Here is a 71904-nt window from a genome sequence, read left to right on the forward strand (position 1 = left end):
AGATACAGGGAGTATTGTAGACGGTATTCGTTTGAAGTTGTCTCCACATGCCCGTATCTGGGAGGATTAGTGACAGGTTGGGAGGAGGATTGCAGTCTATGGAGGGAATGAAAAGGCGCTTTGGACACACTATTCCCCTACAATTGGGCTCTTGTGGCAATGGCGCATGCCGGCATAGTGCCACAGTATGCTGAAAACCAGAAAAGGGGTTTGGCAAATTTTGCCTCTTTGCTTAGTCCTTGCCCTTAGTGAATTCGGTTGCAGAGTGCCCATAAAGCTGGCTACGGACTTGCACGGGCGTTTTAGGAATGTAGCTCTGTTTACGTTGAAAACATTTCCTCTTGGAGGGTCCTCCGCAAACTCCTTCAATTATGATGCATGTGGGCACGTGAGCACTACCAAACCCTCCAAAAAGTTTGCTCCGGAACTGCGTGAATTTAGTGCTGCTGATAGTCACTTATCGCAACATCTTTGGATATGTGACTACAAACAGTTGCCAAAACATCAGACCACAAACTGCCGTAACGCTGCAGGTAGTACTTTGCGTACACTCTAACTCGGTAACCTGTAATGTGACTTATAAACGGAGGTAACCTATTGCATAAAGGTTACAATGGAGCTAATTTCATCTTTTATTTATCCCAGTCCATTATAAAAGTTACAGGCGTGAAGTTAAAAGCGGTGTAAGGGTTACGTCCGCGATTTATAGGTTACTTCAACAAAATCTGATCCGTAACCTTTACGTTGTAACCTATAAAAAGCCCGGTTACCTAAACCCGATGCTTGTCGCGCCATCTCTCGAGGCGTCCTGTGATTTCTCCATTGCATGACGGGATATAGAAAAGTGGCGGCGCCCGCAGGCCCGGTGGCTGCGTTTTCGCGCCACTCGAGACTTTTCACCTCTGTGATTCACCTATCATGAAGAGAGGATTGTTGTTACAAGACTTGTTTGTCGGAGTGAGTCGCGGAGGCTGCAGTGAGCCCGTTTGTGAATGCCAGCGCTGCACGGCCCGTTCTTGTACGACCGTTAACTCCGAATGTTGGGCCAGTGCCCCGGCGCCAGTGAGAGCGAACTCGGTGAGCCTATTCACGTAACGGCTTCCGCGTTTTCAATGGATGTATGTTTTTGCTGGGTGCTTCTTAAAAATTTAATACAGTGGAACCCCGATAATACGCGTCTTTCAAGGGACCGTGGGAAAGCGTCGTACTACCGGGGTGCGGGTAAATGCCGGCCTAGTAGGCGGTCTCGCGCGACAGGTGGGCCAAAAACTCATTTAAACTACTATATTAGCGTGTTCTGGCATGATTTCCGAACCTTCAGCTGAAATTCCAAGTTTAAATAAAAAACAACGCCTATGCTGTGCCACCTCTCCTCCATGTTTTCCCGCTAGTCCGCCAGCCAAACGACGCGTCTGGCGCTATTTATAGACCGCCAGCCCCGCACCTTGCGCGCGCTAGATAAGGCCGAAGTGATCGAGCAAATTGAGAGGGGGAAAGTGAGTGTGAAACTGCCAAGGCCACGAGAAATGAACAATAGCACAAGGTGGAGATCCAAAAAACAGCATTGCCGTACATGGTGGAGACACCCTTTGAACGGTCCCGTGCCGTCGCTAATGGGTCGACGTGCTCAAAACAGTTGTTTTCGTTTCCCACAAGACCCTGTAACGCGAAATAGGTAAGATGATTCAAACTTAGCGAGTAAACTCTGTTGCGGCGAACGTTTTGCTTCGATTTGCTGCGGCGGCCAGCGAGTGACCCAAAATGGCGGTGCGAACGGGTACGTGCCTCCACCCTTGCGGCGGACGCGCGTGAAGAAAGGATCGGAGTGACAACGCGACTTTGAAAGACATTCATAAAAAGAGAGCAGAGATATACAGAGAGAACGTCGTGAAGAGAAGAAACTTCGACCGAGCGGGCGGGGCAAGCGGATGTTTGGTCATCGTCGTTGGGTTCCGTCGTATGTGTTTTCGCGTTCGTCAACGGCTCGACGGGAGCTTCAAATTCACGGTCCGCCTGCCACCTAAACTTCAACTTCTCGAGGTTGGTGCGTTGGCGTACTGCTGCCGCGTGCGGCCATCGCAGGTTAACTCCCGCTCACGCCTGCTTGCTAGCCTCTGTTTAACAAGTGGTCCGGCCAGCCAGCGGACCTTTGCACATCAAGCAGCATCAAAACGGGGGTTAAGAATGAAGGTCGGGATGAGGCAGCGAAGCGGTGTAAAATACGAAAAAATTTGCGCCAGGATCCGTCGTATGAATGTTTTCTGTATGTTTTCTGTTTTCCCGCGACGGCAATTGTATGAAATCACGCACTTGCTTTTTTTTGCGTCAGATTAGAGCGGATGATCGGGAAGCCGGTACATTGTAACAGATAACGGTGCTCATGACCTGCTTTTTGCGCTGTTATTGGTAGAGCGTAAGTTTGTGCGCCTTCGTCATGCGTTGAGCATTTTGTTTACGCTGTTGGCTGTATACGCGCATCGGGCGCACTCGACGAGTTTGAATTATTGAATGTTTTTTTTTCTGTTAAGGTCTTATATTATCGCGCTATTCTGTGGCAATGTCGTTGTGTTTCAGCCATCATGGAATGCTGATTTTTCTCGCTGCATGTTTTTGGAATTGTGTCTAGTGTCTTGTAGGAATATATCTGGTTAAACACAAGCCGTGCGCTGAAAGTAGTCCACTAAATGCTGCCTAAAATTTCTAAACTGTCTCCTCTCACAGTAAGCCTCTTTATGTTTGTCATTTTTTCCCTTGAGATGCTACATTTGGTGTTAGACACTTCGATACAGTGGACCATTTTCACCATGGTAAATAAGTTCGTTGTTCTGATTTCCACAAATCAGTCGTTTATTTATTCACGGGGTATTGTAGGGCCAAAGGCTGTAGCACGTGGTCCTAGTGTAAAGCAGTATAGCAACTTTCGGGAATGGTGGCATGATGAGCCAGCATGCAGGCTGCTTGATTGTTGTTTTTGATATAGAAATTGTGACGGATTTGGTCACAGGTTGAGCTGGCCAAGCTACCCAGAGATAGGTGTAAAAATGGGTGCTGCATCATCGGCGCCTGGTTGTTCGAAAAGTGCGCTAGCATCTGGCTACCTATGCTATGATTTATCAGCACTATACTGTTTTTTTTTGCAGACAGTGTTCATTGAGCTGACAACCAGCACTCCGCTGCGTATGACACAAGTCTTATTTCAGTCGAAACAACGGTATGAAAACGCAATAACTAAAACACATCCATTCTAATATTCTGTGTGCACATGGCAACAAGGCCTGCGCAGACAAAAGTATGGATTACTTGTAAAAATGCGAGGACTTTCATCAAGTGTTATGGTGTCTTATACTTCGTACCTTATTTTGCCTCATGTTAAGCGACTCTTTCTATCAGTTTGTAACGGCGTGTACGTTATGAATTTACATAATGATATCCTCAGCATGGAGCTTTCTAGCTTTTCAGCAACTACAGTATAGCCCACTTATAGCGAACCCGGTTTTAACGAAATAGCGTCTATAACGAACAAATCTTCGCTTTCCGTTACCATTGGTATACATAGATTTTCTGTCTAGATATAGCGAAAAGCGGATATAACGAAGTGATTTTGGTTTCCCGTTGTGTTCGTTATAAGCGGGCTCGCCTGTATAGCTAGTCTATTACATGGGCAGTTTTGCAGGGCCAACGCAAAATATTACGAAAAGGAGCTATTTCATAAAGCTCCTGTTGTTAGTGAATGCTCATGTTGTCTTCTCTTAGCCTCATTAAGTTAGCGGTGTTCAGTAATTTTGAATGTATACCAACTGGCCCAGCTGTCAACCCTATTGCATTTCAATCTAAATAGCCATTCGGGCCATTAGACGAACCCACAGTGTTTTTGACCTCCTGAAAATTATACTTGAAGATCGGTGCAAGTTCTAGATAAATCCACTGCCACAACACATCTGGATAAAAAAAGTAAGTTGGCGATTCCTTTCTACTAATAGCCGAGAAAGAAAACACCGAACGAAACACTTTACTGAAATGAAAAACTTTTTGGCTTCCAAATGGAAGCTGTGTTCAAAATAAAATTGGCATTTCGAAAGGGGGGGGGGGGGGGGGGGTGGGACGGCCAAAAACGTGACGCAGATGGCGTCAGCATCGTAAAAGCACGTTTCCCTGGGTTTAGTGCGACGTTTGCTCTGTAGTGTGTACTAGTGATTCCACATGAAAGCGCGGAAATGTTTTTGTTTTCTTTTTTTGCAAATGTATGTGCGGCACCCCAGTTTATCTCGTAGACCAAATTTTCCGCATTTTCTGGGTAAGCATGCAGAAAAATTGCGCGAGATAAAGTGGAACACGACACGATTAAAATTCTGGAGGGTTGGCCGGTACGACTACAGTGGCTTCGCTTGTTCTGAACAATGCGGCCAAATTACTCTATGTAATGGTTACTGAGGTGATGTGAAATTATTTGAAAGGCCATAAATCACTCTATCTCTGGTGCGGCCTTTCATTTCATTCTTTGGTCTCAGTCTTCATTTCCGTGCAATATATTTTTTGTATTCCACATGCCTGTCTTTTGGTGTGCGGGGCTCATGGTTGGACTGGATTTTGTTATTTTTCTGAAATTTTCTGTAGATGGCTTTGCAAGCTAGAGAAATCCATGTTTACGGCCCCTCACATATATACCTCTATCTACGGCAGCAGGGAGCAAGTTATTCAGATGACCTCGGGAAATATTCAGCATGCTGTGATTTTGTGCTTGTGTACTACTTAGAATGCCAAGCGTACCTTTCTGCATTTTTCCAAGTGCCTATTTTCGTGCAAGACATTATAGATCCCGTAGAAAGTTTTTCCAAGAGACAGATTGCACTCTGCCCAAAGATTTGTGAGTGCTGCATAAAAAAGATAACTCGGCGTGGGAATCTACAACTAAGGTGGAATTGCAAAGACGAACCTAAGAGCGAAGTGTAAAGGTGCAGTCGTAAAGACGAATGAATTTCGTGTGTAACATTACAGACTATGGGTGACGCGGAGAATGCAGTGAAAATAGCCATAAACACTGCTTTGTATGAAAAGTTATGTTGTAATAAATATTTTTTCTTGTTTCCGACCGTCTGCTTTTTTTTTGTTCGGAACAATGACAATAACGCTGGACATATGAAGTACACATATGAAAACCATGCCATAAATTTATCTCAAATTTTAATTCGTCTAAAATTGTTCAGTGGAAGTATCCTAACAATTCGAAACTTTGAAATACTTTGCATACATCTGTGCCAATATTGACGAAAAGAATCTGTGTATTTGGCCATGTTTGGGAAGATGTTCCTGCAACATTTATTAAACAGGTTTAATAAGGTTATATGAGTAAACCGAATTCTACCTTGAAATGTAAAGTAAGATAGGAAAAGTCTAATACTAATTAAAGTACAATAACAAGATTAGGGTGGTTCGCAGCTTTGCTTTTTTGGGAATAACCCTCAGGTGTTTCAAAATGAAAAATGTGAATGTTTTCAGCTGCTGATGCCAAACTTCTGGAAATGTGCTCGTGTTAAATGTGCAAATATAAGTTCATGTATTGCACTACTTTTTCAGTAATCATGGCCTAAGTTGTCACACAAGGATCTTCGGCTTAAGGCTATGTTATCACAGCCTTGGCGTCCTTTTGAATTAAGCTACCAAGTGGTTTTCACTAAAGCTTGGTTTGGCTAAATCTTAATGTTGTTTAACTACAGCTTAAACTCATGCCCACAATTTACTTAAACAACTAATGCAGGTTCTATGCTCCTTTCTTAAACGACACAAAGCTGATGCAAACATCAAATTTAGTCATGCCTATTCATAAGACATAAGAGTTGCCAATATTCGCGAATATTTTCGAGTGACAGACTAGGTAACGACTATCTAACAGGTGTTGCGACCGGGCGGGCCGAGCCGCAGCCGGGAAGAAGTCCAGAGCTGATAGGCCAACGTAACTGTTTACTTCATTGCGAGAGGTGAGCCGAAGCCAAAGAACAATGCCCCGACGGGCGAGGTTACAATACAGGACTCGAGCAGAGCGACAACATCGATTCACTGCTCAAACAGGAATGGTTTACAACGCTTGTGGGGGTCTATTTATACCCAAAAGCGGTAATGGTCAAAACGCAACAAGCTGCAACACGCCACGAACGTCACAGACACACACAACGCTCTTTCCAGAGTTCGTAAGCCGTTGGTAGCCTCCGCGCACGTTGAGTCCGAGAGAGGGGAGCGAAGAGGACTCCGTTGCGATCGACGGGGCCTCTGTGTCCTTGAAGAGCGTGGAGACGAGCCTCGCCTCCAGCCGCCGAAGTTTTGAAATGCGCCGAGAGCAAAGCGTCTGACGCGGCTTGTCGCAACTTGTCACTGACATGGTGGCGCCTGACGGCAGAGAGGCGCACGAGTGGCTTCGCCGCACAGCAGAGGAGTGATGCGGGGAAGTACTGCGGCGCTGGCCGATTCGTAACACAGGTCATGTAATGCGTACGTAATAAGGAAAAATTTTCAGGCTTTACGACACCGCAATTTTAGGAATTATAAGAGTAACTTCTATTTTGGCCACAGCCGTGTGGCCGGCAGCGGCACAAACAAAATACACCCAAGGCTTTCCGAGTTCAGACTGCGCAAGGGAGACCGCGGTCGCACATAGTCTTCCGCTGACGCACTGTCGGTTTACCGAGCCAGTAGGGCGTCATTGGGGGCTCCCCACAGCGGCACCGGCGAAAGCGCGCGTGGAACGCAACATGTCACCTTCCAGGTGTGTTGCCTTGGACAGCAGTAAATGTCACCTATATAAAGGTATACATGCTGAAAGCTCTGCAAAGTAACCTATAACTAAGTAACCCTTACTTGATACGTATATAAAGGTAGTAAGATAGAGGTTACTTCTGTGCCTTATAATTTATACGTTACAAAAATTTGAAGATAATTTCGAATTACCGGTATCTACATTAAACGAGTTTCCACTATCCTTCAGAACCACATACTCATCACTCCCATTTTTTGTAGGTGGTCGGCTATCGCGGCGTCATTGCTGCCAATAACGGGTTGTTTAAAACTGCATACTTTCCACTTCAAACGGTCATGCGTTTCTGAAAAACAAGTGGCAAAACGTATGGCGAGACGCACAGTACGCTGACTCTTAAACTTTATTTTGTGAGGAAACGACCACAACATACATACCCACACTCCGCACCGCTACGCGTTTTGTCGCAGTCAATCGCGAGGGAGCCGCTATTTCACTGAAGCAAAAAGGCTAAAAAAGTTAAAAAAAAAAAAACTAAGGGTATTCAAGAATTCACCAAAGTGCGAACAACTAAAAAAATCTGAAAGTTAACATCAGATTAAAAATTGGCGGCGTATCTGTTCACTGGCCCTGCCACGTAAATGCCTATCTTCTCTTTCCCGCTCTCCGTTCACGCTTTTCCGCTTCAGCAGCCACATGCAGGGAACAGCCATCGCGACATCTACTGCACTATAGCAGACGCTGCCGATTCAAGAGGTAATCAACATTAACCCCGTAACTCTCGTACAGGTGAACATCAGCGAGCAGCCGGGAAAACGAGGCCGTCACTCCGGCATTAATCTCCGACGGGCATTGCAGCTGCGTTCGGCGGTTCATGTGAGTTCTCGCCGCTACAGTAAACGGAATTGTAGAACTGGTCTGGGCACATATAAACCGCTGGGTCGGCCGTTCCTCAAAACATGAATTGCTACTAACCGAATGAAAAAAAAAGAAACCGTAAATGGAATGCTAGCAATGTTAAACTGATGTTGGTGATGAGTGGTTTCTTTATGTGCATGCTTTAAAAGTATGGTTGTGTGTGTGGGCTAGAGGATCCAACAATAAGTGTGCTTCTTATACACGTATTGTCCGAGTAATACCAGAGATATGCCATGTTATTCACGCGTAAAACCCGAAACAAAACGACGTGAGGAACGGCTAAGTCATGTCAGCCTCGAGTTTCATTTGAGAGGGCGGTTGCAAAAAGGACAGTGTAGAGTCAGATCACTCTTTTTTGCTGTCATAGCAGTGCGAAACGCCCATAAGCAGAGAAAAGTTTGCAGCAGACTGTTTTCCTATAATAGCAATGAGGAGCCACGTTCAACGAGCGAAATGTTACAGCAAGCTGCTATTAGCCACGAAAAAAGCCATCCAAAAGGGGGGGGGGGAAGGGGGGGGGCATTGCCACACGCACAGAAGTTTTCGCCACACGCGAAAACTTCTGTGCGTGTGGCAATGACCGCACATTTTACCCTAAAGGCGTTTTTGGTGTCGCCAGTGTAAAACGTTTGCACGTGCTGCTTTTATTTAGACTTGGCTTCCGTTCATCTTGTGCACGGGAATAAAATGTACAGCCAAAGCATAAATGAGGAATTAAGAAAAATTTATACGACTTGGATTTCCCATCATCACGTACCAGGAATTAAAATTTCAGCGTTGAACGAAATTAGGATAAAGCAGTCGTCTCCTTCATCCGACTGTTGGGAAGTTTGATTGAGATTTTTGCGAATGACCATCTTCTGTCTATGCTCAGGCTTTCAGTTATAAAAGGGGAGAGGGGAATAAAACTTAACTGTAAGTAAGATTTTATTTTGGTGGATCTCATGGGAATGACAGTAAAAAAGAAAGACTGGAAAAAATACCAAGCATTTGCGCCATTTTCAGAAACTGCACACTGAAGCAGACGATCTTTCGCGCGAAGCTTCAGCGAGCTCTCGAACCTACGTGCGGCAATAACACTTTCCGCTCCGCTTAATAAGTTTTCGTCATCACAATTTTAACGGGGCTCTTGTGCGCCACGCCCTACTTCTGTAGTACTTTCAGCTGCGCTGTTTTTGTGTTATGTCCAAGTCCAACCAACACACCCAATAGCATTTTGAGTACTTCATATTTCTGTTGCATAAAGCGTTTGGTTTCGAGAATTCCGTGGCCAGAGAAGCTACAAATCCACGCAGTCGATATGCAAACCAAGCAATTGCGATAGAGCATGAAAATTACATTGCACGCGTTCAGTTGGTGCCTTAAAATAAGATGCACCCGGCCTCATTTCCTTGTTTTTTAACTAGGCAAAGCAGGAACACCTACACGCAGAATTACGATGCCCACGTGCAGATGGTAAAAAGTTGTTACTATACGAGCTTCACCGTAATTGAACGAAATAAAATAATAGCAAAGAAATCTAAGGATAGATGGCAATGCGTACACGTACTAGCTCTCCTTGCATATCAGTGAAGCATAGGCAGCAGACTTCCAACTAGTAGCGACGTAAAAGGCTAAGCATCGAAGGAGCAAAAAAAGGGAAAAAATCAAAGGTCTGATTTGTTGGTTTTGTTTAAACAAACCGCTCAGCAGGTCTCCAGAAGAGGTGTCTTGAGAACCGCAGGCCTTTCGAGGTTGCATACGAGTGTCCAGCGAGCAACAAATTCACGCTATCACACAAGTTCCAATTACTGCACTCTTCTGCAGGTCGAAAAGTTCATTATTTCAAATGCATTGTCCCATTATCTTTTATCACGATACAAAAAGGGCTCCTTCTTTAGCATCCGCATGAGCCAGTAGCTTCTCTCCTTTTAGATGTGCAAGGATTTCTATATGGTTTCAATGAGGAAACTTGTCCACCTGTAAAGCTTGGTGTGTTACACATTCGCCGCATTTCGAATGCTACATAATGAAAAAGCCCTAGTTCCTTCACATTTGCATTCAGTGATGCTTAAATGAGCCACGTCTTGCCAGTAGTGAATCTACGCATAGTAGCGAAGCCAACTTTGAAGGGGTTCGGTGTGCAGCCTAGTGGTGTATCCTTCGCATTACCCGACAAACCCCACTTCAAAGTTTCCGGGATTTTTTGTCCCAGTGTAGAGAAGAGGCTCGGATTGAACCTGCCTTAATGAGCCAGCCTCGGCACTGCTCTTTAGAAGGGATAAACCCACCCACGCTGTCAGGTGGCCCAACATAGACAGGTTTATGCTTATCATCGCGGTCGATATTCCAGGGCCGCTAGTGGCACGGATGAGAATTTATAGCACAATTGTCGCCTATATTATGAGTTATTTTTTTATGTATATAGTGCTTTCTGCTTCTCCAGGAGTTCAGTTCTGGCGGGCGGCAACAAGCTCTAGCTAGATATACCCGCGTCTCTTAACCATCAACGCAAGTCGATGTCGCCACCGCCAGACGCCCCGGACACCGTGCGCGGGTAACGCCATGCGGCGTAGGTGCGCCCTATTAATTAAAGCATTGATGTTACGAGGGTGTTCTCGCCGTGGCGTCGGGGAAGACTTCGTTCAAATAAAAAACTGACCCGAATAAACGAGGGGGTGAATATTATTTAGGCTGCCATTGGTCCTCTAACGTGAGATTTTATGACTGTAGGCCCCCTTAAGCGAGATTTGAAGCATGAAACAAGCGCACGTCAACATTTCTGCGTGCAGAGCTGGAGCCAAAGCAATCATGGGGTTCTTGGGTGTGAAGTGGACTCCACTGAGGCTCCCTTTGCGCCGACGCCTCGAGACACTGGCGGCACAGGCCTTCGCTATATGTTTCTGGTGTTGCGGCATTGACCACTTCTTTATATTTTGCATTCTTCTGTTCACGCGCTTCTACCCGCTGCCCCTGGCCTACGCGGCCTGGGTGTACTGGGACAGGAAGACCTGTGCCCGTGGAGGCCGCTGGATCAAGCGGGTTCGTTCCTGGGGCGCCTGGAAGTAAGTGCTCAGTTGTAGGATGCTGTCAATATGCACGACGTCTACATAAACAGGATGAACGGAATGAGAATTACGTAACGATTAAAATTGCGTGAGAATTAGATGGGCTGTCGAGTTTCTTTTTCGTAAAATAATCTAAAATGATATATCCTATAAAGGGGTTTCTCTTACAACTGAGATATCGACAGCACTAAACAGAAGGCTGCTTGTTGACTCTCGGTTTCTCATCTACTTCGCAGCCTTCGGAGTCTGATCTTCGGTTTCTGATCGGTTTCTGATCTTTCTCGAAATGCGCTTCTCTGGCAAATCACACATCAACGTATGTATGTATGTATGTATGTATGTATGTGTGTATGTATGTATGTATGTATGTATGTATGTATGTATGTATGTATGTATGTATGTATGTATGTATGTATGTATGTATGTATGTATGTATGTATGTATGTATGTATGTATGTATGTATGTATGTATGTATGTATGTATGTATGTAGGGAGTAGTAGAACTTTGAAGATGGTAGAGAACACAAGAGAAGAAAAACATCGAACAAGGTAAAAGCACGATTGTGGCCTACGTTTCAGCAAAGAGAACTTGCTTGGCCCTGAGGAAAGCAAGTTCTCTTTGCTGAAACGTAGGCCACAATCGTGCTTTTACCTTGTTCGAAGTTTTTCTTCTCTTGTGTATGTATGTATGTATGTATGTATGTATATCAAGGTTGCAGTCGTCATTGCCAGTGCTATTCGGCTGTTTCCGAAATATTTAATAGTGTCGAATGACGTGTGTTTGTCATGTTTCTTTGATACAGTGATAAATAAGCGAAAATATAAGTCGTAAAAAAATCCGCCGTTTTTTCCGGGAGCGGGAGTCGAACCCACATCTCCGCATAACGCGTGCGGTGCACTAGCAATATAAGTCGAGAAAAAATCCGCCGTTTTTTCCGGGAGCGGGAGTCGAACCCACATCTCTGCATAACGCGCGCGGTGCACTAGCCTTTATGCTATCCCGCAGCGGCTTGTCTTTCGACTTAACAGCGGGGGTCTATATTTGCAAGTGCTCTGAGGACGGTGAACTAGCGCCGCCCCTCGACCACCGCGGGAGACGTAGAACGTCTTTTTTCCCAGCGGCCGCCACGTACGACTTGGTCGGAGGTCGAGGTTAGCAATTGGCATATCCAAACTGCTGGAGCCAGAGCCCTCGAAATGCAGGTAGCAGAACAGAAATATACCGGATGAGGGACTCAATTTTTTCTCGACTTATATTTTCGCTTATTTATCACTGTATCAAAGAAACATGACAAACAGACGTCATTCGGCACTATTAAATATTTCCGAAACAGCCGAATAGCACTGGCAATGACGACTGCAACCTTGATATGTGTCCTTACCGGGTCCCTCGTCCCGTATCTTTCTGTTCTGCTACATGCATTTCGAGGGCTCTGGCTCCAGCAGTTCGGATATGCCAATTGCTAACCCCGACCTCCGACCACGTCTTACGTGGCGGCCGCTTGGAAAAAAGACGCTCTACGTCTCCCGCGGTGGTCGAGGGGCGGCGCTAGTTGACCGTCCTCAGAGCACTTGCAAATATAAACCCCGCTGTTAAGTCGAAAGACAAGCCGCTGCCGGAAAGCATAATGGCTAGTGCACCGCACGCGTTATGCGGAGATGTGGGCTCGACTCCCGCTCCCGGAAAAAACGGCGGATTTTTTCTCGACTTATATTTTAGCTTATTTATCACTGTATCAAAGAAACATGACAAACACACGTCATTCGGCACTATTAAATATTTCGGAAACAGCCGAATAACACTGGCAATGACGACTGCAACCTTGATATGTGTTCTTACCGAGTCCCGAGTCCCGTATCTTTCTGTTCTGCTGTATGTATGTATGTATGTATGTATGTATGTATGTATGTATGTATGTATGTATGTATGTATGTATGTATGTATGTATGTATGTATGTATGTGATTGATTGATTGTAGGGTTTAACACGCCGACGCAACGCAGGCGATGAGGCGCGCCGTAGTGGAGGGCTCCGGATTAATTTTGACCACCTGGGGATCTTTAACGTTCGCCTCCATCAGAAAAGCGGCCGCCGCGGCGGGGAATCGAACCCGCGACCTTGTGCTCAGCAGCGCAACGCCTTAGCCACTGAGCCACCGCGGCGGGTTGTATGTATGTATGTATGTATGTATGTATGTATGTATGTATGTATGTATGTATGTATGTATGTATGTATGCATGCATGTATGTATGTATGTATGTATGTATGTATGTATGTATGTATGTATGTATGTATGTATGTATGTATGTATGTATGTATGTATGTATGTATGTATGTATGTATGTATGCATGCATGCATGCATGTATGTATGTATGTATGTATGTATGTATGTATGTATGTATGTATGTATGCATGTATGCACGTAAATGACAGATGTGGCCTGGTAGTCGGGGCGCACAAAGGCTTGAAGGCTACGCAATCCTTTAAAACTGCACATGTATATAGTAAAGCCCTCTCTGGATGTGACCACCCTCTATGTATGGTGCAATATACATAATACTCACGGCCTCCTACACTTTATGCCGTAAGTCTCAGTCAATGTGCACTTAGCGCAGCTACCTCCGGGACTACTTCCCCGTCCAGCTGGTGAAGACGTGCGACCTCCCTGCGGACCAAAACTACCTCTTCGGCTACCACCCGCATGCCCTCATGGCTGTGGGGGCAACTTGCAACTTCGTTACCGACGCGACTAACTTCAAGGAACTCTTTCCCGGAATTCGGACGCACGTGGTTTCGCTGGAGTTCCAGTTCTACCTGCCCTTCCGCCGGGACTTGTTTCTCGCGTGTGGTACGTTCTCTTGCCAGGCAACATGGTGACGTCCGCCGGTACCCGCTTGCCGGTAATCTACCAGTGCTGCCACCTTCATAAGTTGGTTGACACTCAAAGTTTTGGAGTAACGTGAAATATAAGAGCGATAAAATGACGGAGATAAGGCACTACACATAGGTCGCCTCTTTGCATTTTATAGTGGTAGATGTAGAGGCCCCATACACACGGCTGAAAAGTAATTGTCATTCGTAAAAAGGGGACTCATTTTACCATATTGGAGCAGCTGCCACAGATACACGCATGCAGGTGAACGCCAGACGAATTTAAAGTTGACTTTACAACTGCGAAAGAGGGATAACGCTTACATGATTTGTTAATCGCGTGCTACGTGTCTTGAGAAAAGTACCGAGTAGCGTAATTTTGAAGTGAATCCTCAAGTAAAGTAACGGAATGGCGTTAGTCTCTGGTGAAAATATGTCGAAAGGTGCCCAAAAGCTGTACCAATACGTTGAGTATGTGTTCTGAGAAGCATTCGTCAAAAAAAGTTTTGCCGTGGCTGAACGGGTAAAACCAAGTTTGTCGAGGTATAGCTCGGTTTTCGCACCCAGAAAGCGCCGTGAAGGAGCACAGAATTGCACCGCAAGACAAACGCAGATGCTGTTCAGCACACTCTCCGGTCGAGGCGAGAACGCCCAGTAAACTCGGGTGCAGCATTTTCTGGTCACACGCGCCCGTACTCTTTCCCCATAACCACCTTTCCGCACCCCTTCCCTTGAAACGAATGAGCAATTAAACGCTACCAGTCCGCGCAACCACACGACGCGCTGGTTCTACCTTTGCTGGCTATCCAGGTCGGATTTACAGTACGAGCAAATGACGGACGATGCGTCTTCTGATATCCCACTTGGAGTAACAGGGCTTTTGCTCTAAAATCACAAGTAGTTCCTCGGGCGCCTACGCTCGAACAGCTAAGCAGTGTACTCACCTCTGCCGTGTGGTAGTGTAAATTACAAAGATTGCAGAAACGAAAACGCCTTGGTCGTACAATGGCAGCGGAGCGCAGCGCCCAACTAAGTCGCCAAACCGAGCGTATCGATCATCAGGTCACCACGGGTTCTGATATGGTTTTTGTGCGCGATATCCACATTGCAGTGCATTTACTAGATGTTCACAGATCGCGAAGTAATAAATAAAGCCCCTAACCACAATCGCTGTCATTTTACGGATAACTTAACATCGTGTCTTCCGAAAAGCGTGCCCGCTTTCCGACGCACCGGAGTGCCGGAATTTCGGGTTTTGTAACCGTTGTCCAAGGATTCGCAAATATTAGCAAAGGCACCAGGTAGTTGGTGACAGAACACTATTGGACAACACAACTAACGTGTACCAACACAACGGTCTCGCAGCGGGCTAGTGACGCAAGGTTAGACATGGAACAACAGAGATTTTGGAGAAAATCCAGATAGATCGCCAAGGCGGCGTGACAGATATCGCTAACACTTAAATTGCCGCAACTGGTGGCTATGATCATGTGCATATTTTTACTCTACTTTGTAACCATATTCCTTATCATGAATTTTGCACAGGCGTCTATTGCATTGCGTCTAGGATGAAAATAAAGTGCCATAATTTATTCACCGCTCATTGACACTTCGTCGCAGGCGTGTGCAGCTCATCGAGGGAAAGCCTGGACTACATCCTCAGCAGCAAAACGCCCGGCAAAGCGGCAGTGATCGTGGTGGGTGGAGCCTCCGAAATGGCTCTAGCCCGCCCCCGACGCTACACGCTGTTCCTGACCAGGCGCAAGGGCTTCATTCGCGTCGCTATGAAGCATGGGTGCGTAGGTGACTGCGACATCTGGCTTACTGAAACGTTCCGTATATACGAAATTAGGGGAATACGAAGTTCATAACGGAGTATGACACCCCCGAGCGCAACTAACGTAAACATTAATTTCACAAACAGGGAATCATATGAGTTTGCAGAAAAAGAACGTTTGGCACAGTTTTCATGTTTTATCTTCAATAATTGGCAAAATCCCGCTCCGTATGTTTTTAGTATACTCCGCATATACGTAATTCACACGGACAGTAATTTGACGGTTCTAGTAATCTTACAGACGTAAAAATGATGCCAAATATTTCGACAGGTATGCACTATTATTATTTTGAAGTGTTTTTCAAAAATGTTACTCTTTTTGTGACGGCTTTGTGTCACGCTAGTTAAGTACTTCATATTCCCATTAATCCGTATATGCGGAACATTTCAGGAGGGATGCGCAGAGATGTGTGCACACACATGTGAGAGCACTGGTCACATTACGCATGCCTCCTGAGGACGAGACTATCAGGTCAGGAATTGTGCTTTGAACATATTTCCTTCAGCCAGCCAAAGATTGTGGTATTCGGGTGCCACGCAAAGAGGAGAACCCGTCGGTGTGAGCTTATGGTCCCCTATGGGCCGTTACGCATAGCGAGCGTAATGTCCCGGCGTAAATACCCGTTTTAAGTTCAATCGTACCTCGAATCATTCATCAGGCCCTCATCGGCGCTTACATTCTTTGAAGAGGGACAAGCAGCGAAGCTCTCGTGTTTATTAGGTCAATAGATGAATCTATATTATACGCTCGAAACAAAACATGCGTCTTTGGAATTTGAAATTGAGCGTACTTCGTAGTTAATGACTGTATGAAACTTGGGAGGACTATAGTTTTATGCTAGCGGCCCAAAATGGGGCGGTCCGTTTCCCTCCCGTAGACGCCCATTTATTGACCACAGACGGGAATTCCACATTTCCATCTCCACTGTAAAAAGTTACGTAATGATTAAAAGTTAATGCAACTAGCGCAATGTTAGAGTCGTCTCCACAGCTAATTGGGATATAAACATCTTTGGGATAGTTTTAATAAAACAAGAGGTACAGCTGCTTTCTGTAACAATTCTCTCTCCGTAGACGACCATGCGCTGACGGCAGACGGCAATAATTTGACGTTTACAACTTCAGTGTGAACTAACTAATTATGACAAGTAAGCTATGATGGAGTCGCCTAAGCGACCAATTTCAGTATAAGGTTTTCCCAAGCTGCCTATAATAAAGGGACCCTGCAACACTTTCGATAAGAGTGTTCACTCTTTCCTTCGCGTCTGGAACCATTGAGAAAGCTATAGTTATCGCCAGTACGGAGAGGCACTGCCTGATTTGCTCGTCGCACCAGATACGCCTTCCATTTCTGCTTTGTCTTTGTAACTTTTTTTAAGGTTGCTGTCGAAAAGCCTTCACTGCTGCAACTGAAGGGAAACCGGCCAACAGCCGCTACATTGCCTTAATGGCGTATTTCGACCCGTCGAAGACGTCAAGACCTGGAAAGACAGAAAAATCTTTTGAGCGAGTTTACAGGTTACCTGATGGGCATAGAGCAGTAATTTTTGGCTGAGGTACTTTGCGATCACCTAATCTAAGTACTGGGTGTGTTGGGTGTCTACATTCTGCGAGAACTTAAGATTTTAAGAAAAGTTGAAAAAAGTGTTGCAGGGTCCCTTTAACTAGACTGAACTAGTGCAATCCTCAGAAGCCTGGGGCAAAATTTTTTTGTGTCGATGCGTCACTTACACAGACGTATGTCGAGAACCTCCCGAGGGCAGCTATATACAGCTTCACTATACAAGTCGACAGTAAGCATACGTGCGAAAATAAAAGTTGGAATACTCAGATAGGATGAAAACACATTGCAAGCCACTGTGGCGTCTCTACGGTAGTTGGCACGGGTACCGCTAAAGGGACTTGGTGTTTTCTTTCTGATGCCGCTTTTTAAAGATAAAAGACTTGGGATAAACGGTGAAATAGTGAATTATACGGGTTAAACGGCTAAATGCAGCTAAAATTAGGCTTGGTGCAAGTTCACTGCCGTGTCGCTTTGAACGGACGGCCCAAGAATGGTGACAAGTACAAGCCGCAACAGACAGCATGGTCGCCGTGCATGCAGGACTCCTCTCGTGCCCGTCTTCACATTCGGCGAAATCGACATCTTAGACCAAGCAGAAGTCTCCAGCGACTCATGGCTGGGACGCATACTGGCCCTCATCAGGCGTTTGTTTGGGTACACTCTACCGTTGTTCTGGGGCCGGGGATTCTTCCAGTACAACTGGGGGTTGGTGCCTCACCGTAAGCGCATCGTCACGGTCGGTGAGTAAGCTCTGTATAAAGTCATCTTATTCCTCTCCTGACGAATCACAACAATGTCGCACACAGCTTGACAGCAGTGAGCTGGAACGCCATGCATGGTGTAGACGAATGACTAATTCGAGCAAACGGTCTGAGCCTATGTACTCCACTAATACGGCCCGCTGTGGGGCCCTACGCAATGTGAGTACGACATTGCAGCACAAACCCTATTTTGAATTAAATCGAATCAGCCCTCGTTCGTCTCATGTCATCCCTTGCTACTTGTGTGCATTGTGCGGGAGCAGCGATATTTTATTCCGAGAAAGCTACAAGCCAGACAGTTCTTGTGAGATGCACAACGTAAATTAAACGGGTTGATGGGCCGTGCCCCGCATTTAAACCGCGGGCGCACAATGCGAAGGCCAGCCTTATCTGGCTTAAGATAATACCCAGCGGTGAACCAGGCCAGAACCCTGGTAAAAAAAGAAAGCTTCGCTTCAAAATGAGGAAGAAGAAAGAGATAAAGAGGGAACGATCTTTAATGAAGTCAGGCGATGTTAGCGGGGTTAAAATGCCTAGCTTGCTACGGCAGATGAATGCGGTGACAGTGATAGCGATGGTGTGGATGATTTTGAAGATGAGCACGAATGCGCTCAGTTATTTACAAAGACTGGTGCAGTCCTTTGCGTTGCAGGTACGCGATCAGAGCTTTTGTAGCCCGTAAAGCACGTTTATGGCATGCCCACGGACCTAGCCCGTCTTTCAGTTGAATGCGCTTAAAAAGCGGCAGTCCCAAAGACAGACGCGGCGAGAAACACTCTTTCGCATTAAAGGGCTGGTGAAGTGGTTTTGAAAGTGGGTAAATGTTTGTTTTTTACAATTAGTATGTTGGATAGTTTATGACTGTAAGAAAATTTTCATCATATCTCGCTTGGGGACTGAGATATTCGTCGATAAAGTTGACCCGACGCCCCGCCCACCGCTCGCGGCTGTGCCGCCGGAAGAGCGAGAAACCGAGAGGCAGCGACCGGAAGTAGCGTCATATTCGGAAAACGGCCAGCGGCGTGCGCCGCTGCTTCGCTGTGTCCCCGTTTTCTCAGCGAAGTTCCGAATTGAGCAGACGTGCAATGTGCCCTTTATTAATCTCAATTGTGTAGAGTTGCTACCGCGTCGATTTTCAGCCGTAATGCTACTGTGTGCTTCCCTAAAGCGACTCCTAGATACCAGAGATTTCCTACCCGAGCGCCCGTGGCTTCTACATTGCCTTCACGAGTAGTCGCAGGGCCGGCCGTGTCGTCGGGTGCTCTGTGCTTCATACGCGAAGAGACTGGCTCGAACAAATATGCAGGTACCCCTAGTTCCCGACCCATTATTATAAGGGGATTAAAAAATTCGTGGGACCGCAGCGCTCAGGGCTTCGCGAACTTCTTGCTCGTTTTGCCGATCGACGTTGTTGGCTGTGACGGAAACTGAGCTGAGTAGCTAGATTTTAAGGAGAAATCAAGCAAGCTGAAAGCATGAAGCGTTTTCTGCGCTCGGAAGCGCTCCGCACACTCGCCGGTCGTGCATTCCCGTACGGCGCACGAAACGGCTCGCACGCACCACGCATGCCGCGGCAGCGACCGCTCTTCGCTGCCGGCCAGAATCAAGGCTGTCGCCAAAAGCAAGTGAACGTGCGAGAGAGTGGATGAATAGTGTGGTGAAAAATTGTGCTAGGGATTGTCATCCAAGGTGATTTTGAAAGAGGTGATCGAATTTGTATCGCGATGCGGAGCGCCGACCGGTCGCGCAGCGCGTCGTCGGCAGCAACCTGCCCGAGAACGAGATGCGGCGAGAGGCCGACGGATGGCGTTACCTGCGCGCAAGAATGAACATAGCACCGATGGCTAGAATGACTATCAACGTGAAAATAAGGTTCGCACGCGAGAAATGGGATGATAGTGCGGTGAAAAACTGTTTTAAGGATAGTCATTCGCGATTGTAGAGGTAGCAGTGACCAAATATCGGTCTCGGTGCTAAGCATAAAGTTCCCAACCTCCGAGGCGATCCGTGCAACCGAATCTGGCTGGAGCTGTTCGGGAAGGTGTTTTTCTAAAGTTCGTCGGCGACAAGTGTGCTGCGTTTTGGTTCCGCTACCTTTCGGGTGACCACAACAGTTCGGTTCTCCTATTCTAAAACTGCGTTTGTGCAGCACTGAGACGTTCCGCTGACCGGCCGCGCAGCGACCCGGCACCAGCACCACCGCGCGACGCAGCGACCGGCCGCTCGCTAGCTGCTGCTTGTACGCATCGCAGGCCGCTGCACACAGCTTGTTGTACCGCCTGCCCGAATGCAAAAACAAAGTAGCAGATGCGAAGAAGGGGATGATGGTGTGTCGAAAAAATGTGCCAGGAGTTGTGACTAGCGCTGGTGGTAAAAGCGGCGAACCAATATCTGCACGACTTCCCTGCACCCGAGAAGCATAAGTCGGCCATGAGTCGTCGGGGGAGAACCTCTTTCTCAAGCTCGCCGCGAGCGAACTTGTTGCGCTTATACTTCCCTCAGGCTCTCATATTCTAAGGAAAGATTGTGTGAACCCTCCATTCACCAGAGGTCCTTCTGGCCCGTATCTGAACGGGAACAGAATGAGATCGATGAGATCTTCAGGCCGAGCGGTCACGGCAGCGCCGGCACTTCCGAATGTGACGTCATCTGCAGCCGGCCAATCCTGAAAGGCAGCCAGCGCTCTGACCGCGCCGCCGGGCAGGCGTCGTTTATTTTGACGAAAAAAGATGGTTTGGGTGTATTTACACATAAAATAAACATGTTTTTCGAATTCAGCGTCAAGACAACTATAAAGTAATGCCCCCAACAAAATTTTTTTGAAAAGCTCTTCACCAGCCCTTTAAATAGAGCACATTCACATAGCATGTGCAGCAGGTTTTTTTTTGCAAATCGCAATGTGGGCAGAGTGGCGACGCAGTACGTTTCAACTTTAATAGATTATTGCACGTGTATGCGTCATTCAGCCGCATTTCATGAAAAATTGCTTTTTTTCCCGCTTGGAGAGTCCTGGTGGCATCTTGAATTTGCAGTGTGGATCAATAGTAAGGGTGTGATACGTCAGCCCAGGTTGAACGCTGGATGCTCCATGCTACGCTAGGTGCAAGAACAAGAGCATCTGTCCTGGAGAATGGTTTGGATATTTCCAGTGCTCGATGGTCATGCGAGATAGATAGATGCAGCAATGTCCGCTTTCACATTGTCAGTTATCTCACAATGGGCATGAATCCACTGGACTGCTATGTGATGGTGCGCTTGTAGAGCTTGGTGATTTAGGGCACGTATGTCGAACACAATCGTTTTTTTTTGGTAATGACGGTAGACATTGAGTCTGGAGTTATTGAGCCCTGGAGTCTGTGAAGATAGCGCACCCTCATGTGGGCTGCTTTATGATGTGAGCGAAAGTCACCTGCAAAGCTGCAAGTTCTATAACCGTAGTTGACGTTGTGTGGCTGAGCATGGAACTGATGATGGTATGCACACCCTGATAGTGTATTATGTGGATGACACGGATCGATCAGTGTACCGATGATCGTGGTCTTTGTATCTGCGTGAAATATAGTCCAGAGCGAAGAACTTCAGGGCGGGAGCCGGAACAAGCGCCTTTCTTGTAATACCGGGTACCGTGGTCGTGATCGGTATGGGCAGGAACATGCAGGTGGGTGCTTAAGAGGAGAACCCTGTTGATAGAGCTGCGGTGGCAAGTAGCGCGCTTCTTTGGTCCAGCTTTTCGCTAAGAGATGGCTGCGCTGTCTTGCCACAATCCGCAGATGCGACGAAGCAATTACTGCGTGCCTAGAGCGAGTGGTGAGAGCCGCCTGCATTCTGTCAGTGTTCCAGTGGTTGAGGTTGTCTTTGGAACGCCATTGGAAACTCGCAGGATTTGAGCTTGCATGTTCTCCAGTTCTTTGACAGTTCCTTTTGATAGAGGGACCAAAGCAAGGGTGCCGTAGCGCATCAGACCAACGCAGCCGGAGAAGAGAGTTCACTGTACAACCGTCGGTGTTGGTTGAGAGCATGCGGAATATGCGAGCGAATAATGTAATCTTGTCCGTGATGTGGCGAACATGAAGCGGTCAAGTGATTCTATTCTTGCCCCCCAAGAACTTCTCGGTTGGGACGTATGAAATCGGGGTCTCTCCAACAGTGAGGCCGTGAGGCTGCAGTGCGTAAGGTCAAGCTTCTTAAAGGCAATCGCAGCACATTTGTTCCCGAGATTTCTAAGCCTTTTCTTGCCAGGAATGTCGCACTGGAGTCGGCTGCCCGTTTTAGTATCGACCGTAACCCTCGCCTATTGCGGCCACAACTTCATATGCAAATGTCGGCATTCAGAGAGATTTCTACCGACTGTGGCACGCATATATCGAGGCCTATTATGGCGACGTTGAAGAGTGTAAGGCTCAGCATCCCACCCTGGGAAACACCCTGAGCCACATTGTGTAGCGATGGGCCACCGCGCGCTGTCCGTAGACATGTACACACACCTATTGGAGAGGTATTCCGATAGCCATGCATACATGCGACCCCTGATGTCTGAAGACTTCAGCGCCGAGCGGATGGCTTCAGGCGCCCCCCACGCAGTCGTACACTGACTTTATGTCAAGGAGCACGGCAACAGTAATGTTCCGTCGACATGTTGCGTGTTTATTACTATTCGCAAGGGCCTTGACGTTGTCGAGACTGCTGCGACACTTCCGGAAGCCAGACATCTGGGCCGGGTATATATCTCGGTTAGTCAAATCCCAGCCCATGCAATACAGCACCATCTTTTCCATCAGTTTCCCGACACAACTCAGGGGCGCTATAGGATGGGAGGACTAGATGGCGGTGGGAAGTTTACCTGGCTCTAGGACTGAAAGAATAGCTACACTCTAACACCTCTGCATTTCTGGCGTATGCGCACGCAGCGAATAAACGAGTAATTCCAGAGGGAAGACTGCGAACAATGAGACGTCTCATGACAATATTGTAATGTTGGTTACGACTGAGGACTGATCATGCTTTATATATAAGGCGAACCGAGAGGTGGATGCGCTACTTCCTACCTCAGCGCTGGACAATCTTCCTCTTCCCCCGTAGCACATCTGCCGCGTCTTCCTTGCCTAACAGTTATTTGCTTTTGCCTGACGTCAAAGCGCCAGGCGTCAAGTTCAAACCGGGATACGAGTGCTATTGCAATATGCATAATTTAGTACTGAAAATTTACAGAGACCATTTCAGAGAAGGAAGAGTGAGTATAAAAGCGCGTCTTACCACAACAGAAGTTCGGTTGTTACTCCGCGTTATACAAGAGAACCTGCACACTGTGACATGTCCTGATGAGATGCCAATTCCTCAAGTCTTGACACCGATCACGGGGATTCCAAGTCTTCTTCGCGCAAGCGCAATATACTTCCGTGCCGAAACTGTACTTGAAATATTCATGAAGCACACGTGTTCTGTAGCAGACTATGTCCGGCCCGAAATTGGCTCACTTATACAGCGTTGCATATCCTCCTTTTCTCGCTCAGTGGGGAAGCCTCTGGAGGTTCCGAAGGTCGAGTGCCCCAGAAAAGAGGAGGTGGACCTGGTGCATCGGCAGTACACCGAGGCGCTAATACAGCTATACAATGACCACAAGGACAAGTACGCCGCTTCTGGATCGGAACTCGTCATCCTCTAAGGCTTCCTCGAACTTTGGACCATAACGCGGCAGCCGGTGCCGAACGACTGGATCCTTTCTCCGCCGCTTGCGTCGCAGCAGCAATGATTCATGTTGCGTGGGCCAGAGCAGCCGTTTGAAACGTCTCTGCAGCTCGACCCGTTTATTAACTGTTTCGTGCCCCCCATCGATCATACCCTTAATTATCCTCCTTAGCTTTCCTTTTTACACTTACACCGTGGCCTCGTTCTTCTCTTTCCACGCAGCACTATCTTTGCTGTCGGCGTATACTTTCATCCTCCGCTGTCCTGTGTGTTTGCTCGGTATCGCCGACATCTCCACACCAAAAGAGAAAAATAATAAAAAAATTAAAGGGTACATGAGTACATTGTATGACTTCTGAATGAGAAATCATTATTCCGCAACTGAACTCTGGTGAGTGCTGCTTGGAGCTCCGCGCTTCCGCTAATGTTTTCTAGTTTTCCTGCCCGGTATTTGCTATGTGCTGAGGTGGACGACCACCTTCCGCCACTGCTGAGGTTGCGGCTGCCGACGATGTGGATGCTCCAGCCTCAATAGCGGTACGGTGGGTACTGCCACGCACAGTATACCTTGCTTGCCTAGGTTAGCGCATTTCCAAACGCTTCGCTCGCTGCACAGCACCCCCACGTGACTTGTGCAATGTCACTTCGCGCGCTATTCCATTGAGAAACTGCTCAAATGAGCCTACTGTCCGGCCTCGGTGGCCTCGAGGTAGAGTGTTGAGTATTGGCGCTGGCTTCGAGTCCCAGCGGGCCTAATTATTTTTCCTTTTTTTATTTTTAGCAAGAACGTCTTCTAAGATCAATGCTATGCGTTGTTCTCGTTAATAATAATGATTTAGCACCACGTAAGCTGCTTCATGTTCGGAGCACAGCGCATGACCACGTAAAGTTAACCTTCTACATCGCGCGAAGTGACATAACAAGGGCCACGTGGGGGCGCTGCGCAGCGAAGCGATTGGAAATAGTACGCCACCGGTGACTCTTGCGGCGCTGGGTGAGGTGGGTACGTACTTATCTGTGGCTGTGTGGCCCTGTGTGAGTACTGGGACTCGCGCGAAGCGGGAAAACACCAAGCGGGAAAAACTTGTGCGTGTCTGTGCTATCGCCCTTGCCATAGTGTTGGGCCCATCGACGGGCCAACCAACGTCAATGTTTACCTAAAGATGGGGACGCATGGTAAAGTCTTCAGACCTTAAAGCTTAACGTTACGTTGTGGAAATGTTTCTTCGGTGTTGTAGGTGACCAAATTGAGCAGCCTTCCGATTGATGTGCTTGCTGGGAGTCTGATGACTCGGTTGCGAAAGAGTCGAGAACTGTGTTTGCAGACTTTCCGTATTACGGTATATAGCTTCTTCAGTTCTGTAGCGAATAGAAGGTCGTATGGTGTGGTAAGGATGCGGAATTGGACGAAGGCATGGACGAGCCGAAAACCTACGCGTATCGGCATTCTCCAGGCTTCGCGTATTGATGCAGATACGTCTCATAGTATGAGTTACATGTTCTGTTGTGTGTTTGGGCACGTTGACTATACGGGGAATGTGAGGTTCGCTTGAAATGTCATACGAAGGATTTTGATGTGTCGCCAGGGGTAATGATGTGGCCTTTTATAGTGTGTGTTTGTTGAAGGAGATCCGGATGGCTGCATCTTTGGGGGGAGACCAGACGCAATTAATTATTTTCGGGGGCGCAAGTGCGACCACAGGATTGGGCATACCGGTTCATCGTGTGTGCTGCCGCAAGCTGTTTTCTATATCCCCTAAAGGCTCAATGGACGACCAGATCATGATGCGTTCCACATACACGCCGTCTGCTTTGCCCCACAGAACTGAAGTACATGTTGGTTGTGCACAACTCTTTCAGCAGCAGGGCTGTTTAAGCTTGAGCTTGGTCCGTTGGTGTTCGCAAAAAAAAAAAAAAAAAAACCCAAGATGAATAACTCCTCCGGCGTGCGCCGCCCGGCACGACCTTCGCCCAGTCGTGTTAGGCCAAGGCGGAGTCAAGCCTCGCCTAGCTATGACGTCATCACGCGCGCCGGCACCACACGACCTTCGAGAACACTCTGCCCAGCGTTCGTGCTCTTCTCATTGCCAGTTCACGTGCGCTCACACGTGAAATGGCAAGGAAAATGGGACGCACAGAACCTGAAGTAAAAAACACAGAACCGCTCGCGCTACGGACGCCCAGTTAGCGCAGCCGGTTGATGCCTGTTCTAGCGCGTGCTGACGCGCTCCCCCTTGGGAGAACTGTGAAAGCCTGCGGACAAAACGTTCCGGGCCTGCCAGTCATGCATAAGGAAAACGATGATATAGATTGATATGACGATGACTACCACTACCACAGTGAAAAGCGACGACGGAACATGCAAATAAGAAATCTCAACCCTAATAGAATGTGTGGGGGTGTGTCCTTCAGTGCTTCCCAGGAAAGAAATCATCCAGCTCCGCTATGGTTCAAGCCTTGCGCGACTTAGTGCAAGCTTCGCCAATTTTTTAAATTCGGTTTTCAGCTCCCTACTCTCGGAAATCGCCCCAACTGAGGGGCAGCGGTCCTCGAAAATTTAAAAGGCGCAAACGAACTGTCAACACGGGCATGTAGCGAACGCGTGACCAGCTTCGTTAGCCGGTTGGGTGGCGCAGTCCAGATAGTGATCTGCTTGAAGTGGCTTCTGTCCTTTCGTTGGACGAATGCGACGTGCGCTTGTAATTAGCCCACATTTGTTGACTTGCTTCATGCAATAATTTTTTCTTAAGATGCATCCTCCGTTTCTTTGTCGTTTACCAATCGTGGCAGGCTGGCAGCTGTTGAGTGGAACTCTGCCAGGATGACCTGTGTGAATATATTGTCATGGAACCAAAGGCGACGTAAGGTGCTTGAAGGGATAAAGTTTATTGGAGCGAATCTGTGCTGCGCAATGAAAGTTAAGGAAACCACGAACGTTGAAGAAGCAGTCAGCAATATTACGTGCACAGACGAGCGTAGGTGCAACGAACGCCATAACATTTCTTCAGTCCGCATTTATCTACAGTGCTCAGTAGGACAGTGACCGCAAAGTAATACCCTTCCTTATCAAAACACGATTGCCGGTGCGGCATACAAAAGAAGTAAACACGCGCTTCGCCTAGAACACAACATAATTCAGCCGGACGCAGCCAGGACGTGGTAAAAAAATTGGCCGCGTATCTGCTCCTTTCGTTGCAAATGTCGTCAAAAGACGATAGTCTTTGTACACATTTGCCAAGTAAATGTCCTCCTTTGCTTTCCCGCTCACCTCTCATGCTGTTTCTGTTCCGTCGCGCTTATCCCAAGGTAAACACACTAAAGGTTTTCTCAAGGCGATTTGAATATACCGCGTTCCACTGCTACAGGCGGGGTTCCTCGATGCCAGCGCTGCAGTACGGACGAGACGCGCGTGAATCGAGGCGGCCGACTTCAAGGTTTATAAAACCGCGTTGCCGTGCTCCACGTGCATTCCAAGCAGAACGTGAAACCTAGCCAGTGGAAACTTTCTTTGCTGTTGCCGCGTGATTTCTCATATGCCGACAGGAGCATAGAGTTTCTTACGAAACTCTATGGCCAGGAGGTGGTGCGGGCAACAGAACAGCAGGCGGCGGTTTTCTGCAGTAGATGTAGAATACCATTTGCTATCGAAAAACCAAGCATCCAGGATTTTTTAAATAAAGGAACACTGCAAATATCACTCATACATTGATTTTCTCTCTTATATTTGCGTAATGTCATGTTGTAGTCCAACAAAGTTGACAAGTAGGAACATACAAACCGGGCTTAGACGTTTACATTTGGCTATGAGTATATAAGACTATTGGACAGTAAGCATTTTACTTTGGCCGGGTGGCTGAATCGATTTACAGACAGACAGACGGACAGACCGGCAGACATACAGACAGACCAAAATTTCTGGGTTTAAGTAGCCCAAGAAAGACTATCGTCTTTAAAAACACAAATAAACAAATCAAAAGGTTTGGTTCTCGCCAATACAGAGCTTTTGCTCATAGACGCTGCTGCTGTTCGGGGGTGTCTATAACGTCACCATCAGCTTAAATCCACCTTTAAAAAGTTGAAGATGGTATCTATGTTTGGGTCTTAAGATGCACGACGCGATAGCGTTACTTAGGCTCCCAGAAAGCGCTTTGGAACGGAATTGCTGCATTTACCATCTATGTTTCGCGGGCACTGAAGGTCAACCAAGAGAGAAACACTAGCAGCAAGTGTGCTTAATGGCCGTGACCCAGGAGAGACGGAGCATTTCCGGCCGGCTTCTGTGGCTTAAGATGTGAACGTCAACGGCTGCGGTGGCGGGGTGTTGGTCAGTTGGAGCAAGAAGGTGGCAGTGGCAGTGTCAGTGTTGCAAAGTGTTTGTTCTCGGATGTCTACGCCGGAAAGCTGGACTGAACATTTTTGCTTTTTTTGCGAAGTGCGAGAGAGAGAGAGAGAGAGAGAGAGAGAGAGAGAGAGAGAGAGAGAGAGAGAGAGAGAGAGAGAGAGAGAGAGAGAGAGAGAGAGAGAGAGAGAGAGAGAGAGACTATAGTTATTGCGGAAGAAATACTGGGGTTTTCGGAAAGGCGGTAAGCAGATGTTACAGAGCTCACAGGTGGAACTTAAAGTCTTGGGCCATGCATGCAGCAGCTCCTTTTCTTGCCCTCCCAATCATCTCGCGCTGATCTTGAGGTAACGAGCTCGTCAAAGTTGCCTCCCATGTTTCGTGGAAATGGAATATGTCATGCTTGAGTTGTTCGCCCTCCTTGCACATGCCTAGGGTGCGTGCAAGAGGGTGGATGTTTCCGGAATTTAGCAGAGTTTTAAGTTAACGTATGATGTCCCCACCCAACATCTTCGCTCGCATTTATTTCTAGATACTTATGTTGGTTTACCCTCCACAGAGCTTGCAATTCTTCGGCATTGATACCCCCTTGTAGCACTTAGGAAGATCGTGATCCTAGGCGTAGGATTACAAGACGTTCTTGATCTTTTTCGGCAATACGAATGCGGTAGTCGCCGTTGCAAAGAGCATGGTGTGTCAGTTCGCGTGCCTCTTCGTCGGTGACTCGATATCTTCGAACCCTTGAACCCAGGTGTCCTCGTGGCGTCGTTAAATTCCGTCATTGTAGATGGGAGTATCTTACGAAGGCTTTTAGATATTCTGCCGGAAGCCAACAGTCTAATGCCCTTTGAGAGTCTGTAATGATGTTACGCTTCTATTTGATATTAGATGCAGAGCATTTGATTCACTCGCCTTGTCCCTCCGGCGTCGTCGTCGTCGTCGTCGGCGGCGTTGTCCGCCCCTCCCCCATTCTCCTCGCCGCGCCAGCTGCGCTCTCCGCCGCTCACCCCCTCTCCTCTCCGATAGCGAACACTCTCTCGCGAGGGGCATTGGATTGGATTCGATTGGATTGGCTTGGATTGGATTGGATTGGATTGGCTTGGCTTGGCTTGGCTTGGCTTGGCTTGGCTTGGTTTGGATTGGTTTGGTTTGGTTTGGATTGGTTTGGTTTGGATTGGATTTGGATTGGATTGGATTAAAGTGGATTGTGTTGGATTGTGTTGCGTCATAGCCGCGGCACGTTGCGTCATAGCCGCGGCAGACGCGCTGGGGCCGGCTCATGTGCAGTACTCTCTCTTCCGCGGTTTCCTCTCCTTCGGGCGCGCTGCGCATATAACCGGTGTTCCGTTCTCCGGCGAAGCAACATCCACGCTTGGCTCAAACACCTAGAGTCCACGCCGCTTTACAAGTACGCCAACGTCGTCATCGACTGGGACCGGCTTACGCAGTCCCCTCAACGTTATGCGCGCTATAAAACGCGGTCCCTTCGCCGCTCCGCCTATGCGTCGCATCTACACAGGGGTTCCCGCGAGGGGAGGTGGGAGTTTTTCCCGCCTGTCGGACTGCCAAAAGGATGGCTCCAACTTCTGCTTCTTTGTCCTGTATGTTGGAGGGTCATACATTCAAAGAGATTGCCAGAGTAGTCAACTACGACAATCGCTGCCTCCTACTTTCGTACATCCCAGAGCCGGTGTTTACTGTGTGCTCATGATATTTGACTTTCTCGAATTAATTTGATCCTGTCATATCGCCCTCCTTGTGTAGGTTTGGATCCATGTTTTTGGTAGAGTTTTTTAACGGAGTAGCAGGATCGGTGACATGACCGTACTGGCGTGCAGCCCATAATTTTCCGGTGGGAGTCTTGTCTCCCATACGATGGCCCATCCCGATTTTGTTTTCGGAGCCACGCCCTTGGCGCCAGGAAAGCGGTTTCGGTGATTTCTTCAAAGGTGTCTTAAATACACAATTTGATGACCTATTCATCATCAACATCATCAACAGCCAATTTAGTTCCACGGCAGGATGAAGGCCTCTTGGGCCCTTCCCCCGCATTGGGCCCTTCCCCCGCTCCTGTGCTGCGATGCCCGCGTTTATTCTCCAATTCCTAATTTTCTTTTTTCATCCCTCCATAGAGTTAGAGGCCTTCCTCTTTTCTAGACCCGTCTCTGGGTGTCCATTCTGTTACCCTGGTGTCCCACCGGTTTTCAGTTCGTCTCACGGTAAAAAATTAGTAGTGGCTTAGCTCTGCTATGCCAGGATATACGTAGCGCCAGCTAAGTTTCAGCTATCCAGTCCAATCCAGTTCAGTCCAGCCCAGTTAAATTCAGTCCAGGGGCCCTATTCTCGACTGCACAAATTGCCGGCAATTCTGGCAATTTGCCGGTAGTCTTTTCTGATTGGCTTTCAATTTTGGTCACGTGCTTCCGGTTGACAAAGTGGTTGTGTGTGCTGCCGTCATTTTGACGTTTCATGTCGTTTACCGACACCAGTTCTAAAGTTTGCCTTATTTCTCGTTACTGAAGGCGCATAATTCTTGGCGGGCAATGAAAAACCAGACTAAATGCAGCGGACATGACAACGTAAGCCTGTCTTTGCTATATAACAACAATGCTGCTTGTAATACACACCCGTTCTGTGATTGGCTGAGAAGGCGTGGCGTAATTTAAACAGTTGGCGGGAACAACTACGTCATGCATTGGCAACTTCAGCCTGCGTAAAAGTGACGTAATGCTACGTAACAGCATAAAAATGGCGGTTGTTTTTGTCGCAAAATACAAGCAGAATAGGGCAAAAAATTGCCCCGGCTTACGGCGCCGCGCGAGAGAGAGAGAGACAAAACTTTTATTGCCACAAGGGCTAATTCTGGGGAGGGGTGGTGACCGAGGGAGGAAGGTCCCCGGTGACTTTGGCAGCCCGGGCGACGATGGCATCTTGCACCGCCGAATCCGAGCTGCCCAACGCCCTCGCCCAGTGCTCACCGTCTCGATATGGGGGGAATGGGTTGTGGGGGCATTGCCAGAGGAGGTGATCCATGGTTTGGACCACCCCACAAGCGGGGCAGTGGGGTGAAGGGTACAGACCGGGGTACAAGCGGTGCAGGCGGGACAGGCAAGGAAGGGTGTACGTTTGCACTAAGCGCCAGAGGCGTTCTTCGGTGTGAGAGAGTGCCGGGTGTGCAGGGGGCAGTAGACGGCGGGAGAGGCGGTAATGAGACGTAATCTCATGAAAGGAAAGGAGCCGATCTCGAGCTGACAGGGCTCCATGGAAGGGTTCAAGGCTAGGACCCGCTCGGAAGGTGAGCTCTCGAGCGGCTCTGTGTGCTGCCTCGTTCCCTCCCACGCCCGTGTGGGCTGGGGTCCATACCAGCTCGGTAGGGGAGTCAGGGGGATTTTGAAGAAGGATTTTGAGTGCCAGGGCAGAAATGCGGCCCCGGGCGAAATTTCGAATGGCCGTCTTCGAATCGGAGATTATGATCGCAGGGGAAGGCCGCAGTGTTAATGCAAGAGCAATAGCTGCCTCTTCCGCAGTCGCGGGGGAAGAAGTGCGAAGGGTGAGGGTGGTAAGAGGGGGACTGTTGGGAGCGTTGATGATTGCGACCGCGTAGGCGTCATGGTGCCTGTAGCTAGCCGCGTCAACCTAAACAGTTGCCGGATGCACTGGGTATCGCTTCGTAAGGGCCCGCGCACGCTGCTCCCTGCGGGCTCGATTGTGCGTCGGGTGCATGTTACGGGGAATGGGCCGAACGATGAATAGGTCATGGATAGTGCTAGGAATGGCAAGAGAGGATTCTGTAGCGAAAGGTAAGTTGATTGCAAGTCGCCGGAGGAGAGATTGACCTGTTGAAGTTGTTGCAAGGCGGGCGTACTGGCTCACAAGATGAGCTTCGAGGAGCTCAGATGCGGTGTTGTAGACACCAAGCGATTCTACACGAGCGGTGGCAACGCTCTGCGGAATCCTGAGCGCCGTCTTGTACACTTTTCGAATGAGGCAATCCACCTTTTTGAGTTCCGTAGAGGACGGTGCTAGATAAGGAAGAGAGTAAGTAATGCGACTTATTACAAAAGCCTGTATCAGCCGCAATCGCTCTGCCTCCTTGAGCCCTTCGTGGCGGGTGGTGATGCGGCGGAGGAGGTTGATAGTCTGATTGACTTGGGTTGTTAGGTTGGCGAGGAATGTGGTATTGGCGCGGTTCTGTTGGATATTGAGGCCTAGGATTTTAAGGCAGGGCACTCGGGCAACGGGGTGATCATCCAGCCGGATGGTAATGTTCGGAGCTGCGCGGGCGCGTTTGGGACTCTTGGGCAAGAGAAGCAGCAGCTCTGCCTTCTCGGGCGAACAAGTCAAACCGACATCACGAGCATAGGCAGCAACACAATCTGCCCCCTGCTGGAGGGTGGTTTCAATGTGTGCGTCACTGCCGCCTGGAACCCACAGCGTGACGTCGTCGGCATACAAACTGTGGCGAAGCGAGGGCACATTAGCAAGAAGACGAGGGAGGTCTATCATAGCGATGTTAAAGAGCAGTGGGGAGAGAACTGCTCCTTGTGGGGTGCCTATGGAGGGGAGCGGAATGACGTCGGAGCGTAGATCATTAATCTGAATGACGGCCGTGCGATTAGCGAGAAAAGCCCGCACGTAGTTGTAGGTGCGGGCTCCAGGAGACAGAGCAGCCAAATGGCGCAGAATGGCGTGGTGGGAGACCCGATCGAAGGCCTTTTGGAGGTCTAGCGCTAGGACGGCTGATGAGTCGGCAGTAGGGGGAGCAAGGAGAAGATCATGCTTGAGCTGCAATAAGACGTCTTGGGTGGAAAGGCCGGCTCGAAATCCGAACATTGTGTGCGGGTACTGTTGCTTACTTTCCAGATATTGGGTCAAACGGGCATGTACGATCATCTCGAGGACCTTACCCGCACACGATGTGAGGGAAATGGGCCTAAGCTGTTCAAGAGCGAGCGGTTTACCCGGCTTGGGAATGAAAGAGACTTTAGCATGCTTCCATTCGGGTGGGAGCTCCCCAGACTCCCAGTGACTGTTATAATATTCTGTTAGGACCTCTATGGACTGATCGTCTCGATTTCGAAGGAGCTTGTTGGTTGTTCCATCCTCTCCTGGCGCTGAGTTTGGGCGAATTTTAAGAAGGGCTGCGCGAACTTCAGCTGTGGAAATGGGACGATCCATTGTCTCATTGGGCTGGCCGGTGTATGGTGAAAGGGGCTCCTGCGGGCCCTGGGCAAGGTAAAGCTCCCTGAGACGGGCGAGAAGCTGATCGCTTGTGCCGGGAAATTTATTTAATAGGGTGGTAAGACGATTGCGGCTGGTTGATTTTGAATGAGAAGGATCAATCATGTGGCGAAGAATGGCCCAGGTGCGCCGCATGCTAAGGTTGCCACGCATGCTGTCGCAGAACTGACCCCATTGCGCACGTGCCAGTTCAGCCGCATAGTTGTCAATAGTGATGCGGAGATGAGCAATGCGCAGTCGAAGACGACGATTGTGCTTTTGACGGCGCCAACGTTTCTGAAGGCCCTGATACGCTGCCCAAAGATGCTGAAGGTGAGGGTCAACAGTTTCCGAAGGAATGTCGGGGTCTAAGGATGAATCGTGGGCTTTCTTAATCTCGAGTAGATATTTAAGCCAATCCTGAACCGGAGTATCATCGGTAGGGGGTGCTTGTTCTTGACATGAGAGCCGAAAGGCTGGCCAATTTGTGATGTGAGTCTGCCGCAGTTTTGGAGTAAATGCAGAATGCAGTCGCAAAGTGGACTGAATAATGAAGTGATCGCTTCCTAGGTTGTGGGGAGTACATTGCCATTTCAGGTCAGTAACGCGCAAGGAAAGTGTGAGGTCAGGAGAGGTGTCTGCCTGTACACTGTTGCCTATTCTGGTAGGAATAGAGGGGTCAGATTCTACTGTTAAACGTCGAGTCTGAATTGCTTCCCAAAGTAAGCGGCCTTTCTTAGTGACGCGATTGTAGCCCCAGGCTGTGTGAGGAGCGTTAAAGTCCCCAAGTATAAGAAGGGGGTGGCCAGTTGCCGCTTTTGTGGCCCGAATCAGAAGGGTGCCAAAAGTATGATTAGACGCTTTAGGGCCACTATAAACGTTAAGTATATGAAGGCAAGAGGCAGACCGTTTTGGTGGATACAGGGTGATGAAGTCATGTGGTATCGCAATATCGGCAAATGTTTGGTGCTCAGCGGGAATGTTACGCTGTACCAGAACCGCCGTTGAGTTATTACCAGGAGTATGGAAAGCTTGATACCCCGTGAGTTTGACCTCTCTTCCAGGCTCTTGCAGGGCAATAACAGCGGGGGGTAAGGGTTCAGCAGAAATTAGGTGTTGAAGATTTTGGCGCTTACGGAAGAAACCGCGGCAATTCCACTGCCACGCGACAAGGGGGTTGCCATGCCTATTCATCGTTGCCATCGTTACAGGGAAGGGGGGCATTCTGTGCGGTGTCCAGGGCTCCGAAGAAATGCCGAAGGTTATGGTTGATCGTTTCCAAAGTGGATTGCATCACCGCTTGGTTGGCTAGAAGGGTGTTATGTAGGTGCAAGTATTCATCCCTCTGACTAGCAAGGGAACGTTCAAGAATAGCAAATTTCTCATCACATGCGATCGCACATGGTGACTCATTGATAGATACCGCTATGCGCTTAGGGGGAGGAGAGTCGGAGTTATCAACTGTCTGAGGAGTAGGGGGAGTACCGGCTGGATCGGAGGCATCAGGCGGGTGGTTATGGGCATGAGAGGGGGGAAGCTTAGCAAGCTGGAGCTCCCGCTTAAGGGCAGCATTTTCTTGACGCAGGGTAGCGACCTCTGCGCGGAGGGCCCGAAGCTCCTTCATTACTTCTTCTAGCAAAGGGTCTGGGGAAAGGGGTGGAAAGGAGGATCGAGACGGAGCCCCACCGGGCGAGGAACGCTGGGTGCTCACCTGCTGATGGTGTTGCACATTGCTTGGCAGATTGAAGGCTTGCGTTTTCGTGTTCGCTTGGTTGTTGCCGTCAGGGGGGCGTTTCAACTGCGACTGGCGGGTTGGCATGGGGGGAATACCAGTAGACGGGGTGCCAGTCATAGCCGATGCAGTGAGTCTACCGGCGGCGGCTTGGGCATACGTAGGAGGCTGGCGTCGAGGCTGATAGCGGCGGGGGCACTCAGCTGTGCCGGTGACATGTGGGCCCTCACATACAATGCACTTGGGAGAGCAGGGGTGGTCTTCTGGGGCGTTGGGAAGGCCGCACTTGGGGCAGCGTTGGGGGGTTGTCTGGGTGTTCGGACACACATCTTGGCGATGGCCTGTCCGCCAGCATGTCGTGCAGGCCTCAGTTTTGCGGCGAAAGGGTCTGCAGCGGTAGGTGGCGGAGCGGTAGCGGATCCAAAAAGGAACCTGCGTGCCATGGAAGAGAATTTGAGCGATGTTCGAAGTGTTTAGACGCTTGACGTCTAGTATTTGGAGGTCAGGGTTATAGTTGCACACACTCTCCATTATTTGCGCCGGGGTGTCGTCCGGGGGGATATTGAAAATGAGGCCGGTGACGGTGTTCGCCGGTACGGCAATGTGTGTGCTCACAGGATACTGTTTCCCATTTAGGAGGAGGGTTTCAAGCTTCTCGTAGGATCGTGCTCGCTCCTCAGAGGGCGTACTCACAACGATGAAGTTGGAGACCGTGTGTATTCGCACTTGGTCGTCTGGGATCATTGGTAGCGCAGCCTGCCGTTGAATGGTGTCGGCTAAAACCGCTGCAGATACTGTAGCAAGGGCGAGGCCTCCGCGTGGTCGAAGAATTATTTTCACGTCGGTCGCTGGTAATGGAGTCACCGGCGTCCGACGTTTAGGAGAGCGCTGGCCACGCTTGGGACTGGAGCCCGAGGCCGACGGTTGGGAGATTGCAGCAGACGCTGGCGCTTGGTTGGCTGCCATAAACGATGATTGTTTCCGTCTTACATCGAGCCATCCTGGAGTAGCGAGCTCGTTGGGGTCGATGTCTTCACCGTCTACAGTGTATTCCATGCGGCCGTCGCTGGTAGAAAGGTTGACGGTAGGCTCGGCCAGGGCGCCGCGAAACGTGCGGCAATTTGCAGCAGGCGCAGTTTCGCATGCGCGCTGTTTAAAGCATGTTTCGTACCGAAACAAATTATAGTTTCAACTGCTTCCAAGTCAGCAATCATAGAGCATACAAATAACGTGCAGTATTTTGCTTTTATGTTTGGCAATAAAATAAAAATTATTTGTTTGGCGTAACCGCAGCATAAGAGGGCAGTACAAGCCTCTCCATGACAGAGAGAACCCAATGCATGGCATTTGTCCATACTCGTCCTAGTAAGCTACCCGCCGCGGTGGCTCAGTGGCTAAGGCGTTGCGCTGCTGAGCACGAGGTCGCGGGTTCGATTCCCGGCCGCGGCGGCCGCTTTTCTGATGGAGGCGAAAAGCAAAAACGCCCGTGTGTACGAGATTTCGGCGCACGATAAAGGTCCCCAGGTGGTCGAAATTAATCCGGAGCCCTCCACTACGGCGCGCCTCATCGCCTGCGTTGCGTCGGCGCGTTAAACCCCTCAATCAATCAATCCTAGTAAGCTGTTGGGTCACACGATCGAACTCAACAGAAAAAATAACAAAGAAAAGGGACTATTTGATTCATTACAGCCGCTGACTGAAGTCCAGCTTGACGAATGAGTGAATCGGCGACATCGGTGCGCTCCGCGGTTATCAGGCGTAGCGCTTCGCTGCTCTTATGTGTCACAGAAGCGATAGTCGCGGCCGTCTTTTTCTGTGATCACGCCATAAACTTGCAACATAGCAGCAGACGATGGCGTGGCGGCGGTGGCGGCAGGGAAGGTGATAACGCAACAAAGCTTGCATTGAAGCAGAGAGCCCAGCTATGTTACTAAAAGCGATTGAAAGAAATAAATAGATACGGTAAAAAAGTTGTGTGATGCTCTTTAGCTCGACATCCGCCTTTCGCTCGCTTTTGGATCAACGTTACTCGATCGCCTTGTGGTGTTGACGCCAAATTTGACCTCCAGGGGCCCTATTCTCGACTGCACAAATTGCCGGCATTTCGCCCATGTTTTTTTGCGTAAGCACGACGTGAGCAATCAGTGACGTGCTGCACCTATAGCTATGACGACATGCAGTGTAATTTGACGAGTCACTCATAAATATCGCTACCAAGGTATCAAATATTGTGCAAGAAATATATAAAAACACTTGGCATGTACTATAAAAATTAATACGGTAGCTGAGGCTGACAAGAAAAACACATTTCTGGAGGTCAAACTTGGCGCCAACACCACAAGGCGATCGAGTAACGTTGATCCAAAAGCGAGCGAAAGGCGGATGTCGAGCTAAAGAACATCAGACAATTTTTTTACCGTATCTATTTATTTATTTCAATCGTTTTTTTTAACATAGCTGGGCTCTCTGCTTCAATGCAAGCTTTGTTGCGTTATCACCTTCCCTGCCGCCACCGCCGCCACGCCATCGTCTGCTGCAAGTTTATGGCGTGATCACAGAAAAAGACGGCCGCGACCATCGCTTCTATGACACATAAGAGCAGCGAAGCGCTACGCCTGATAACCGCGGAGCGCACCGATGTCGCCGATTCACTCATTCGTCAAGCTCGACTGCAATCAGCGCTGTAATGAACTAAATAGTCACTTTTCATTGTTATTTTTCTCTTGAGTTCGATCATGTGACCCAACAGCTTACTAGGACAAGTATGGACAAATGCCATGCATTGGGTTCTCTTTGGCATGGAGAGACTTGTACTGCCCTCTTATGTTGCGGTTACGCCAAACAAATAATTTTTATTTCATTGCCAAACATAAAAGCAAAATACTGCATGTTATTTCTATGTTCCATGATCGCTGACTTGGAAGAAGTTGAAGCTATAATTTGTTTCGGTAGGAAACATGCTTTAAACAGCGCGCATGCGAAACTGCGCCTGCTGCAAATTGCCGCACATTTCGCGGCGCCGTAAGCCGGGGCAATATTGTGCCCTATTTTGCTTGTATTTTGCGACAAAAACAGCCGCCATTTTCAAGCTGTTACGTAACATTACGTCACTTTTACGCAGTCTGAAGTTGCCAATGCATGACGTAATCGTTCCCGCCAACTGTTTAAATTACGTCACGCCTTCTCAGCCAATCACAGAGGGGGTGTGTATTACAAGCAGTATTGTTGTTGAATAGCAAAGACAGGCTTACGTTGTCATGTCCGCCGCATTTTGTCTGGTTTTTCATTGCCGGCCAAGAATTATGCGCCTTTAGTAACGAGAAATAAGGCAAACTTTAGAACTGGTGTCCGTAGACGACATGAAACGTCAAAATGACGACAGCACACACAACCGCTTTGTCAACCGGAAGCACGTGACCAAAATTGAAAGCCAATCAGAAAAGACTTCCGGAAAATTGCCTGAATTGCCGGCAAATTGTGCAGTCGAGAATAGGGCCCCAGAAATGTGTTTTTCTTGTCAGCCTCAGCTTCCGTCTTAATTTTATAGTACATGCCAAGTGTTTTATATCTTTCTTGCACAATATTTGATACCTTGGTAGCGATCTTTATGAGTGACTCGTCAAATCACACTGCATGTCGTCATAGCTATAGGTGCAGCACGTCACTGATTACTTACGTTGTGCTTACGCAAAAAAACATGGGCGAATTGCCGGCAATTTGTGCAGTCGAGAATAGGGCCCCAGTCCTGTCTAGTCACTGTTCCTCGCGCATGCTCAGCACGGCTCTTCACGAGCCACGCGAAACGGCTATCAAGCGGCTCCGGTGCCGCGTCAGACTTGGCTACTGCGCAATTGAGGCGCACACCTGGGCACGCTTTGGCGCCAGTGCGTCTGCCGCGGCTATGACGCAACACAATTCAACACAATACACTTTAATGCAATCCAATCCAAATCCAAGCCAAGCCAAGCCAAGCCAGGCCAAGCCAATCCAAGTCAATCCAATTCAATCCAATGTCCCTCGCGCTTGCGCAGAACGGCCCTTCATGGCACACGCGAAACTGCTCAACCTCGGCCAGTGTAGCTTACGCTACAAAAGAGAAAGGTGGAGGGCTGCCTTATATGCTGTAATGATGGTGGTGTTCATTTGGACTTCTTCCGTGCGGATAAGTTAGTGGTACGGTAGGCTCAGTGAAATCCGCCTTATGATCGGGGGCTGCATGATTCTTATTAGATGCAGAGCATCTGATTCACTCGCCTTGTCCCTCCGGCGTCGTCGTCGTCGTCGTCATCGTCGTCGTCGGCGTTGTCCACCCCTCCCCCATTCTCCTCGCCGCACCAGCTGCGCTCTCCACCGCTCACCCCCTCTCCTCTCCGATAGCGAACACTCTCTCGCGAGGGGCATTGGATTGGATTGGATTGGATTGGCTTGGCTTGGCTTGGCTTGGATTGGATTGGATTTGGATTGGATTGGATTAAAGTGGATTGTGTTGGATTGTGTTGCGTCATAGCCACGGCACGTTGCGTATCTCTCATTCCTGCTTTTCTCTTCATTAGGCGTTTCATATGTGGGCAAGTAGTTAAATGTTCCCTCTTTTTTGGCGAGGGTGAGATCGGTTCTTCCGCTTGACTCTAGGGCCACACCGAGTATTCTTATGTCACTCCTCTCTCAGGATATCCGTACCTATTTTTGGGTGACTTTTAACTTTGCCGCGAGGCGCCTCTCGTCGTCTGCCAAACACAGCTTGCGGCGGAAACAGAACCGCAGGTAGATGAAAAAAATAGTTCAAAAATTTGTGTTATCGATAGTATATATTGTTTTATTTTAGTTCGTATCTGCTAGTAATCTATGCCTTCCATGGCTTTTGAGAGACTGGCGTTAATCCTTTGCCACCTGTTTTAGTTTGGTGACCCAATGCTGGTGCCGACCTCGATTGCGGTGGAAAACACGCCGCGGTGGCTCAGTGGGTAAGGCATTGTGCTACTGAGCCAAGGACGCGGTTTCGATTCCCGGCCGCGACGGCAGTTTTCCTGATGGAAGCAAGAAACAGAAACGCCTGTGTGTCGAGATCGAAGGGCATGGTAAAGATCCCCATGGCATTGAAATTAACCAGGAGCCCTCCACTACTGCGCACCCCGTATCCCAAGTGAATTACCGAGCGGCACGCGAATTAGCGAAAACTTAAATTTATCTTCCAGTGGAGAGCTGCTTTGGTGTGATGGCGTCAGTTGCGGGCACGGCTGGCGACCGGGCCCGCCGAGAATTCCACCGACAGGGCGTAGGCTGAACATAACTGCGCAGGCACGGCACCTGACGAAAATGAATGTCCTTCGAGCACGGGGTCACTTGAGCATGGGCGTCCCTTGTTTGCCGTAGTATCATTAGAGAGTTTTAGCTGACCGTTTCTGACGGTCCGCTCCGCTCCGATAGCAAGCGGGAGCGCCATTGCGCATGCGTGGCGCGCTAGCGCGCTTCCGGATATACCGGAGCGGGGCCCCGCTCCGCTAACTGGGGCCTCTTAGCGGACCGTCGCGGCAGCTTACGCTACAATTACGGAATTTTAACATGGCTGCCCCCGTGATGCGAGCGCGCTACTGCGAACTTAGTTTCTTCAGTTGAAACACGAGCGACGAAGCCGCGAAAGCGCTTCCGAATAGGCAATGGTGCCACACACTTCAAAAATCTGTAGAACGGAAGCGAAAAACGTCGACTGAAGCGCGGGGCTGCTTCTATGCAGCGCCGAGAAAGGCAGCCTTGGCTTGGCTATTTCAATGTTTATTGGCTTCTTTATTGTTATTCAGAAAAATTATACCATGTCAGCGACTACATTATACAAGAAAAAGGTTAAATGAGGCCAATAAACACGGTATTTTGCTTTGTTTGTGCGACCAAATACAAATTCTTATGTTTCCTTTAGGATGAAGTTTTGGTTTACACGCGCACGTGAAACGACCAGTCACGCGAATCATTCCCCGTCGAGGGAGATACGCTTATCGCTTAGCTAAAAGCCTTTCGGCTTCTGACGCTCCGGTTTTGCTAAGCGGGCCGTCGGGAGCATAGCGGAGGGTCAAAAACGGTCAGCTAAAACTCTCTATTGTCTTCCTTTCCACACTTCAGTTGCCGTTGCGCCATATTCCAGATTCGGGCGAACCCTCGCATCTCGCTGTCTCAGCCGTAGCTTCCGGGTGGCAGCGATGACGTATTTCCACGGACGCTTGATGAGCACGGCTGATAGCGGACGGCAGGCAGCCCCGGAGAAATCGAAAAATAGCGAGTTTTAGCTGACCGTTTTTCACGGTCCGCTCTGCTCCGATAGCAAGCGGGAGAGCCATTGCGCATGCGAGGCGCGCTTGGTCGTGAACGGCATTGCCTCCGGTTGCGCTGAGCGCGCCACCGATACCCGGGAGCGGACCATCGGAAGCGGTCAGCGAAAACTCTCTAATAATGAGCCTAAAAATGCTTTCGCGTAAAAAGGAAACGAACATAGACAGCGAAAACTTTTGGGTGCTGGGCTAGGTATACTTTGGAAATTAATGACGCAAAAGGAAATAAAGTGGCTGGGAGTTGAGCGAAAGCTATTCCGTACGGGTCAGCCACCGCGGCAGGCTCTGCACTACAGCTGGCGCCGTCGCGTCACCCTGTCAGGGAAACAGACATAGTGAAACTAGAAAGAGTAAAAATCAGGAAAGAGTCAGAAAAACATGGCCGGCATTCCGGCATTAAGCTCCGACCTGCGTGGCAGCGGCGTCCTGTGATGCATGTGAGTGCTTGCCCTTTCACTGAACGCCGTTGTAGAAGCGGCCTGGGCGGATATATGAACAGCTGCGTACTAACTTATCCAAAAAAAGGACCTCCTATTAAGCGAATAAAAATTACGTGTAAAAAGAATATTTATCCTGATGCGATGCTGGTCGTGAGTGGTTTCCCTTCTGTAATTAAATAGTAATGGGCATGGGTGGGCGGCTGCAGGAGTCAAGACTTTGCACTCTACCTCCAGGTGTATTATCCCACTAAAACAATACATGCCTTGTTATTCGTGCGCAAGCCTTAAAAACAACATAATTTAAGACACGAATAAGTCATGTCCGCATCAAGTTTAGATGCGATGGCGGTCGTTACATTGTCATCTAAACTTCCGTGGTTCTCATTGCGCAACCACGCAAATGGGAACCGCTGTCAAGCAACGAGAATTCTGAAAAATACTACTTTCGAGGTGATGGTAATTAAAAAACCACGTTCAAGCAGCGAGAAGTTAGTCAGCTGTCACATGTCCCCAAAAAATGCATCACCAGCTCGAACCATGCGAAACTTTTGCGACCGCGTGATAATGTGCTCAGAAATATCTTACCAAAAAGTCGTTCTTGGTTTAAAGTCCAGAATGTGTGCGCATGCTTGTTTTCTTCACGGGTAATTTAAAGTCAGTTTGGGCGAGGGATTCAACCTTCAAAGCCAAAGCACGAGTAAAAAGTGAAGGAGCACTTTTTTAGCCTTGGTTTCGGGTTATCCTGTACCAGGAGAATAAATGCCAGCACTGAACCAGGGAAGCATTATTTCTGTCGGTTCTTCCATTCGAGTAGCTCGAATATAAAGAAATTTTTCGCTAAAATGTAATAATTTTAAAGAATCGCAACCTTATAAATATATATTCTGCCTGTGATTAGGTTCTATGGATATTGATTGCACCAAGGAGGGGAATGAACCCTATTGTAAGCAATACGTATTTAATTGCGTAGCATTCTTCGCCGAGTACCCCCGCAGCCCATTCCGTGTAACGCCCTGCATTTGCACAAAAAATAAATAATGGGCGGAAGTAACACATTCAATGGTTATAATAGCGTAAACGGGGATAATTTCTAACAGAATTTTGATAAACCAGAAAATAGAAAAAATTGAAAAAATAAGAAATTAAAGAAATGAACTGATGCAATCAAAAATATGAATTTTATACATCTTTTCCAAAAAAGCTTTTTTTTTTGGAAGACTGTGTCAAGAATGTGTCGCCTCAGACGTCTGTTGTTGTACTAGCTGCGCTGTTTTTTCGGCAAATTATGTCCAACCGGAACGCCCAAATTGCCTCTTATCTACATCATATACCTGTTACATAAAATGTGTGGCCTCAACAATATTATGGCCACACAAGACGCAAATGCACGCAGCTAATAATACATGGCCTTAGCGGGAGAAGAATACTTCATGTATCCAGTTTTTTTCAGGGGAAAGAAATACACCATACCCTATTTTGTTTCTTTTTTAAAGTTAGACACTACAAGAACACCTACGCTTAGCTAAATGTCCACACGTACTACGTGCATGTACCCGGAACAGCCATAACTCATACACTCAACAGCGAAAAATAAGTGTGGTGATGTCATAGTACATAAGCCATAATCTAAACGAACCAAAATTTGAACATCAAGTACGGCATAGATGAGATATTGAAATTAAATGAAATATACTAAATGAACTTTGAACGCTAGAGATGCTATGGGGTAGAAACATTTTCAACAAACCTAAGCTGGTATAATCAACCGATAAATATGAGATAAAAATGGGCCTGATCAGGGGCGAAATTCTCGTGTTTGCCCGTTTTTAAAACGTCCGTTTTGCGCCTGTTTTATTGTGACGTACTTCCAGTTGTAGGTGTGCTTTGGATTGAATTTTGCGCACCTTTTCTTGTAAGCACATGTTAAATAACTAAACCTATTTTAAACTATCTTTTATGTGTTTATTGTTCCGACAGCGAACCAACAACAAGGCGTCAAAAAATCGCCTGCTCAATCGTCTGCTCCGAGAAGCCGCCGCTCATAGCTCCGCCGTGCTTGCATGGCGTCACATCTGGGTGTTCGCTTTTAGCCAATCAGGGCTTGCTCAAAACGGACACTTTTGAAACGGACACAAAACAAATAAAATACGAAAATACCGCCCCAGTAGACTGTGTGTCTAAGTGAAGATGGAAAAGATATTGTACTGGGAAAGCCGGCAAAATAACTCTTAAAATGTTTCAGGGCCATTATATCTTGCCTGGGAAGACGCCAGCAAGACTTCTAATGTCCAAGTAAATGCTTGCATCAGAGTATCATATTCAGAGTTAAAAAATTATAGGTCCACCTGCCTACTTTTGCGTAGAAATGCCCAAGTTGTCTACTAAAGCACTAACCGCATCAATTACGCCATAGGTTTACGTAGACTTAGGGCACGGCTCGGTTACGAAATGCTGCTTCCGGAGGGATCCCGATACAATTAACCAAGAAATAGCGAAAATGTTTGGATATAACAAACATTAATATAAGACCTTTAAAGTGGCACACTAACATTGCTGGCCGTCAGTGAAAGGAAAAGCGCCCTAAAACCTTCATTTTCGGTTTTGTGATGAAACGCCCACTACGATGCTGTTTAAAATATGAACACGCTATTAGACGGCGACAACGAACTAAAAAAACTGGAGCAAGGCGGCAAAGTCATGGTTATGTAAGTAGGACATATTTGTAGGCAACGTCCGAGGTAGTTCTTACTTTGCTTTGATATCAAAGCACCCAAGATAAGGCTGATCACTGACAAATAATTAATTTTCTTTTCTGCCATTGCAATAAACAATCTTAGACACAAAAACCAGCTTGATATCGTAAGGGGCGTAGGAGATAGTGAGGTGTTTGCGGAAACACGGGAAAAATGTGTTCATAGAATAAGAGCAGATACTTCAATAAATCAGCCTTTATTGAGCATTTAGGCTTACAATTAATGTACATTTCACGTTTTAATGTACATAGTGCGTCACGGCACCTTGTACTGTGCCTTTCATTCCCAATGTTTTACCGGTTTCGCACGGTTCCCACTAAAATGAATTCATACAAACTTGCCCAGCCTTCCTTTCTTTTACACTGTATTTTCTAGCACTTGGGAGAGGAGTCTCAACGGGGGCTTTTTCTGGCGCGAGTGTATAGAAAGAGGGCGCTGCAGGTTTTTGAATCGGACGTCGCGCAGAGCCGGAACGATGCCTTACCATCTGCACTTTAGAAGAAAAAAAAAAACAGCATTTCTACTCCTTTCAGTCGGACAGAATGACTTGTGACCTACGCTTAAGCAGAATTTGCTGTGTCGAGCGCCAAAACAGATTGTCTGTCCCCGAATAGTCGGCATTTTCCTGCCTCGATTGCCTTCAGCCATCACATCACGGCCCTCGAAATGTTTTCAGGCTCTCGTGTGTAGATTTTAAAGTAGTTCTAACACAACCTTTCCTAGCTAAAACGACCACATAAATAGCCTCATGCGTACGTGTAGCTATTTCCCGGGAATTTTCAGCTTTCACCTTTTTCTATAACGCATTGTAAATCAACTTTTATGGTTTCACGCGGCATACATCGCCAAATAGTAACCATCAGGAGCCATCAATTTTATTTTTCAGAACACACGTCATGGTACCTAATAAGTGGCACGCCAATAAGGGCACTTTCACTAGCGGCAAGCATGAATAATTAGAATGCAATTTCCTCCTTATTAGCAGTGCTCTGTGCACGTACGCAACGTTGTTTGCGACAAGAGTTTTATCCTGGCGAGTGGCAACTAGCTGCAGCTGGAGCCAGGGGCATCCCTTGTTCGTCAGCACGAACCGAGCGGAAGTCTTCTTTTGTTTTCGCGCGCAGACCTGGAGGTAAAGGAATCATGCGGTTCTTGGGTGCGAAGTGGACTCCCTTGAGGCTTCCTCTGCGCCGACGCCTCGAGACACTGGCAGCACTCCATTTTAGCTTAACGTTCTGTTTGTTTGGCATCGTCTCTACGCTGCTCCTTGTATACATCTTCCTGTGCACTCGGTTCTACCCGCTGTCCCTGCTCTATGCGGCCTGGATGTACTGGGACAAGAAGACGTGCGCGCGTGGAGGTCGTTGGAGCCGTTGGGCTCGTTCGTGGACCATCTGGAAGTAAGTGCACAGTTGCTGGATATTTTCAAAACGCGGAGCGTCTGAAAAAACTGAAGGTTCATTGTGCCTACGATTAAGAGTGCAGCAAGCATGGGCAGCTTGTCGAGTTTATAAGATTAACGCAGAAGAGCTATGTCATAAAAGTGCTTTTGTTGCGGTTAAAGCATATGGTAAAGTCAAATAAAGCTATTTTGTTGTTTGTTGACACTGTCGATTTCTGATAAGTTTACGTAACGCTCCGTAAAACCGTGAAAGTGACCAATATCCCCTCAATAACATGTATGTATGTATGTATGTATGTATGTATGTATGTATGTATGTATGTATGTATGTATGTATGTATGTATGTATGTATGTATGTATGTATGTATGTATGTATGTATGTATGTATGTATGTATGTATGTATGTATGTATGTACGGTTAAACCTGGATGTAAGAAACCTCTCTGTCATGAATTCCTGGATTTAACGAAGTCTTTCTATTCCCCATTACCAGCCCCACTGAAGCCCGTGTGTTTGCGACCTCTATGTAACGAAATGTCGCAGCGGTTAACGTTGATGTAACGAAGCCGGCGAGCTGACAGTCATCGTTTTTTACACTTTTACTCAAAAATCGACTGGAGAAGTGAACAACCTTAGCGAATACTAGCACTACTGTATGGAGCTAGAAGCAATGAAAACGTCTGGAGTTGCCTAAACACGAAGTTCGTCATGACGACGAAGAAAAAGAAGATGATGATGATGATGATGATAGCACCATCTAGTGGCTGACGTAGCAGTCACTTCTGGTTTTGCTGGTGTAGCGTGGCACCGCTCGAGCTAGCAAGGGTAATTACCGTCCAGGTGTTTTAGATGCGACGCTCAGAGCATCTCTTGTCGGCGGCCCTGTCCTTCCTGCGTGCGTCCGTTGTTGTCCGCGTGCGTCCGTTGTTGTCCGCAGCCACTCTCCCCCTCTCCTCTCCGATAGGGAACACTCTCTCGCGAGGGGCATTCGATTAGATTGGCTTGGCTTGGCTTGGCTTGGATTGGATTTGGATTGAATTGGATTAAAGTGGATTGTGTTGGATTGTGTTGCGTCATAGCCGCGGCACTCTCTCCGCGGTCTCCTCTCCTTCGGGCGGGCTGCGCATATAACCGGTGTGCCGCTCTCCGGCGGCCTTTTGGTCGACGGTTGCTCTCCGCTTGCGCTTGAACCCCCCTCAGCGTCGCATCACACCAGGGTTCCAGCGAGGGGAGGTGGGCGTAATTTTTTTTTCGCCGCACCACTGACTACCGTTCGCTTCCACGCGTGAGTGCGGTTTTTGTTACAGACTTAAGTTTTGATGTGCTAGGCCGTCCTGTCGGCGTGTAGTCGCACGTCTCTAATTCTATCTGTGGTATCGGTTCTTCGGTGATGAGTGCTGCTTCTAGGAAATAAAAAGGTGTGTCTTTTCAAGAAAAGCGTACAATTTTAAATACCGTCTACGCTGACGAGAAAGAAGAATGTTGTTGTCTGTTATAGTATCCAAGCTAGCACCCTTTCAACAATCTTGAGTGCGGTAAAAAGCATCAAGGTGACAAAAGGGTGCCCTTTGAGCATACGTTTTGTTCTTGTCACACGTTAGGACGGCGAAAAGTGTCAAAAGGCAAAAGTGATACGTAAGTTACGTTTGTTAATACGGGGGTTAGCCACATTGCTTCTTTGGAGCGCCGTGTGCCTAAGTTGGAGTGAAAGGAGGAGGCGCGACTCGCGCCGTTTCTGGTGAGTTCACCTTCACTGATGTCTAGCATTTTCGTTTCGTTTCTGCTTCATTCCAGCGTGATCTAGAAACCTCCTTGTAACGAAAACGTGGATGTAAAGGAAAATTGCGAACTTTTTTCAACTTAGTTACATCCAGGTTTAAGTGCATGTATGTATGTATGTACGTACGTATGTATGTATGTATGTATGTATGTATGTATGTATGTATGGATGGATGGATGGATGGATGGATGGATGGATGGATGGATGGATGGATGGATGGATGGATGGATGGATGGATGGATGCATGCATGCATGCATGCACTCATGTATGTATGTATGTATGTATGTATGTATGCATGCATGCATGCATGTATGTATGTATGTATGTATGTATGTATGTATGTATGTATGTATGTATGTATGTATGTATGTATGTATGCATGCACAGGTGCCGTCATAAGAAACTGGATCAAGGATTTGTGAATATCATAAAATATTTGGCTTACTGGCATTCTGGCAGCCATTTTGACAGGAATTATTTCCTGTTAGGAAGGGCTCCTTTACACGCACACCAATGCAGCCAGGCATTTTCCGCAAGAAGAAATCCCTATAAATTAACGAGACGGTGTTCCAATTACTTTTGGCGGCACCTGTATGTATGTGCGCGTGAGTGGAGTGTGTGGTTATGTTGCAGAAGGCACATGGCTCTCCTGCTGTGTCGGGGCAGCTGCTGAAAGGCTTAGTGGGGTGTAAGAAAATGAAGGTGTGTGCATTCGTGCTCTTGTGCAGAACACTTCTGCGTACAGGGGGGAGTAAAAGAAAAATAGAACAACAGAGCGCACGGCCTCCGACGCATGCTGCTCCGTCCGGCTGCAAAGTCAGTAAAGTGCGAGCATGCGCACTTCTTCGAGAACGTCTGAGAGTGTGGCTTACATTTATGGGAAATGCTTGATCAAGAAGCGACGCCGGTCGTTTATTAAGTGCGAATGCACTTCTTACGCTACCCTGAGTCACGCTTCTGCCGCCGTCCGTCTTCAGCCGCAGGTGTTATCGCGCGCGCGCCTCCTCGCCCTTAGCAACGGCGCGGAGCGAAGGGGAGAGCGTGCGTAGCAACAGCGCCATGACGTAGTACGCCACGTGACGTCGCGCGCTCTCGCCTCCTCTCCCCTTCCGCTCGCCGTGACGTCACGCGCTCTCGCCTCCTCTCCCCTTCCGCTCGCCGTGACGTCACGCGCTCTCGCCTCCTCTCCCCTTCGCTCGCCTGCCGTTTGCGCGCTCTCGCCTCCGTCTCCCCTTCGCTCGCCTGCCGTTTGCGCGTTCTCGCCTCCCTCTCCCCCTTCGCTCGCCTGCCGTTGCGCGTTCTCGCCTCCTCTCCCCTTTCACTCGCCTGCCATTGCGCGCTCTCGCCTTCTCTCCCGCTTCGTTCGCCTGCCGTCGCGCTGCGCGAGGGTTTAAAGGGACACTGAAGTGATATGTAAACATTGCGGGATTACTGGCGCAAATTGTAGTCCGGAGTCCCCAGACCATGTTTCGACCACCCTGGGCGCGTTTACGCGATTTTATTTAGTAGAAAAATTAATTCGAAAATGCTGTCCTCCTCTCTTTACGCTCGCCCATTTTCTGCGGCGTTTTCATGTGACGTCGAGATGAGCCGAGCTCGCAATTGGCTGCGCTACTGCACGGCTCCCCTGCCTTCAGACAGTCAGTCGCCCCAGCGTTTCGTCCGCCGGCCGCCGACGGGTCGTCGCAATTCGTTCGCTCAGTTGAAACGAAGCCAGGACACGTTTGTGAATGGTAGAATCTGCCTTTCTTTACTTGGTTAGTTTGTACACTGTATCTAGCTTCAAGTCAAGGTCGCTTCACACAAGCGCTGCACAAGCGCACATGCGACGCTTCGCTGACTGGTAAGCCTGTAGGAAAATATAAGGCCTCTTGAAGGCGGGAGAACAGTCAGCGAAGTCAATATAGGTACTAAGGAAATAAAATCAACTGATATTTTTACCGTACAGCGTAAAACTAGGGTGCGGGAAGCACTTTTTTGCGCTCGGCGAACAAGCACAGCGGTCAGCAGCACGACTACGCATCTGCGAACGCTTTTCCGTCTACGAAATGCAATTGCTAGACGTGAGCTATTGTGGAAACTCGGGCGACGCTTACTGCACGAGCGCAATACAACAAATAGTCACCTAAGCTGCTTGAAATGCCAAAACTAAATAAAAGTGTAAACTGGTTGTACAATATATACCGTATATTACCACGGCCAGCGGAGCCCGCTCCGTTGCCTAGTGGTTTGAGGCGCTAGATATGCCACCGCAAGTATTTTGCAAGTCAGGAGTTCGAATCCCCGGGGGTACGTGCTTTTTTTTTTGTAAGTTAACTTTTTCGTTTTCTGCCGATGTTTTCTACATTGAGTTCACCTTTTTTTTGGGCCGCAACGTTCATGGCTCCACGAACTAGTTCACAGAACGCGCGCAGGCTGGCACTGGCGCGCTAGCGAGTTCTCGTTGGCGTGCTGTTGCCATAAGCACCGACTGCTTGCGGGCAGTGGGCACAGGCCAGAATGAACAGACCCTTGGCCTGGTGCGAACACGCTCTTTACGGTACAGGCATGAGTGAGGCAAGCTCCAAATATGGGGGAAAAGCGCATGACATTTGGGCGCCTGCGGGTACGCGGAGGGCGTTCATGCACTGCGTAGGTTTCGGCTAGTGAATGCTACGATTCCAAGCCGTCCTAGGAGGCTTATCTTTATGCATTTTTACAGCTGACAACATGGCAGAAGCGCGGTACGATGATTACTGAGTTATTGAGAATGCCCATCCAACAACGCCAACGGTTGTGTTTTACGGAACCGAAACCGAAACCGAAACTTGTTTGGTTGCTCACCTTGGGCGTCGTCCAATCACGGTGCCCGCTCCTCCCAACGTCACAGCCTTAGTTGGTGCGGCCGCCGCAAACCGCGCATGGTAGTTTTTCTTCTTTCGCGCTTTGTAAAATAATTACCGATTTGTCAATCGTAAAAACGATGAAAAGTGTGGTAATTTGAGCCAGTCTACGCAGTGCAAGCAAAAACGGGAGCTTGACAAATTCACTTCAGTGTCCCTTTAAAGGCGAGGCTGTCGCGGCCCGAACGTGATCACGCGGGGGTGTTAATGTAACTAACGGGCAAATGCCACCAAATTTCAACAAACTCCCCCTCATAGCATCACCCGTGCATTCGCACTTCCTCATGCTCCCCTTCGGGGAAATGTGGGGGAATATTTTTTGAGGCACCTTTTCTCGCTGCACCGCCACTGAGCAGGATGATCGTTGAAGGGCATCATGCTAGCTGCAATCAGCCTGCTGCGCACTTGGCTCCCGAATGTAGTATATAACAGGCTGCTCAGTGGCGACAGAGCACAAAAAGACGGCTCGAAATAGATCACCGGCGTCCTTCTTTATGAAGCATTTCCCGTAGCAGTAGGCCACACTCCGAAAGAACTACGCATGCGCGAAGTTTACTTACAGTGCAGCCAGACGGTGCGGTATGCGTCGGAGGCTGGGTGCTCCATTGTTCGTATTTCTTTTAATCCCCCCTGTACAAAGTAAACGAATTAAAATCAAGCAAGAAAAAAAAAACACCAGGGCTGAATATTATATTCTCTCAGAAGTTCTTCCGGCGTGAAGAACATTCTTGTCTAGACGTTTGTTAGGGCTAGGTATATTTAGAAGCGAATGTATTCTTTCCAACCGATTGAACCGAAATATCGCAGGTTGTTATGGTTGCTTGTTGGATGAATTGTAATACGGAATTTTTCTTCTAGTGTTATATCGGCCCTTCACAAGACACAGTAAGTGATGTAAAAGAGGCATTCAACAAACCACTTGAGCAATTAGCATCAGGCCCCCGAAGTCAACAACGACACCACAACGATATTAAAACTCAACTTTGTGTCCGTCATTGATCAACTGTACAACAGCTAGCTTCGCCATTTGAAGTCTTGGTCGTGAATGCAAGCTTGCCTGAATTTTTAATCGGGCCTTCTTGTGTAACCACAGGGCGAGTGTATTTTTTATTGACGCACTATCAAAATGCATTTAGCCTTATTCTTGTACAGCGTCACTCTAATAGCTACTTCCCGCAGGTACTTCCGTGACTACTTCCCGATCCAGCTGGTAAAGACGTGTGACCTCCCGGCCGACCGTAACTACCTGTTCGGCTACCACTGTTGCGACCGGGCGGGGGCACCCGATCCGATCTCCGTGGCCTCCGACATACGAGTGGTAGCGTGTATGATGCGAGCGGCCAGCCGCTGTTGCAGCCGTGAAGAAGACCAGAAGCCGTAGGCTAACGTAACTGTTTACTTCATAGCGAGAGGGGAGCCGAAGCCAAAGAACAATGCCCCGACGGGCGAGGTTACAATACAAGACTCGAGCAGAGCGACAACATCGATTCGCTGCTCTAACAGGAATGGTTTACAACGCTTGCGGGGGTCTATTTATACCCGAAAGCGGTAACGGTCAAACGCAACAAGTGGGAACACGCACAACACTCTTTCCAGAGTTCGTAAGCCGTTCATAGCCTCGGGCACGTTGAGTCTGAGAGAGGGGAGAGAGAAGGACTCCGTTGCGATCGACGGGGCCTCTGTGCCCTTGAAGAGCGTGGAGACGAGCCACGCCGCCAGCCGCCGAAGTTGTGAAATGCGCGAGAGCAAAGCGTCTGACGCGGCTTTGTCGCAACTTGCCACCGACATGATTGCGCCTGTTTTCGAAGGCGCACGAGTGGCTTCGCCGCATGGCCGAGGAGTGATGCGGGGAAGTACTGCGGCGCTGGCCCATTCGTAACACCACCCACATGGCATCATGGTTGCGGGGGGAGTTTGTAACTTCGCCACGGACGCGAGTAACTTCAGCCGCCTCTTTCCCGGAATTCGGACGCACCTGACCACGCTGCAGATCCAGTTTTACCTGCCCTTCCATCGGGACCTGTTGCTCGCGGGTGGTACGTTTTTTTGACGGCCGAATGGGTGACGGCTGCGATATCGCTCCAGTGCCAGATAATTTACGAGTGCTGTCGGGTTTGCCAGTTTTAAAGCGAAGCTTTAATGTTCTCACTGATGGCGTCGATAACGTGATACGCCCTGCAGGAAAGCCAGCTTACTCTGATGATGATGATGATTGGGAGTGAAGTGCAGCAAAATTAAAACACTTACTTGCGAAGTTTGGCGACAGCTCTTTACGCCCCCTGCGCTAAAGGTTGATGTGCAGCAGATGGAGAAGGTGACGAAGACGCGCGACAGCATGACGTAAATAGGCCTAACGTCATGTTGTGAGGTGTGATGGACATCGATGTTGGAGGAACTTGGACAGCTGTTACTAACTGGCGGATGATGAGAATGGCTTTTCTCTGCGTGTCGTAAGGCTGTTAGCCCCAAGACTTTAGGCCTAAGTGCCAATTTTGAAGTTTGGGACGTAAGGCCTAACGTCACATCTTGGGGTTTAACACCTCAAACCGGCACCCACTCAAAAAAATGGCAGCATCTCCACTCCGTGGATGATGGCGAGGGTGTGGAGTGCGGGGACCCGAAATGGCATCCAAATTGCCCCCTGAGTGACATCCAATTTGCGCCCCGACCGTCGTTCGGTTTGAGCCGTGAGTTGCACCTTGATTATTCCCTAAATGAAACTGCAACTCACGGCTCAAATCGAATTTCGCTTGGTTTTCGCTTGATGGTGGTGTGCGCACGGATAGACGCGGACGGACACTGGGAGATCCTAAGGTACTCCGCACCGTTACAGGCGAGGGAGTACTGTACTTAGCCGATTCTAACGCGCACTTTTTTCCCGCAAAACAGGCCAAAAATCGCATGTGCGTCAGAACCGGATACTAAACTGAAACTGCCGAAACAGCTGAAAGTTCGTTCCACCCATCGCCATCGCCGTCTCAAGATGGCGCCAAAGCTTTTCGCAACGATTTTTCGGACGCAGGAAGCCTATGCGCCTAGGCTTTTCCATCGGCGTTCACACGAATCGTCAAATTATTCCACTTGCGCTTTTGATAACATCAATAGCAGCAGCGGCAACGAAGGTGCGCCGCTTCCGCGGCTTACGAGCGGCTCCCACGCGTTCAGAACGAGCGGTTGGCTGAAGCGTATACGCCTCTGGAGAAGCTCGCGGAATGGGCGTGCGAGGCATGGGCCACGATCCCATCGAACATGGTTGAACGTTTGTTCGGAAGTGTGGCATCGCGAGCGCGCTTGACAGCACCGATGACAAGATATTGCGGTCAGCGGAAGGCGACAAGGAGCTTTCGGAGAGCGACGAGTAATGAGATGAGTGACATTACTTCGGGAAATAAATCGCCCGTTTCTCTCGCATTCGTTTTTCTTGCTCACAAAGTTCCTTGCGCGTTACAATCGGAGGTGCAAGCTTTTTTGGCTTTTTGCCTGGAAAATCAAGTGCGCGTTAGAATCGGGGGCGCGTTAGAATCGGGTAATTACGGTAAGCCGTTTGACTCTCGGGTACTAACTCATGGTCGTAGCCCAATGGGTAAGACGACTGACACTAACTCTGTCTGGTCTACCAGACACAGCCTCGAATCCTGCCGGTGCCTGTGTGATTTTTGCGACTGTAAATGCTATGCGCTCGGACGTGGAGGTACATTGTGCGGACCTAAGGTACTCCGCACCTAAAAATTGTTCACTGAACGCCAAGCAGTAGGTACCGATTCGCGCGTCACACCCCAAACCCGAACTTTAGGCCTACGGTGTGCACACCTGCACACCCAAGAGTTGCTGTTAGTATTCCAGAAAAGTGGGCGCACCTCCAGAGTGGACAAATGCAGTACAAAAGAGCTTCGCGTTCAACCATCATCGTCGTTAGACGGAGGGGTGCATGATAATTTTTTAGCAATCGTTGTTGAAAGAAAACAACCATGGAGCGACACAAACAGGGCACTACAGTAGCGGCCAGACATGTTGCCTCTCTGCATTTTCCGGCCGTGGATGTAAAGGCTGCATAAACCCTGAGGAAAAGCCGTCGTCGCTCGTGAAAACGAGATTAGGTCGCCCACAGGTGCCTGGCTGCTACAGATACACGCGAATGAACACGCGACGGATTTGATGCGTTTTAGAGCTACGTTTTAGTGTCCTCACTGATGCCGTTGTACGAAAATACGCCATGCACGAAAACCAACTTTCTCTGATGATGATGATGATGATGGTGATGATCATGGGCGAAGTGAAAGAGAAAAACGCTTCCTGTTGGTGGAATCCAACCTGGGTCCCTCGTGTTATGAAGCCGGTGTCTATCAGAATGCTCCATTTCGACATGGTCGAAGCAAATGCCAAGAAGCTGGTACCGATTCGCGCCGTACACCCGAAACCCAAACGTTAGGCTTGCGGAGTGCACGTCCGAGAGTTGCTGTGAGCATGCCAGAAAAGTGGTTCTCACCTCCAAAGTAACACATACTCGCAGTGTGGGATTGGCCAATCAAAGGATCCGTCGTGAGAAAGCTTCGCGTTCGGCCATCGTCGTCGTTAGACGGAGGGGTGCATGATTGCTTTAATTCCTACCGAAAGAGGGCGATCCTGTTGAGCAGTGGTCAATTGCAACTGCATACCTAAAGCCAAAAATGGAAAGCGTAGCTCGGTTTTGAGAGAGAGAGAGAGAGAGAAATGACCTTTATTGATTCGTCCTGCGAGAAAGCTCGGTTTTGAGCCCCACGTCCTCAGGCAATGTAGCAATGTGACTTTGGCCTCCGGCGAAGCATGTCTCTGAAAGCTGCTCTGCTTGGGAACGTGGATAGGTGTTCTAATTAAGGCGCGACAAAAATTTCGAGGAGTTCGTCGGCACCATCTTCGTTCGACACGCTGATGAGCGTATACCGGCCTGGACGATGTGGGCGGGGCCATTGGAACGAGTTCGGATACGAAAACGCAGCTTGTGGAAAGCAGACATCAATCCCAGCGTACTGCTTACACGTCACAACGTGCATTGGTATGGCTTTCGTGCGGGTAATCTACATTAGTGGATTGAATTGATTTGATTGTAGGGTTTAACGCGCCGACGCAACGCAGGCGATGAGGGGCGCCGTAGTGGAGGGCTCCGGATTAATTTTGACCACCTGGGGATCTTTTTCGTGTGCCGAAATCTCGTACACACGGGCGTTTTTGCTTTTCGCCTCCATCAGAAAAGCGGCCGCCGCGGTAGTGGATTGAATTACCAGATCACACAGGGGCAGTGATAATCATTATCGATTAATAAAGCCACTAAGAGCTATCATTGCCAATGCACGGCCGTAGCCCGACATTTAAAAGGTTTTTCTTTTGTCGATAACATGTGTGCGCACTTAACAGAATGCCTAGGATTACTTGCGTGCCCATGGACACCGAAATTGTTCACTTAAAGGGGCACTGACACAAAATTTTGAAGGCGAGATAATGTCGGAGATAGATTGGTGGGAACACATATACATCATCTGCAAAATATCAGCGGCGAATACAGCCTAGAACATATTTAAAATCAATTTTGAAGTGTGCGAAACGCAACCGAGCAGCCAACAGAGGACCACGCGCAATTGTAAATAAACAACATCCAAACACGTCACGAGTTTGTGTTTGCCGCTTCCGCACTAACGGCGTTTTACGCGGGCTCGCCCGGCTCGCCGCTCCAATCGGAGGGCCGGAGGGCGGAGCTTCTGCTCTCGAGAACGAACGACCCGATCGTTGGCGGCGGAGGCGCCGTGATTTCGTCAGCTCATCGGGCAGCTGGCCGCGACCAAAGTTCTACAGCGATTCCAGGCACTCTGTTTCTATTACTTTTTATTACCATTGGATGCGAAAACGCGCTGGAGGCACGAAAAGCCCACTGAGCTAGCCGCACGGTCGCTGTGCAGGCGGCGGCCACGGCCGCGAAGTGGCCCAGGCCGGCGCAGGCAGCTCGAGTGATAGCTTGTTACCGCTGCACGAAATTGTTCCCAAGTCCCGACCATGGTGGCTTACATGAGAAAGGAGTTAATGATGCGATGGCGGGTTGCATTAAAAATTGTCATCTGCACCGCTTACGAGAGCGGCACTCGAATATCCGCCGCAGTGCTGAGCCGAACACATCTGTAGGCGGACCTGTAGGCAGACCGGCCGGCTGCTCAGAGCGTGTTGCCACCCACCGTCTCGAGCGTCGCGCGTCGTTCTTTAGCCGCGGTAGCATTTGCACTCGCAGCGCCTGCGTCACATCCACGGTCGCTTTTTAATTAAGCGCCTCACGAGATCAGTACGTGGGGGCATTCGCAGAAACTGCCGTCGATGCGGATTCGACAGTGCTACGGCGGCTCTGCTCTGTGATATCCCTCCGACGGTCACGTGGTCAGCTTTGTTCACACAAAATCCACAAAATCCATCGTTTCGCGGCACTCGCTGAAACCGAAACTGCGACTGGCTGCATTCAAAATCCCTCTAATTAAACAACCGTCGCACGCTGAAGCAAATGAGGTTTCTACAGGGTATAAGTAGGTCACTAGCTACTTATCGCAACAAAAAAAACAATATGCAAAATTTTTGTGTCAGTGCCCCTTTAAAGGGACACTGAAGGGATTTGTAAACATTGCGGGATGACTGTTTTCCGTATTGAATTCACCATTTTGCGCTGCAACCTTCATTGCTCCACGAGCGAGCTCGCAGAATGCGTGCAAACTGATACTGACGTGCTGGCGATTTCTCGGCATGGTGTGGACTTAAAGGAGCCATGAAGAGAAAATGCAAGTTGGTTTTATTCGAAAGATTTTGTATTTTATAGTGCCCCCAGCGCTTGTCCGGATACAAACGGTGCTTTATTCACTGAGAAATTAAACAATTTAGGTTAAAATTTTGATTTTCCCGCTCAATCGTGCATTTTCGTGGTCCCAAATGACATCACAGGAACCGACCGCTCTGCAGCCTAGACTATCTTCATTCAAGCATCCGCCGTACAGGGTACAGACACGTATACGCTGGCGCCGCCATTTTCGGTTGCTCGCTCGCCGCTGAAGCAAGTCATTGTGTCAAAACCGCGCTAAAATTATCGCCGCAACGCGGTTTACTGAAGAAGTTTGAATCATATTGTCTGTTTCGCGTTGCTAGGTCTCATGGGAAACGAAAAGAATAACGCGTTGAGCCCGTTGGCCCAATTGCGGCGGCACGGGACCGTTCAAAGGTTGTCTCCACCCTGTACAGCGGTGTTGATTTGTTCCCGCGTTTCTTTACGTTCCGTAACCTAGATGGCGCCACCATACCGTGGCAAGCGTTTGGTTTGTTTTTGCCCGCATTTAAACCTGGCTTGTTTTTGTTCTGGGAGAAAATATTCGTTCCCTGAAACAGTGCTCGCTCGACAAATGGGGTCACGTAAGACACCGCTGCTTGCGTCAATCGGCCAGTGTCGTCTGAGACAACCCCAAGCCCCGTAGTGCTGTGCAGCTAAACCAAGCATGCTGTGCGCAGTACGAACAGCAGAACGCATCAGTACTTCTATGTTTACATGTGCTTTCGTAACTTCCACTGTTCGTAACTGTGCTTTCGTAACAGTCCACTGATGGGACTGTTTGTCCCATCGTTCTTATTGCTTTGTAAAGAATGTGCCCTAAATTTAAGCGCAAATCGCTCGTTCGTCTAGTTTGTAAGCTTTACCTAATTTGTCACTGCTTCTGCCAGCCTCCGCCAATCGCAGAGCTTAGCTCATGTGACATCATAGGTTCTGTTGCGGGAAATGAGCTGGTGGGTCGCATGACCATTCCCGTTTTTCCTAATTATGTAGCTTATTTAAGCGAAGTTTACGTTAAAAGTGGTGTCAGTATGATTCTAACGAGACAATCTTTTGAATGAACCAAACTTGTGTTTTCTCTTCATGGCTCCTTTAAGGGCACAGGGTAAGGCGAAATTTTGAAAAAATGGCTTTTTGTTTTTCTTCGCAATTAGGAAAGTTTAGTTCCTTGTGCACATTTTCCATATTCACACTTGCCTTAAAAAGTCATATTTCTCGCTAAAAAACCGTTTTCCCGTAAGCAAGTAGTAAGTGCTGTTGCGACCGGGCGGGGGCACCCGATCCGAGCTCCGTGGCCTCCGACATACGAGTGGTAGCGTGTATGATGCGAGCGGCCAGCCGCTGTTGCAGCCGTGAAGAAGTCCAGAAGCCGTAGGCTAACGTAACTGTTTACTTCATAGCGAGAGGTGAGCCGAAGCCAAAGAACAATGCCCCAACGGGCGAGGTTACAATACAGGACTCGAGCAGAGCGACAACATCGATTCGCTGCTCTAACAGGAATGGTTTACAACGCTTGGGCAGCTCTATTTATACCCAAAAGCGATAACGGTCAAAACGCCAACAAGCTGGAACACGCCATGAATGTCACAGACACAAGCAACACTCTTTCCCATGTTCGTTAGTCGTCGGTAGCCTCCGCGCACGTTGAGTCCGAGAGAGGGGAGAGATGAGGACTCCGTTGCGATCGACGGGGCCTCTGTGTCCTTGAAGAGCGTGGAGACGAGCCTCGCCGCCAACCGCCGAAGTTTTGAAATGCGCTGAGAGCGAAGCGTCTGACGCGGCTTTGTCGCAACTTGTTACTGACATGGTTGCGCCTGTTTTCGAAGGCGCACGAGTGGCTTTGCCGCACGGCCGAGGAGTGGTGCTGGGAAGTACTGCGGCGTTGGCCGATTCGTAACAGCTTCTCCGCCGGGGGTCCGACATCCCGATGGATAAGGGTCTTCAGCCGTTGTCCGGAGGGATGCTGTCGAGGTGAAGTGTTCGGCAGACGCTCGACTCCAGGCCTTGGCTGTACGACACCGTGCTGGAGCTTCACCGGGCCGGTCACGGGACGAGTAGTGGCTCCCCAAGAACGTCTCTGGCTTGGTCAGGCAAGCAACAGAACAACACAGGAAGACACAACCGCATCGCCGGCAAGTGCGAAGACAAATCCACACTGAAGCTGTACCAGGCTTTTAGTTGCGATAAAATACGCTAATAACTAACTACTCTAGTTATATTTTTGCCCAGCAGTACTTTAGACAAGTGACAAACTTGAAAGGTGACATTTCGCGTGATTGGAAATGTCCCACACAAGAAAAACGTAATCGTAAAGGGCGAAACCTGCTTCAGGAAAAAGAATGCAATAGAGAAAGTCATGCGTCTACAGGCCACTTCTCGCGCAGAGAGCTGCGATTTGAGCTCTCGTCATCGCCCCGAGCTTTTCCCTTTTGTACCGCACTTTAGGTGCAGCTGCTTCCTGAAAGCGACTGCTGCGACCGCGTGAAAGGACACCGACCGTTGTTTTCGACAAAGGCCGAGCGCGCGGAGGAGCGAGGATTTTCCATCGTTCAAACGAGAGGCGCGCACTCCTTCTTGGAGGCGACGTTCCCTTGGCGCGATGCGACCTCACGGCTTTGCCCCTCGGCGTGCTCGCATTGAAACATGCGCCACAAGTACGCGCGGAAGTTTTCCCTCTATCCTTCTTGCTCGCCTTTTCGCGAACGCGTTCGGCAAGCGAACGCTGGAACGCGTTTACGTTCTCTTTTCTAGGCTGGTCGGTTCCCGACTTCGGCTCAGCCACAGGCGACCCGAGAACCTCAACTAGCTCAGCCGAGGTTGGCCTATCATCGGGAGCGTCAGGTGGGAGTGAAAAGGGCACGACGTGCTCATTAGACACCTGGTAGCTTCGAACAGTCACTACCTCGTTGCCCCTCGCGCTTTCGGCGACAGCCTCAGCAAGCGAACACCGAAGGGTGTTTTCGTTCTGTTTTGCGGCTGTCAAGGCTACACTAGATCCAAGCTGCCCTGTCTCAAAAGACGGCTCAGCCGCCCCAGACACGTGAATCTCTACGAGCTCGGCTGGGCGTTGCTCGAGGTCAGCTACCTGAGCTGGTGTCATAACGGAATCGGCTTGCTCAGTGGCGAGATCGTCATTTCTCCCAACCGAACCGTGCAAACCGTTCGCTGCATCGGCTGCAGGCTTTGCCACCACATCGCTCGTTTCCGCGCTACCGTCCGAAGGAACAACCTCCGTTTCAGCGGACTCGTGCGGCGTATCGGAAACCTCATCGTTTACGCATTCCTGCGAAACGTCCCTATCTCGCGAAGTGTTCACGTTCACGTCAGCAGCCGTTCCCAAGGCTTCCCGCGAATTTGAACCGTTCGAACACTCCGCCGAGATCTCCAAAACAAACGCCGACACATTATCGCACTCTGTGGACACGCACTGCCCTCTGCCGCCTCTGCCGACAGTCTGAGCTAATGCGCCTTCGTTATCTCTCTCAGCAATCTTGACGCGCTGCTGGGCTGCAACGGTCGCCTCCGACTCGCGCTCCCGAGCGTCTGCTACTGGCAGCGCTGGCACGGTGCTTTCCCCGACAACGAGGTCTTTTTCGAGCAACAATTCAAACTCAGGCTTCGCTTCTTCCTGCTCGAGTTGAATTTTGTGCTCTAGGTTCTTGTTCTCCCGTTGGAGTCTCTCTTTTTCGAGCTTCTTTCTTTCGCTTCGAATTTGCTCGATATCGAGGTCGTACTCTCGCATCTTTTCCTCGTGTTTGAGTTTCTGCTCTCGCATTCTTTCCTCGTGTTCCCGTAGGAATTTCTCATGTTCTCGCTTCCGTTCCTCGCGTGCCTGTTTCCGTCTCTCGAGCTCCTCACGCTTGCGCTCAGCCTCTGCCTCTGCAGCCTGACGCTTAGCGGTCTCCCTGCCATTGATAAGCTCAACGCATTCCGACAGCTCGTCATCGTCAGCCCCAACAGCGAGTATAGCCTGTATCAGCTCTGGCTTTCTCAGCGCGTCCGTAACATCCAAACGCAACTCTTTTGCAAGCTCCAACAACTGCGGTTTTTTCAACGCCTTCAAATTCATGGCCGGTCTAGAGTACTGCTTTCCCACTGCTCCCAAAAATGTTTTGCGCGATTAACCCACGCGACAAAAACACACGCCCTACCAGCTATCCTCAGAAGCCTGGTAAAACGCAGTGAAGAAAAGTCCCGCACTCACCCTTGACCGCCGTGAATTCTGCGAAGTCCGAAGCCGCCTTGACGTCCGTGGTGTTGGGTCTCGCAGCGCTGGCTTCAGGTGTTACGAAGTTGCCATCCGACCGCTGCCAACCAGTTCTTGCGACCGGGCGGGGGCACCCGATCCGAGCTCCGTGGCCTCCGACATACGAGTGGTAGCGAGTATGATGCGAGCGGCCAGCCGCTGTTGCAGCCGTGAAGAAGTCCACAAGCCGTAGGCTAACGTAACTGTTTACTTCATAGCGAGAGGTGAGCCGAAGCCAAAGAACAATGCCCCGACGGGCGAGGTTACAATACAGGACTCGAGCAGAGCGACAACATCGATTCGCTGCTCTAACAGGAATGGTTTACAACGCTTGGGCAGCTCTATTTATACCCAAAAGCGATAACGGTCAAAACGCCAACAAGCTGGAACACGCCATGAATGTCACAGACACACGCAACACTCATTCCAGTGTTCCTTTGTCGTCGGTAGCCTCCGCGCACGTTGAGTCCGAGAAAGGGGAGAGAGGAGGACTCCGTTGCGATCGACGGGGCCTCTGTGTCCTTGAAGAGCGTGGAGACGAGCCTCGCCGCCAACCGCCGAAGTTTTGAAATGCGCTGAGAGCGAAGCGTCTGACGCGGCTTGTCGCAACTTGTTACTGACATGGTTGCGCCTGTTTTCGAAGGCGCACGAGTGGCTTCGCCGCACAGCCGAGGAGTGATGCGGGAAAGTACTGCGGCGCTGGCCGATTCGTAACAGAACATTGACGGAATGCCGACGTCTGTCACCCCTGGCTCTCGGCAAGCAGGAGCTTCTCCGCGTGCGACTGCGTATTGTGGCCAGGCAATGTGACCACCCTTTAGCGCCAAGTTCGGTCCCTGAAGTGTGCGACTTCCTGCCGCAGCATTACCAGCCGCCATCACTTCATCTCCACCCGCCCTCGGTGTTCCCGCCCATGAAAATAGTGACCACGGTGCCCGAAATTACACGCAAGGAGCATATTCCACCTGCAGCTCTACGGTTTTTTGCTCTTGAATATATGTACAACACATACGGAGGTCATACACATCTGTACACTGATGGATCGGTGTCATTCACATCATCCACTGTCGCAGTGTGGATACCTTCGTCCCGCACCACGCTCAGTGCCATGCTCAGCCACAAAACATCATCTACGGCTGCCGAACTTGCAGCTCTGCGGGTGGCCTTGGCTCACATCATCGAGAAGCCGGCACGCGCGTGGGCCATCTTCACGGACTCTCGGGCTGCACTGCAACGTCTGGCGTCTTTCCCGAAAGATCAGCTTGTGCTTGATGTACAAGCTTTACATCTTCAAGCTCTGCAAGCGCACCATCAAATAGCACTTCAGTGGCTCCCTGCCCATTGCGGGATAACTGGAAATGTGAAGGCGGGCGTTGCAGCATCCACAGCGCATGACCAACGGGGATCACAAATACCGCTGCCATTTATCGCAAAGATGCTTCAGCCCTTGCATCCAGTGTGACATGGACCATGCAGCGATCACTTTGGGCAGACGCATCCCGCCATTACGCGCCCCTCTACTCTATCGACCGGCATTGTAATTTTTTAGATGCCACCTGGACTATCCAAGCATGATGAAGCAGTACTGCACCGCATGCGGTTGAACGTCGCCTACACGCGATACTACTGCTACAAAATCAACCAGTCCTTCTCGCCTCTGTGCCCACAGTGTGGCGTGCGTGAAGACCTCCAACACCTAATATGTGACTGTGTGCGCTTTACTACACAAAGAGTGTCTCTCGCAGTGTCCCTGGGCCGGCCGCTGTCCGCTAAACTAGAACTGAAGGACGTATTAGGTCCTTGGAACTCTTCCAAACGTGTCGCTCGTGCAACGAAAGCCTTATTGGCATACCTAAAAGACACAAGTCTTGATCAGACTTTGTAATTAGTTAAAATCATATGTATTCCTCTTCATCATTATAATCATCATCGTCATCGCATTCATCTGGCGTAGCAAGCCAGGCATCTTAGCTGGGCTGACATCGCCAGTTTTCATTAAAGACTGTTCTCTCTCTCTCTCCACTTTGCTGCCCTGAGTTTTGAGCGGGGCAAGGCAACAGTGGAACTAATGCTTTCACACCTCCCCTGAAGAGAGCCTAAACTACTGAGAGAGATCCACTACGGTGCGCTAACCTCCAAAGTTATTTTTTCACAGGAAACGATCACCGCATATATACTGACACTCATCACAGCTACAAGCCTTATCACAGTCAACCAGGCCATTCAAAAACATAAAAACCACCGTGGTAACTAAGGGCAGTCAAGAATTCATAAAAGTGCGTTTCCTCTGAAAAAAATAAAGTTGAAAGAAAGGGCATTGAGTACCTCTCCATGTTTTTGTCCTTTGTTTTTCTGCAGAGTGTTTATAACCTTCGAACGGAAAGGCCTATAAACCGCTTCAGACAGCAAAGTAAAGGGAATGGCGCTGTGATTGTCGGCCGTCTACAAAAATGTTAGTGTTGTATTTGCTGTTCTATAGTACAGTGGAAACTCGTTATAATGTGGACACTAGCAGCGCAAAACTATTGCCACACGGAATATCGCTGGTATCACCAGAGTCCTTCAATGCTTTACTGGTCACGAAACTGCTTCGTAACCTAATGGGCGAGCTCCATCAGCTGACGCGCGGTGGTGCCACTATCCACATGTGTGCACTCCATGGAGCTAATAAATTGGGACACCTCTCGGACATCGCAGCGTGGGGTCCGCGCGGACGCCGACCCCACTCCACACCACCACCGCTCTCTCCAAATGGGCCTGGAGCCTTCCCTTCTAATAAAAGTGTTCCTCCTCCTCCCGCTACTCCTCCTCGCTTTCGTTTGCTCATCTTACGGACTGGCACACGCCACAGCGTCCCTAGAATCCGGGTCCTTCGTGGCCGGTGTGAACCTGTTCCTTTCACGTGGCATCACGCTCAGGTGTCAGGTGACTCGCACTCTTGTACTACTTTTACCTTTTCAGTGTACCAACTGTATACACACACGCTTATCACAGAACCTGTTTGGAACTGCCAAAGTGTTGCATGCGACTCTGTTGTCAAATAAATTATGGAAGACACAGTGGTGGATCTTAAAAAGTGCGCGAGGGTTTCATCCCTCTCACTCACGAACTTAAGGCTCGACGCACACGCCTTGCTTCGGCTTTATAAGCCGGCATCACGGCGTTCCTCACACGCCCTTCGCAAACTCTGCCAACGAGCTATGCATTCTAACCGTCTCTGCGACTACGTGTGCTCGCTTTGGCAGTGGCGTAGGGCTGCCTGTGGATCCTTTTGTTATCTACCAGTAACGACAATTTGTCGCCGTCACTCACAAATTCAATTCTCTTTGCCCCTCCGCGGCCTTTGACTCGCTGCACAATTACAACGCGTACAAGCAGTTAGGAGGGTGTCGAGACGGCGTGTGAATGGTGCGCCGGTTAGACATCGACGTGGCATATTTAGGCTCTTTAGAGGAGTGCTGAAAACGAAGCGCCAACACAGCCGATATCGCAGCCTGTTGGGCCTATAACGTCACACGTCTCCGCACGAGCTCTATCGTTCTCTGTTCTTGTGTCCCTCTCTGTCCGCGGATCGATTGCGCGAATCACCGCCGACGGCGGCCGCCTATTGCTCGCGCAAAAAAAGTCGGCCGGTAACTGCCGTTTCTGTAATGCGAATTCGGTGCAGCTTCATCCGTCGCAGCCTCACTAACACGATTCGTGACAACGCCAATCTATAACCCACCACGTTCAACAGTGGGAGGTGGGCTGGCTTGGGGTGTTATTTGTAACTATTACTTGAAGAAAGATGAGTCATGTAACCGTTGCTTGCACTCGGATGGCATGGCCATGGCCGCTGAATGAAAAGGAGGTCATCCAGCGGCCGTGGATAGGAGTTCAATTACCGCATAGCTTCTGCTTCGAGGGACGACCTCGTGAGTTCTTTCGATGATGGCGCGTGCTCCGAAAAAGGTGAAACTCCGGCTACCGATCTCCTCACCACGACGATTATCGTGATGGGCAAGCAGGATAGGAAGACATTCTCCTGCACAGGTAGCCATTCATTTTATTCATTAGCCATCACTATTATGCAAAAATGTCCCTAGTAAACCTCCAGCCGCTCCGGTCCTGCATTATCCGATCTCTATTAGTCATGCTTGAAGAACGGCATCAGGATGACGAAAAGGACCATTCTTCTTCAATAGACACAAGTAAAAAGGCGGCTTCCGCTAGTGGGAAACATGTCGTTGGCCTTCCCATGCTCTGTAAGAATGTGGTACCACCAGTTCTACGGTGGTTGGTGAAATATTTGTGTGTAGGCAGCACTAATTTTCTAAAAAGCTGCTGAGCGCGGGCTTGTGTCAGCTACATTGCCACGTTCGGATAGGAAGGCTTCGAAGGCACAGACACCAAATAATCTGCGAATTGCGCAACTTCCCCGCCTGGTGTGGGTCTAGCTTTGGTCAGACCAGGTTATGAGCAGGTGTAGTTGATATACAACCATGTCAATCTAAACAGTAGCATTACTCTTTCGTTCCCGAATCCACCATGCACTGGAACAGCCTTCCTGCTTCCATCGTGCGTGTCAGCGAGCCTGTTGCCTGCAGCAAGTCGGCAGTTCATAATTATGTGCATTCATAGTAAATTTTGGAACCGGCTGTGTGTTCTGGCTGTGTTGCTACAGCGAAGCTGTTTGTGGCTTCATGGGTTCCGTGAATTTTTAGCGAAGCTTATCACTCTACGTCAAATCCAGATCTACAGAATGTTTTGTTCCTCTTAGCGTCAATATGACCTTCAAGTTCATCCAAGGTAAAGCCAGCGCCTCATGCCGTTGCGCAGTGATAGCGTCTAATCGCTCGTTCGTTCCAAGCGGAAGGTGCTGAAAGTAAGTGCGCATGCCATCAGAAAACGATAGAATGTGGGGCATGGCTGCAGCCAACTTCACCGCGCATTCGTTCCGGGAGTGATGTCGCATGGGTAATCATTGTGGATGTCGTTTACAGCTTCGCTTTCCAACCCCCTTTACAGCGTCGACTAGAGCCAATTTTTTTTAACATCTTCAGGTGCAGTGCGCGCACACTTCTTTGAACACTGAGCCCGCACGAGACGCTCATCGGAGCGTCTTGCGAAATTCGGAAGAGAGGGCGGCACGCGCTTCTATGGGGCCTTCTCTCTCACTGCCTCACTCTCACACTTTCGGCAGACGCTACTACACCGTGCGTGGCTCATTCGAACCACGCGGCATTTGCGCGGGAGGCCCAAACACGATTTGCAGTAACATGCTCGCCAGCGAGGGCGGCGTGCTGCGACATAACAATACAGTAGTGCGCGCCGCCTTGCGTTAATTTGCTGATGTCGCGATCACTTCCTGAGACTCGGCTGAGACTCGGCAAATTTCGCATTACGGAGTATAGTAATCGTCAGTGCTTGTTATTTTTGTTACGGATCATCAATGACGTCAGTTCAAGTACAGAACTCAAAACATTGTGGTTCAGTGACAGCTCAGATTTTGCCGCAGGGTATAGAATGTACAGGACTGTTTTAAGTTGCGTTTAGTGGAATGCAAAACATTTTTTATTATTATCGCATTGAGTGCTACCTCGGGCGGTGGGTCGCGTTTAATTATTCATTTTTGCTGAGGTGGTTGGACGTCCACCTGCAGTATGCCAACTAGAGTTGAACTTGGATGCAAACAGAATTTTCGCCTGCACGTGTCGCAAATAATACCTTTAATGTATTGGTATATTTCATTGATATCGAAAGGTTCGCCGCCCTGAGTGCCTCTGTATCCTCTATTACACACTGGTTCCACCTCGTCTGAGATCACGTTTGTAGTGCGAAATTCCGAGTCAATTTTAGAGTAATTACATTGTCGAAGGGGAGTGTAAGTATGTTGGTACTATACCGACAGGATATTGCACGAACTACCCTAGCCTTGTGACAGAATGCCTGCGCTTTACATATTTATACCTCATGTTTTGTATGGTGAAAGCGAGTGTGATGAGCTATTGGCGTCTCGGTGCCCCCACTTTTCGTCTGTGAAAAAATAGAAGTATATGCATGTTTATGTAACTATTCTTAGCGTACCCGATGATACGACTGCAGGTGCACGTTTTCAGTGTTCCTGCATGGCATGCTCATTCGAGGTTTTGTAGAGTCTTTACATTATTTTAGCCTACCACTACTTGCGGTTTACTTTTTTGCATGTCCGACAGTTTCAGTCGTTTTCTTGGCGTTGCTCCTTCGATTGCCTTTCTTCATTTGTATAAACATGGTGGTGTAAGTAAGTAAAATGTTTACTGACGCCGTGAACAAAATAAATGAAAATAAATAGAACAGATTATTTTTAAAGTGTGCTAAATCGTGCTGTGGGTCGGCCATTCTAACATATTTTTCCGTTCCGCAAGAGACTAGCGAAGACCATCTTGTGGATGGTTTCCTCTCGCATGCCTTGTTCGCCAGAAAGACGATGGGCAAAAAACAAGCACCGGATGGCGTACAAGGAAGCGCACTGGCCGCTTCCTCGGAGCAGCACGTCACGTCCGTAAATCTGCAAGGCACGTAACGCCGGCCGGGAGGAGAACTGGTCAATCCTCTCCGTTCAACAGCGACGGGATTAGCAGCTGTCGGGGAAGAAAAACAAAAACCTTCGACCTGTCTGCTTGTCTCGGCCGCTGCTCCAAGGTGAACAAGGAACCGAGCTGTCCGACCACGCGTTCCCGGCTACGTCGCCTTCGTCGGAGATAGATACTTGCGTACTTCACCCGTTGCTCCACGCTTCCACGGGATGGAAAGACGAAGCAACGAGGCCTGTGTCTACTGTCTCCAAAGGCTCTCCATGGTCAAATTCGTGTTCCCCAAGTCACGTTTCGGCTGCTATAGACCCACTGGGAATACCAACAGAAACGTATCGTTGTGGTTACAGGAAGTTACAGGCAGTGGCCATTTGTTGGTGAAGTAGTTGCTAGTCATGATTGTTCGTCTTTTCTTTCGTCTTTCGTTCTTCTTTTGCGCTTGCTATCAGTTCGTCCGCCTTACTCACCCACCTATTATTTATAGGTTCTTCCGGCAAGCGGAGAACTTATAAAGTGGAACCCGCCTTTAACGGAAATCACTTAAACTGAACCGCTGTTCGAATGGACCAATGGCTTCGGCGTTGCTCGTTTTTGAGATAAGTGGGTCCCAGTAGAAAGCACGCAAATCGAGAAATATCCCTTGTCAAACAGGTTTTAGTAGCGTTTTTTTTGTTCCTTTCAACGAGGTTCCATTTTATATATTTTTTAAATCCCGTCCTCTCGTCTATTCGGCCGTCCATCCTGCTGGTCCTACACCAACTCGATTAAGTCTAGTGTGTGTTCGTATACTGTATGCAATCGCAGTCCACATGCACTACTGCATGTCTTACATTAAATGTTTCCCGTTCAAGATGTTGAAATAGAACTGTGTTGTCACAAGGTCTGACACTTCAGCTGCCATGGCGATGACTTCAGTGGTTGCAACCCCTCGATCTACTGACCTTTTTTTCCGCGAATCCTCTTAGTAAACTGCGGTCCTTTATGTACGTTTGTGCGACCTCTTCCTACCACGACTTCCAATCTGTTATTTTTCTCGCATAAAAGGGCTACAGACTAAAGGGTCAACGGGGCAGTGTGTTGTTAGGACGAAAGAACAAGCTACCATGTGCAGTCACGGTTCAGTTGTGCCGATTTTACGAGCAGCACCAGGGGTACGCATTCGGGCCAACGTGGAGGGAAGATGGAGCAAACGTTTCGGCGCCTATCGCTTATTATTAGCCCAGTCGGCGAAGAGCTATGATCCGAAACGAGAAGCCTCGTTCCCGTGACTCTATTCTTACTCCTATCAACGGCGTCGGGCCTACACTCCCGCCCATTTAACTCCGCGCGGTCGGAACCTGTTTGAAGGCCTGAAACGTATATATATATATATATATATATATATATATATATATATATATATATATATATATATATATATATATATATATATATATATATATATATATATATATATATATATATATATATATATATATATATATATATATATATATATATATATATATATATATATATTCGACGTTACCTTACTGTTTACTTGCCATGCGATCAAATATGCCGTGTGCCGACAAAGCCGACAAAGCTTCAAATCCTGTCTCGCTAAAGCCACAACTGTTTTTTTTCTCATGCACCTTATAGATCTTTTATACGAGCATCACCGTCAATATCCCTAGTTCTTCTTGTAACATAATACTGATATTTTTTGTTCTTGCGCAGTATATGTGACACAGCCCTCTGGGGCAAGTGTGGTATGCATAAAGAGACAGCCAAGCACGGGATTTTAATAAAAAAAAACGAATAAGTTTGGACTCAGTTGGGAACAGACACCCCTTTGGTACGAGGAATAAATTCTACGCAAAATTTAAAGGCTAATCATAGGGCACTGCAGTTTGCAAGGCGTGCAAATGCGAGCCACGCTTTTGTGGGAGCTGGGTGCAAGGCCGGGGCACCGATATGAGAACACATCACGTAAATATGAAAGGCAGCACACCTGTGTAAGTGAGACGTCGGTGGGGCTGTACATCGCGTATCAGGCCTGCGCCATTGGGCAGTTCACGAGCCCAACAACCGAAGCCATTTGCCGCAAAGTTCTGAAACTCCAAGAACCGGTAAGGACTTCGCAATCCATTGGGTGCCAGCATGCGGCGCCACAATGAGAATGTGCAGCGACTAGCACTCGCGAATTTACTCTCCGTACTAGCTCGGAATCCCTCCCCAGCCCTGAGGACGGCGTCCTCGCCTGTCCCTTCAGAAGAAGCCGATCCCACAGATGAACGACACCTGAGTCACACCTGCCGGGCAGCCTCCTTCGCGGCCATGGAAAACCCTCTCCACATCCCTGAAGTCCCTTCCCGTGAGTTCTCGCGGCGGAAAACTCTCACCATACATACGCCGTATTCAGACGGGAACGCTGCTTACACCGTTTAAAGCAAAGCTTTTGTCTTACTTGTGGCGGTGTCAAAAAATGCAATGCAGGAAAGCCAGCTTTACGAAGTGGGTTTCTACCAAGGAGGGCATATACAACCTCGTTGGTTTCTGCAAATGGCACATGGTGGTGGTGATGATGATAATGACAATGAAACGCGAATCTTTCTGTGGGATCATAAAAGCGAACTGCAGGAAAGCCAAATTTACACAATGGTTCTCACAAAGCGCACATCATGATGGCTATGATAATGAGTATTATGAAATGCGAAGCTTTCTTCGATACAAATGCAAATTCCACAGTCCAATAAGACAAAGTCAAAATCAATGACAATGCTGACTAACCGAATTTGCACATTCAGATAACCCAATGACAAACTAATAGATAGAAAAATCATTTGGACTTTGGCTGATTGGGTTGCGGGGTTTGCATTTCTATAAATAAAAATCCGCAAAAATTCAGAGAATTTCCTACTAACGCGTACCATTCTTATGCCGTTCATCTTGAGTGTGAGTTCTTTACAGCCAAAAATTTACACCATCTTCCCGCGAGGGGAACCATGGGGTAGAATCGACGCATCGGGGGGTGCCGTTGCGTTTCCGTTATGTTAGCGTATGGATTGCTGTTGTTGTGTGTCCTATTTACGCAGCATGTTCACCCCCGATGCGTCGCATCTACCCCATGGTTCCCCTCGCAGGAAGATGGTGTAAATTTTACGGTTGCGCCGACCATCGCGATATCTGGCCTGTTAGTCTCCATTTCAAATCATCGGTGGTCACCGGAGGATGTCATCGGAGGAGCGCCGGCGGAACGACTGAGTGGAGCGGCGCAGTTACCGCGTTTATATGTACGGTGAGGGGACTGAGAGAGAGAGAGAGAGAGAGAGAGAGAGAGAGAGAGAGAGAGAGAGAGAGAGAGAGAGAGAGAGAGAGAGAGAGAGAGAGAGAGAGAGAGAGAGAGAGAAATAACTTTATATGTTTGTTGGGCAGTTGGACGTGGTGGGTGCCCCTAGTCCAGGGCTCCAGTCTCCAGGGCGCCGGTGGCTGCTCTGGCGATCGTTCGGCACTGCTCGTCGTAGTCGGCACTAGACAGTGCCTCACTCCACTGCTCCTCTGTTAGAGGGTGTTTGTGAATTTTGTGGCACCCTGCTGCCGTATGGTGGAGGGTGGCTGCTTGGTTGCACTTGGGGCACAGCTTCGGGTATTGGGTTGGGTACAGTTCGTGTAGACGGGAGAGGTGAGGGAAGGTGTTCGTTTGGATTGAGCGGAGGGCTGTTTGATCCTGTCTTTGCAACTTGGGATGAGGATGTGGGAATTTAATTCGGGTTGCTTTGTAGTAGCTTAGAATTTCGGAATATGTGGGCATAACAGGAACAGGAAACTCTGCGAGAGCAGCGCAGAGCAGCGCAGAGCAGCGCATGCGCATGTGTTAACCCGCACCCACGCACAGCTGGCACGGCGACGGAGCGAGCGCAGCCGAGCGCTAACACGCAGATGGCGCTGCGGTGAGAGCGGCGCTAGCGCGCAGCTGGTGCGGCGAGGAGAATGGG

At 49.0% G+C, this 71904-nt stretch overlaps 1 protein-coding gene across 1 annotated transcript; it reads left to right on the forward strand.

Annotated features, from left to right (window-relative positions):
* Positions 1-7501: 7501 nt before the first annotated feature.
* Positions 7502-23753, forward strand: LOC144167704 (2-acylglycerol O-acyltransferase 2-like). Its single transcript, XM_077696889.1, has 6 exons — positions 7502-7621; positions 10435-10707; positions 13329-13561; positions 15205-15379; positions 17526-17725; positions 23257-23753. Exons 2-6 carry the CDS (start codon positions 10454-10456, stop codon positions 23406-23408), a joined length of 1014 nt encoding a protein of 337 aa, XP_077553015.1. The 5' UTR covers positions 7502-7621; positions 10435-10453; the 3' UTR covers positions 23409-23753.
* The last annotated feature ends 48151 nt before the right edge of the window (positions 23754-71904 follow it).

The sequence above is a fragment of the Haemaphysalis longicornis genome, unplaced genomic scaffold, assembly GCF_048455015.1.
Source record: "Haemaphysalis longicornis isolate Haplotype H1 unplaced genomic scaffold, Haemaphysalis longicornis Haplotype H1 scaffold_2, whole genome shotgun sequence".
NCBI lineage: Eukaryota > Metazoa > Arthropoda > Arachnida > Ixodida > Ixodidae > Haemaphysalis > Haemaphysalis longicornis.

Bases quoted from the DNA above. Each gene is read 5' to 3' on its own strand.
- LOC144167704 (XM_077696889.1), top strand. From the start codon at position 10,454: ATGGGGTTCTTGGGTGTGAAGTGGACTCCACTGAGGCTCCCTTTGCGC. The intron at 10,708-13,328 runs GTAAGTGCTCAG...CACTTAGCGCAG, and splicing joins CGTTCCTGGGGCGCCTGGAA to CTACCTCCGGGACTACTTCC. The intron at 13,562-15,204 runs GTACGTTCTCTT...ACTTCGTCGCAG, and splicing joins GGACTTGTTTCTCGCGTGTG to GCGTGTGCAGCTCATCGAGG.